The sequence below is a fragment of the Trachemys scripta genome, chromosome 3, assembly GCF_013100865.1.
Source record: "Trachemys scripta elegans isolate TJP31775 chromosome 3, CAS_Tse_1.0, whole genome shotgun sequence".
Classification (NCBI taxonomy): domain Eukaryota; kingdom Metazoa; phylum Chordata; order Testudines; family Emydidae; genus Trachemys; species Trachemys scripta.
This window is the reverse complement of record NC_048300.1, coordinates 194,544,415-194,616,503: the sequence shown is the minus strand read 5'-3', so window position 1 is coordinate 194,616,503 and position 72,089 is coordinate 194,544,415. Positions and strand designations below refer to the sequence as shown.

The window sequence follows — 72,089 nt, the reverse complement described above, 5'->3', positions numbered from 1 at the left end:
GGAGTCCGGTGGCACCTTAAAGGCTAACAGATTTATTTGGGCATAAGCTTTCATGGGTAAAAAACCTCACTTCTTCTGCCCAAATAAATCTGTTAGTCTTTAAGGTGCCACCAGACTCCTTGTTGTTTTTGTGGATACAGACTAACATAGCTACTCCCTGATAACTGAAATCAATGGGAGTTTTGCCATTGATTTCAGTGCAACCCAGATTTCACCCTAGAGCAAGAAGATGGCCAGATCCACCTCCCACTGAAGTCAATTGGAGTGACGCGGCATTTACAGACCAAAGGCCTTATGTGAGTGCAAAGTGCTTAAAGGCTGGGTGGGTATTATTTCCATTTGACAGGCACAGAGAGGTGAAGTGACTTGCTCAAGGTCACATGGCAAGTCTGTGGCAGAGCAGAGAATGGCAACCAGATCTCCTGATTCCTACTTTCTTACACCAACCACTAGACAACGCTGCTTCCTCAAAAATGATCCCCTCACTTTCACTGGTGTCCTCCCATGTAAACCGAAAAAAAGCTTTAAAGGCCAAATTTCCCTAGATACATGCACTCACTTCTCCCACTCAAGAGGGACAGTGCAGTGTGCATGAGTATATAAGGCTCAGATTTGACCTTTAGTATACAGTAGAGTAATAAGTTTACCCTATAGAACCAGGCTATTTAATGTGGCTTGATAAACCTAAAAAACAGGAAAATTATCCTTTATATGTGCATGTGTGATTATATACTCTCACTCTGTGTATACACATATGTATTATATATATTATATACTACATCCTATGTAATGTATACACACACTTGATCCTCAATTATCTGGTCTCTTCTTAATCAAAACTCTCTATCTGACTGTTAGATAATATCCACTACATTTTCCATTTAGACAACTTTATACAAGTCGTAAAGTGCGTTATAAAGTGTGTCAAATTTTCTATGTAGAAAACTATATACATATAACACACACACATATTAACACATTTGAAGTTAAGCCAAATTTCACCTTCGTCTTCACCCCACCAATACCTACAATACAAAACCAGATTTTTTTTAAAATTCTGAAACCAAATGGAGAGAAAATGAATAAAAGAACCCCCCAAACAGCCAACAGAAACCTGGCACACGTAGAAAACATCAATTCACTTACAGAACATAAAGAGGATCATGTTTGAGTCTCCTTTTTAAAAAACAAAACAAAACAAAACCCTTTTGTTTGACTGTTTGTTTGTTAGCTCTTGTAATTTGAGAAACGTCACTGTAGCACTCTCACCTTGAACCAGAGTTTGAAACTTTTTGTGTTTCTTTGTACAAAAGAAAAAACGGTTTGGGATATGGAAAATAGTTTGGAAATTTGAGGTTGGAGAGAGAATAGAGGGAGAGAAACTGGAAGATTGCATAGTTGTGAACAGTGGCTTCTCATCAAGGTGAAAAAGTGCATCATCTGATAAAATAGCATCTGATTTTTTTTTTTTTTAGTTCGGTTCCATATGTTTTTTTTCCTCAGTCAACTGTACATGTCACACATGAAAAGGTATTTACAGCACACACACACATGCTAACATTAAACACCTGACATTAAAACAGCCATTCTTTAAATGTTCCATCATAGTTTTTTTCCATGCACATTTGTATTCTTTTTAAATACATTTTTTGCTACATCCTAAAACCATAAACTTGTCTAAACCCATCTCGTGTAATTTTGATCTTTAGCAACATAAAAAGGGGGTAAGCACCAGGAATGGTTTGGCTTGATCACCAAACCTGTAATTCAACGTCTTTTTCTTTTTTCCCTCTTTCTTTCATTCGGTCACTGCCTTGTGTGTTTGTTTGTTTGTTGTTTTTTATTTTGTTTTTCTTAATTTTCCAGAGATGGGAAAAAACAATTGACTTTTTTTTAAGCGTTCTTGAGGTAAGAGTTATATGCTAATCACCCATGGCAGACAACAAAGCTTTCAAAAGCGTTTGAGAAATTAAAAGAGTAAGAATAGTAATCATCATAAATAAAAAATCTTCTGACAAAAATATTTCCAGGATCACTTTTTTGCTAATTAGTTTAACCTCCATGTCCCCATCATTTCCTAAAATTAGCAATAGAATTAATCAGAAATGCAACTACATTGGTCTTTCACACTCCCACCTAGCCAAATTAAATGACAGTTACGTATTTAAAAAAAAACCAACAGATACTTCAAAAGCTTTTCATGCTTGCTGTCTGCCTCAAGTGCATTTTAATATATGTCTGATCATTTACATTTATATAGGAAAGTCTTTTTTGTTACACTTTATACAGCATCTCTGCATTTTTGTCTTTTTCTTTTCACTTTTTTTTAAATTTTTGTTTTTTGGATAAACAGTTGGTTATAACAATCTACAGTAAGGCTGCACAGGAAGAATTCTGTGTATTATTTTTTTTTCTAAGAACCAAAGTATATAAAATGAGGTTTGATTCTAGCACCTTTTACAGTATTATTGGTGTTGTTCCCTTTAATAGAAAATAGCATCACTCAACATCCTTTCATCTGAAACGGTACCATGGTTTCGGCAAGACTTTAAGGTATCGACAGAGAGGGAAAAACAAGGTGACACTCTACCCAATCCTGCAGTCCTCACTCTCACAAAACTCCCGCTGACATCAGACAGAAATACCCATGTGAGTAAAAGTGAGTTACATTTACTCTCACATGAGGGCTGCAGGACTGGACTTGCCCAAAGCAGAACAGAAAAGAAAACATTTAAATAGAAAAGTAGATCAAGTTGCTGTCTCAGAATTGTCATTCAACTGGTCATCAGCTGAAACTGTCTGTGGTTCTGTCAATGTGCAAAACCTCATGGAATGACATATGTGGCATTCTAGTGACTGAGTGGGTGCCCAAAGAGGAGAAGCTCAAGGTGAGATAGCATCCCCTATATTCATCACAGCCGAAGTTCCTGCACCAGTCACATGAGCATGATAATTACACACTCCCTGTGCCCGACCAAGCTCGTTTTGATGTCAACAGAAAAATAATCTTTGACAACATCGGGAGCAGGGTTGGGTCCTTTAAACTCATCTTTCCTGATGGCCTTTGGAGAATTGGAGGCCTCCTTTGATCAGGGGGTCCCTCTGTAAAGGCTGATGACAATTTGAAGAAATTGTTTTTGGGTGAAACAGCAACTTTCACAGAGCATGTTTGGGGGTGAGGGGGGGATAGAAAACCAACGCACAGTTCACTCAAAGGAAAGCAAACCCTTCCGTGGATTTTAACACTCTACAGAATGTTGAGCCTTGTCAGACAGCTGTTAGTCTCGCTGGAGTAGTATATATTTCTGCAGAGGAATGGCCGATTCCCCGTACAGCTTCATCAGAACCTCAATTATATATATAATTATAACTATATGATATATCTATCTATCTATATTTATATATGTATACATTAAAGTCTGTTACTGCACTGGCACGTAACACAGAGGAAAAGTACTGGCATTGTAGTTTCCTGCGAGTGGTTGCCTTGACTGGAGTTCTGTGAACGGTAAGCACCACAAGAAAAGGCACCACAAGGTTTTGAGAAGTTAATGGTCTGTCTTCACTGCCCTAACCTCGCCATGGTGAACAAACACCTTTCAGAGTTAATGAGGACACTTTGGGCCAGGCCGAATCCTGATCTCAATACACTTGGTGCAAGTCTCAGAGTCACTCCAATGACTTTGGTGGAATTAATTCAGATTTAGTGGTACCTTGGTGCAACTGAGAACAGATTTTGGCCTTTAAGGAGAACATTAAAAGAATCTGAGAATGCTTATCTAGTACTTTGGATTTCTACATCCTTCCTAGACAAAGGCCCACATTTTTTTTTTTTTAAAATAAAAGCAAGGGTGTAAGGAGAAGTATATCTTGGTCTTAGGGGCTTGATCTTGCTGATTGCCTGCTAATAGGTGTTGAGCACTCTCAGTCACACCAGAGTAAACAGAAGTTGAAGGTCCTCAGCAAACCTGACAGGCCCCCTCATCACTGTGCCGAATCATAGCAGAAACGTCCAACCCTCCAGTGCACAAGAGTGCTGCAAAGAAAGTGTCTTGCTCAGACTGTGACCTTGGCTGCTTCAGCCAAGTCACTTAGGATTTACTCTCAGATGAGGAATCTGCACCTTATTTTTCCTGGGCCAAATCTTGTGGTCCTTATGCACTCCTTAGTCAGTCAAAACCTCTATAGTAGCAAACTTTCTATCTGTATTTCTTTTGCTAATAAAGTCTCTCTCTCTCTCTCACACACACACACACACACACCTCTGACCCAAAATACCTTTAAATAAGAGGAAAAGCCAATGGAATGAGCCAGAGAACATACTCAGAACCCTCCTGTGAAACAAGTAGTTGAAGAGGTCACTCCAAACATGACCTATATAACTAAGTGATCTTCTATGAGGAAGGTAATTGCTTGGTGATTTAAAAATAAAACAAAAGATTCACAGGCACTGTTTGCCAGGTAATAGCACCAGTTTTGCATTTGTGTTGATGTAACTTAGCCCACCCTTTCTGACCTACTAAAACCTTAGCAGGCTGGTTCAGATGAAAGACTAGTGGGCCTAGTTCTGCCCTCAGCTAAATTACACCGGCTCAAGAGTAAATCCACTGAAGTCAGTGAATTTGTGCTGTTGTAAGCGAGTGTAGAATCAGGCCCACATAGCATGTTCTCTTTGTCTGCTCAAACAAAAGGGGAGTTGTCAGGAATAATCATCAGTCACAAGATCTGGGTGTGAAACTTGGTTGCAAAAGTTCAAAAACGGGGTTGAAATGCCAGCGCAGCGTGCCAAAGACGGGGCTTGAAATATCCCTTTCTTATTCTCTCCTGGGATCTGCCACTTTGATTATTTTGTACTTGTCAGAACACGGGTAGCAAGTTCTGCATTGGAGGCCTCTGCTGATTAGTACCTGCCCCTGTTTGGGATTCCTGAAGGAGACGTGTTTTCTCTTGATGGGCATCTTCGCCAGTAAATTGTAATGCGTAAGGATTTGAAGGTTTCAGAGTAGCGAAGAAGTGGGCTGTAGTCCACAAAAGCTTATGCTCTAATAAATTTGTTAGTCTCTAAGGTGCCACAAGTACTCCTGTTCTTCTTTTTAAGGATTTGAAGGGCAACATTAGCTTCGGAAATTGGGTCCTCATTTTGGGCATGAATTGGCATCAGAATGGACTATGGTCCATAATCATCAATCACCAAGTGCCAAGAATGCTAAGGCAAGATTGAAGACGCTAACATGACTGGATGTCGTACTATTAGCAAAAATATACCAATTTTATGGAAAATTTAGACGGATTGTCAGGGAAAGCTTCTTGACAGAGAGGACTAGCTGTGATGGAACCCCATTCTCTGGATCATTTAAAGCCAGCCGGGACTAAGCTTTGGAGAATAGTGTGTGGGGAACAATCCTGAACTGGTCCTGGAGATGCACTTGATGACCTGATAGATCTTCTCCATCCCTTATGTCTCTGATTCCATGGTAAAAAGATGTTCTGCTAACTCAGTGGAGTTCTCCACCCGCCCTGCCCTCCTTTCGCACTATCCCAACACTTTACAAATGGAAGCAAGTGCACCGCAGATGGTGGGGAAATGCACCACATTCAAGTCTGGTGTGACCTCGTACGTGGGCATCCATGTTCCTACTCTAATTCCAAGATCACCTGAATTCAGACAAACCCAGCCCTATCCCAGACTAGCAAGGGTACGGCAATGGGATGAAGCGTGCTACTCTGACCTGTTAGCTCTGTCCTAGAACAACACTGGCCAATTCTACTGTCCCCTTCATTTGAAAGTCTCAAAGCACGCTACTAACATGGATTAAATAATCCTCCTCCTTGTAAGGGTCACATCATCCTTGTGTACCCGTTTTACAGCTCAGGCAAATAGAGGGTAAGTGACTTGTCCAAGATCACACAATGATTAAAACTGCACTGTAAGCTCTATGGGGGCATAGACCATATTTTCCTTGTGTTTGTACAGTGCCTAGCACAATGATATCCTAGATCTTACTGAGGCCCTGGAGTGTTCCCACCATACAAATAATAAGTAATTATAATAATAACTATTTGGCAAAAGCAGGAAAAAGGACCCAGGAGTTATGATTCCCAGTCAACTGCTCTGACACTGTCTACCTGCCATTCAATAGCGCTTATGGTATTTGTGCTCTTTGAACTAGATCCATCTGAGGGCTAAAGTGCAGGAATCCTTTCCTGGTTTTCAATTTTCCATATAAAAATGACATTTTAAAAAGATAAATATTAATTGTGCTATTCTCTAGAGCTGTGCCAGTTTTGTAGTGATATAAAAATTCAGGACTCATCAGTACTCTTCTTGGGGTTCACATTCATTTTAAAAGGTCTGGTGAGTTTATACAGCCGAGGATCTTAATTAATGTTCTGAAAGTTGTTTAACTAATCAATCAATCAATCATTATGACACCCTCGTGAGGTAGGCAAGTCTCACTAACTCTGTTTTTCACATGGGGAAATGGGCAGAGATCTCAGTGACTTGCCCCAAGCCTGTGGTAGAGATGGGAATAATCTAGATCTTCTGGCACCATGTTTTCTGCTTTATGCACAAAACTGCTTTCAAATGCATAAACAGGGATACCATTGATATTAGTAAAATTAAAAAAGCCATCACTTAGGAAGGAACAATCAGTTTCACGCATACAGAAGGGGAAGAGACTGTCTAGGAAGGAGTACGGCAGAAAGGGATCTGGGGGTTATAGTGGACCACAAGCTAAATATGAGTCAACAGTGTGATGCTGTTGCAAAACAAGCAAATATGATTCTGGGATGCATTAACAGGTGTGTTGTGAGCAAGACATGAGAAGTCATTCGTCCGGTCTACTCTGCTCTGGTTAGACCTCAACTGGAGTATTGTGTCCAGTTCTGGGCACAGCATTTCAAGAAAGATGTGGAGAAATTGGAGAGGGTCCAGAGAAGAGCAACAAGAATGATTAAAGGTCTTGAGAACATGACCTATGAAGGAAGGCTGAAAGAATTGGGTTTGTTTAGTTTGGAAAAGAGAGGACTGAGAGGGAACATGATAGCAGTTTTCAGGTATCTAAAAGGGTGTCATAAGGAGGAGGGAGAAAACTTGTTCACCTTAGCCTCTAAGGGTAGAACAAGAAGCAATGGGCTTAAACTGCAGCAAGGGAGGTTTAGGTTGGACATTAGGAAAAAGTTCCTAACTGTCAGGGTGGTTAAACACTGGAATAAATTGCCTAGGGAGGTTGTGGAATCTCCATCTCTGGAGATATTTAAGAGTAGGTTAGATAAATGTCTATCCGGGATGGTCTAGACAGTATTTGGTCCTGCCATGCGGGCAGGGGACTGGACTCGATGACCTCTCGAGGTCCCTTCTAGTCCTAGAATCTATGAATCTATGAAAACCAACTATGTCGGTATTTCCTCTTTGCTCAGCCTAGATTGAGAGATCAATACTCTTTGTGGTACATGACATGGTGTTGAAGCATTCGTGAAGGATCACTAGATGAAGATTTATTTCTACAATTCTTAAAGTGTGTGTGGGGGGGTCTCTGCAGTCTCACCTGATTCTGATCTCACACTGCTTCTACAGCAGTGTGATTCCATCAGCTTCAATGGAATGATCTGGCTTTACACCCACTGCCTCCAATGGCAACTACTAGAACTAGATAGGAACTCTTCCTTTCACGCAAATTTTGGACATTGTGAAATTACTTTTTGGTCTCAGTCCTAAGAAAAATCAAAAATATCAAAACATTTTTGAGCCAAAATCTGGCGAAAAACTTTGAATCAGAAACATTGAAGCAGAAAATGTCAGCGTGGTGGATGGAAATGAAATAAGTCAGCATTTCAGAACGAAAAGGCTGCTTTGCAAGGATACTCAAAAATGAAAAAAAAAATCACTTTGTTTAGAAATGTCGCGGGAAAAAAAGATGTGCTTCATTTTGAGTCTCCTAACTGGCAAACTGAAAAAAAAGTCAAATGGTGGCTCCCACTCTGTTGTTGCTACAATTTCTGTTATGCCGGACTTTCAGATTCACACCTCTACACGAGATAGTTCACAATCTCAGACAGGCTGTTTATCAGGAATGAAAAAAGCGGACACCTAAGGCACTCCGGTAATGTAAAAGGGCTTTAAAATGGGTTTAAACTAATTGACACCCCCTTTAAGGCTCCAGAGCAGTGGTAATGGGGCTTTAGGGTAAATGAGAAGCAGGCTTCTAACATTTATCCATGATAAATTACCCAACTCCTGGTCAGTCTTCAGTGTTTCTTAAAATCAGATTATTTTAAAAATGGATGAAGTAATGCAATAGCAATTTTTTTGGGGGACGGGGAGGGGCAGAAATTTGGGAATGTTTGGGGTATGATCTCCATTACAGCAGTGTACATTCAAAGTAGATCCTTTGAAATCAAATGGAGATCCTCCAAATTCACACCAGTGTAACAAAAAGCAAAATCTGACCCGGGAAAGATGGTAATTCCTCCCTGGGAATGAAAATCAAATCCATTCCTAATGTGACTGAATGACGTGTATCATCAGCTGTGCCTTCCATCATCTTGCTTCGTTCTGGGGCTGCACTCGTTTGTAAAGAACAGCATTTGCTTCCAACACGGAGGGGAGGGAAAGGAAGAAGTGGCAGCGGTTCAAACAGTTCCCGTGTTGCTTTTGGGGACGAGGGGCTCTGGCCGTGGTGACAGGTTTTGATACTGAACAAACACAGCTAGCACTGAAAAGTTGAGCTGCCGTCCTTCTGGTTGGTCCGTGACAAAACGCCATTCGTGGGGAAATCTGAGAATTTGTTTTGAACGTATGTGGGAGGTTTAACCCTCATTTCATTATTTGCATTATGGGGGATTGAAAATAGATTTGGGGCATTCATCTCAACAACAGAGGGCCAAATTTGCCACGTGTGTAAACAGTTTAACGCCACTTCAGGCAATAGAGTTGTATCCACTTTATGACGGCAGCATAGTTGCCTCAGTGTTACTAACAAGAAAGCATTCTTCTTTGTACGGCTGCATCAAGGTCAATTTGGAAGAGATGCACGAAGCAGCCACTACTCTCACTGTAGTCAGAGGTAACAGGTTTTGTTTAGAGAAATGTCATTCAGTGACATAGTTGGGTTTTTCCCTCCTATTTGGTAGGGTTAGAGGCAGAACTGTTTTACTCCACTCAGGACATGTTGTTTCTCAGGATTTTCTTAAACTGAAAGAGAATTCTGTCATTGCTCAGATCTTCCTTATAATTTGGCACTTTTAGTGCCCGAAAACAGGCCTGACTATGTCCAAACTAGGTCCAGGTTAGCTTGAGAGGTCTGCAAACCATAGCAATCCATCTGATGAACCAGGCCTGAGCTTGAGATTTATAAAGACACCCACCAGCCCGGTGAGTTGTACCCAGTTTGGCATCCAGGGACAGAATTTTGCACAATCCTAAGGGAAGTTCTACAGCCAAATGCAGAGGTAGTGAAAATGGCTGCACACAAGTCAATGGAGTTGAACCTGTTTACACCAGCCTCAGATTTGGCCTTGAATTTGGCTTCCATGCCCGTTTAAGAAAAGGAAAGGATACAACGTGCAATATTTCCAAAGAGGAATTTGGACCCCGGATGCTCTTTCATCCCCATTTGCCCAGGAGAGTAAAAAATAATAATCCAAGAAATGTTTATTTCAAGCCCCCCAAACTGCTGGTGCCTCAACCCTGAAATATTCATCTTCATCATCTCCAAAAGCCCTTTAGAATTCAAAATGTATACATACATATTAAAACATATATTATATATATATATATATATATATATACACACACACACATGCTCCTACCCAACATATGTGCGTGTATAGATTTCTATATGCACCTATCCACAGGCACACACACACACACACAAACCAAATAGATCCTTTAATTCTGAAAATTCATTCTGTCAACCTCTGTTCATAAATAAAAGGTTGGCGCTTACAGTAGATTCTCTCTTTTTTTTTCTTTGCCCTTGAAATAGCCAAAGTTACTTAAACTAAATTAAATTTAAAACAGCCAATAATGAACAGGGCCAGCTAAGTCTATTGTTAAACAATGCACTTCCACGGAAAATTAACTCATTATTTAGCCAGAAGGTAAACTTTGTTAATTTCTTCAATTAGATAATGCTCTAGACCAGGGGTCGGCAACGTTCGGCACGCGGCTCGCCAGGGTAAGCACCCTGGTGGGCCGGACCAGTTTTATTTACCTGCTGATGCGGCAGGTTCGGCCGATCGCGGCCCCCACTGGCCGCGGTTCGCCGTCCCGGGCCAATGGGGGCGGCGAGAAGCCGCGGCCAGCACATCGCTCACCCGCGCCGCTTCCCGCTGCGTGCCGAACGTTGCCAACCCCTGCTCTAGACACCCCATGTGCTACAGACAACTTGCTTCTTTTGCTAGGGGGCCCACAATGAGCTTTATAAGCAACTGATATTTAAATTTATTTTCTTGACTAGATACATGTGACCCTTCACCCACTTCAGTGCCATGCCATGCCCCCTCGAGCCCATCAGAGGCCACCCCTTTTAAAGGCACGGATGTTCAAAGAAAGGGAGCGGCACGACAGATCGCATGGATCAGGCCAGAGAGGAAATGCCTGTTCTCCCGCCAGTGTCTGTTTGGATGTGCGTTGTGGCCCAGAAGAGGTTACATTACAGCCTTCTGCAGTGTGGGCACAGCAGTGCCGAAAATAAATGGCTGGGGACATGAGTGGTGAGAGGCCCATCTACAGTACCGAGGCTTCTGAGTTTGCTAATGGCTGTCTGTCCCCGATGGGGAGTCGGGGGGGCAGTCAGGCTGGGAGGCAAGTAACGTGGAAGAGTCTGGATACCCACGGGGCCTGGAAGCTTTGAGCTGCCTCTCCACTGTAGGGGAGGCTGACCCCAAATGCACTGAGCAGACCGAGAAGGGCATTCCTAGCTGCATGCTCTCTTTATCCAATCCAAGTTCCCAGTACGACAAAGCAGACTTTGCAGTCCTAACTCAGGGGCGAGACAATGGGAGTTTTGCCTGAGTAAGGAGTGCAGGATCACGAACAATTTATAATAAACCAAAGACTAACTCTCCTTGCTCCTCCAGGCATACACAATGGTGGCCTTATAGAATGATGCTTAGAGCTGGTCAGAAAATTAGAAATAGAGAAATCTGGGTGAGAAACAAACAAATTGTTTCGTAAAAAGTGTCCTTCCCCCCACCCCCTCTATTTTCTGATCAGTACTACTACTAATAGTCAGAATAATTAACTGTGTTCCTTCCAGGGTTTGAAAGCAATTTACCCCTGATGTAGCCTCACTGACTTCAGTGGAGCTGTAACAGGGGTGAATCTGATTTGATGGACAAACCCGGTAGTCCGAAAGCTCAGTCAAAACTCCTATTAACTTCAGTGGGAGTTTTGCCTGAGAAAGACCCTGCTCTAGTCTCGGTGGGCGTTACATCGTTTTACTCCTTGAAAGTAAGTACCTTGAGAAGAAATGGACGTGAGCCATTTGGAGCATGCAGTGTGTTTGTTGCGTCTACTTTATTCTCTCCACTCTTTGCGTAAGGAAATATAGTTCTAAAAAAGCTATTGTCTAACAAAGTAAACTGTGATTATTATTGTGCTGTGCTAGGCAGTCAAGAAACGTAAAGGCAAGAAAACAAAAAAAAACCAAAACTAAACAACCCCCTTTCCCCCCCACATATTTTCAGTAACAACGTACCAGCCTCCCAAATAAAATCAAGGCTATTCCAAAGCAGCGTGAGCAAGTATTTCACTGTATTCAGATGGAAGCTGATGGCTGAACGATCTAGTGCATGTTAACCAAGGCTGATGAATACAACCTCCAAAAATTCAAGTATTCATTAGTAATCTGTTCAGTTTCTAAATGATTTCATTGACTTTTAGTTTCAAGTTTCCATAAAGAGAGAGAGAAAAAATGAATCACCTGTTGTGTAAAAAAATAATATTGCAAACAGTGCTAGGAAGATATTATTACATATGATCAAGAAAGCAAGGGTTCCATATTTAGATTACATGCAATAGCCTCAACTCCTTGCAGCTGGGGAGAGAAAAGACTTAAGCCAGCTTTCTGGATGCACATATGTACTGCATAATTCTGTTTCCCTTTAGCAAGTTGTAAAAAACCTTTGCACTTCCATTTCTGATAACACAAACCCAGTAATAATAATACTTTGCACTTCATAGCACCTTTCGTCAAAGTGCTTCACAAATGATTACATAAGCCTCACAACACCCCTGTGAGGTAGGTAAGTATTATTATACCCATTTACAGATGGGTAAACTGTAGGCACAGAAAGGTTAAGTGACTTGCCCAAGGTCACACAGCAAGTTTGTGGCAGAGCTGGGAATAACGCCCAAGAGTCCTGTCACCCCATCATCTGCTATAATTTTTACACCATGTTCCCTCTCCACCCTGGCCTTATAAAACCATCTAACAAACAAATCAATACATAACTCCAAAAAACTCAGCATGTTATAACGTCCCGGGTTTGTCAAGACAGCTACCTTGCTGCATGTGTCCCAAAGGGATAGGAAGTACTGTTTATACTCTCAGATCATTTTTGACAGCTTGCAAATGTTTTTAATATACAACAGGAAACAAACCTCCACATTATCCCAACAAAATTGTGTGTTTTTATTACAGCTTCCAATTGGGTTATGTATTTTGTGGGCCAGATCACTTACTCAGAATTATTTTTAGTGCTTTAGAGGGCATAAATGGTCGACCTCATCATAAATGAAGATCCAGTGGGAACATATGCAGCTATCTGCCATTTCATTTGTCTAGAGATCTTTTTATTTAACACGACACCAAACGTCCCTAGCGCTCAAACTTTAAGTCATGAACGTTGGCTGAACACAGACGATATTTTGTTCCGTGCGATGGCTCCCGCCTTCCCCAACAGAAAAGTGTTACCGTAGTGGTATCTCCAAGTTTAAACACAGCACAACAAAACAATTCTCAATGCGCTCATGGAAAAAGTCCAAGAATCGCTACCCTGATGGTCTGGAAATGCATTCTGCACACAGTGAAAAGTTGCCCACGTTTATTTGGGATAGCTTCTAAACCTCCTAATTCACCCCTGGCTGAGACTCTCGACACCAGAATACACCTGAGCTTCAAGGGGAACCCCAGCCACAGAACCGTCATCACCCCAGGCTACTACCCGCCCCAAGAAACGCCAGGGCCGTGGACAATTGTTGAAATAACAGCATGCAATCTGCAGCAGTAGAAAAGATTGCAAGTGAGCTCACATCCCCTCTACCCCTCCAGAAAACGTCCCAAATCCACCACCTTGGTTTTTACATGATCGTCCTTCAGCAGATCTATTTTTGTTGTGACCCAATTGGACTAGAACAGAGTCCAGCAGAAAACGAAGCAAACAAAAGACTAAGTGTCAGAGAAAAGCCTATCTCTACAATTTTCCACTGACCCTGGCAGCTTCCAAATTGCCTCCTGCAAAAGTGGCACAGCAAGCAGGCACTAGAAGGTTTCACAGATGTACAGTAATAAGTTTTCCTTTTCAAAGCATATCTAGGCTTCAATTAAACCGTGCCGGGCGAACCTTAGCCCACATTTTCTGAAGGTGGTTGATCATGCTACAGGGGTGTTGGTGATGGTTGTTTTCTTGCCCGTCCCGGGCAAGGACTGGAAACATGGATAAATTGTGAAGTGAATCTCACGCTTTAAAGATATCATAGAATCATAGAATATCAGGGTTGGAAGGGACCTCAGGAGATCATCTAGTCCAACCCCCTGCTCAAAAGAACTAAATCATATCGTGAGCGAAGAGCAGGGGACAGTTCCTATTGAAGTCAATGGCAACATTTTCCTCTTCATTGTGAGGAAAAAGTTTATAATCTCTACTGAATGGAAGATTAAGCTTGAAGGTGGGCATTTTTGTGATCTTGCACCTAGCCCGCTTTTTAAAATACAAAACTGCTCACCGCTTTCGGCAGCGGTAGAAACCATGAATGAATCGACACGGATAATTAGCCCCGATCAAATAAGCTATTACAAATATTTACCTTTACATCAGTGTTTTGCTAACGTTGTCTATCGGCAATTATGTAACGCAGCCGCACAGCTACAATTTGGTTTGGGTAGGTTTAGAATGAATCCAAATCTTATGTGTGTGGCAAAGCATGACCTGGCGCTGGGCCAATGCCTGTATTTCCATTGCTGGTTTGGAGTGTTCTGAACCATTCACATCTTCAAGTTAGCTGCATGCAGATACTGGGCACGCTAGAGATAGACAGACATAAACCCACCATAGCTGTCAGCATCGTTAATAGAACGGATGATCCTCAGGACTAAAGAACACAGGTTCGGAGCTAAAAGATGTTCTGTGAACTGCACCAGTGGAGGGAACAGATATAAACCTGACCAGAGCTGGCCTACTTGATCCAGTAGAAGGAGACAGAGCGTATACAAATGCAACTCCAGCATGAGCATGCCAGATCAATACAGACTCACTAATTCACTGTTCTGACTGCGCTTGTCTGGAGCCTTATAAACGTTAACCGATCTCTGAACGATAATGGATTCAACTTTGCTCTTTGCAGCATATTTTTTGAAAAACTTTTTTTCTGGAGAGACTGGAGGGGGCAGTGTGGGGGGGGGGGGGGACAGTGCTAACTAATCTACCAGGTATAGCACGGAGATGCAGGGGGATTAAAAACAAACCAAACCCAGCAATGAAGTGGACACCAAAAGCAAAGGGTACTTGGGAGAAGAGAAGCACTTTGGAGCAGAAGGCGAAGGATTGTAGGGTGACCAGATGTCCCGCTTTTATAGGGACAGTCCCGATATTTGGGGCTTATTCTTACATAGGCTCCTATTACCCTCGTCCCAATTTTTCACACTTGCTGTCTGGTCACCCTAAGTGGATTGGCACCAGGTTAGGTATTAACAAAGGGATTCTGTTCAGTACTGTGCCATTGGCTTGGGTAAAGGAGGGGTAGGGTGAAGAGACTTACCATAATAACGTCAGAGCGAACTCACAGCAATCCGCAGAACTAAGGCCCCCAGTCAGCAAGGTTCTTAAGCACGTGCCTAACTTCAGGAGCATCAGATAAGAGTATTTGCTTGCTTAACGTGAGGCCCTTGCTGAATCGGGGTCCAAGGAAGCAGGAGTGCCATTTCAAGGGGAGGGGAAGGGGCAGTTTTCAGTGGGGGTTCATCCCTGTGTCTGTCCGCTCATGGAGCTGGGGGGGGGGCTCCATGCTATTGTTCAGGCTGGGGGACTTCCACTGAGTGCGTGAGCCCCAGCTGGTTGCTAGAGTCACTGGAGTTGGAGGAGGCAGGTCCTCAGACCCAGTGCCCCGCCCACCGCTGCAACCAGCCAGGACCTCCTGGGTTTTCTGGGGGGGGGGGGGGGGGGGAGTCCAGTCTCATGACCTGGGGGATGGGGGGAAGGCATGCAGGGGTCTCACGTTCCAGAGGAGTAAGGGGGGTAAATGAGGTATGAACCACGGGCAGAGAACTGCGCCCCTTCCCCCCTGCCGGACCTGAATAGCACCTCCACAAGGAATTAATATGGTTTGTGCAGCCTTGGGGAGCCAAAGCCAATGTACAGCGTAAAGAATCAAAGTCTCAAAGGTCTCGGTCGTTTGGACTTGGAACAGGTTACCAAAGGAGGCAGTCAGGGCGCCATCACTGAACATTTTCAAGATCTGGTTTGATAACTCATTAGGGCTTCGTCCTTTATTCCTTCCTGGCTTGGGGAGTCACCAGGACTGAAAGGGGGCTGCTTGCGCCGAGAGGAGTGGGAGGATTAGAACTTTTGGTTGGGATGATGAAGAGAAGCAGCCTTCCAAACCAGCCCATGTGACGCGCATATTCTTTTCTGAACCTAGATCTAGCTATCTAACAGAAATGAGGATGGTACTTCTTGGAAAACTCAGTTAGTAGATGGGGTCTAGGGAGAGGAGAGACGCCATCAGATTACTTGCGATATTGCCAGATACCGGGTGCTCCATAACTTGAGACTTAGTTGCAATGGAAATGGTGGAAGCCCCCTTATTTGCGCCTTTAAAACAGGTTGAGACAGAACACTAGAATTCCTCATGATTCTCCCCACCACCACTCCCCGCTCCTTTGGAACAACAGACTAGGTGACAGAGAAGATCTTTCCCATCTCTAATGACTATGCCTGTGAAACTGGCTCAAATGTAGAGAAGAGCTGCATATTTAAGGAGGAACTTCTTTACAAAGAAGATGATGTATAGAGTAAAGAATCACAGTCTATTAGCGTAAACCGCTAATAATAATGTTTAAGGTAAGTACTTTGAGAAAAACGATTAGTATATAGTAAAAAGATGCAATGGCTGGTCACGTTGCAGAACCAGCACTGATAATGGACAGTCCACGTGCCTCTCTAGTGTGCCCAGTCCTCATTATAATAGTGGAACGTGCAACGTGCCACCTGAAGGCGGATATCATTCGTTAAGTTCACTTCACAAATTACCTCATTTAGCAGGAGACGTCACACGGATTAGAGAAGAAATGCAATGAAAATGAAGTGATGCCACTGACAAGGGATATGATTCTGGTCCACAAATAACGACGAAGGTAAATGAAATCTCTTCAGACAAAATAACTGATCATTAATTAGGGTGAGGCACAGATACTACGAAGCCTGCCCTTCGTGTGAAAATGTGACTATCAGACAGGTTGTAATCAGAGCCCAGAAACATTTAATTGAAATGGAGCTTAACTGACTGGGAATTACAGTACCTGTGACAATTTGGCTTTTTATAAACTTTGCCGTGTGTCTGTAGTTTGGCGTAAATAAGCCCTGCCCTCCTTAGAAGAGCCCGTGAAATATTTGAATGGTATTTAAAAAAAAACCAAAAACCCCACTCAGAACACTGCAAAGCGTCACTGATTGAAAAAAATGTTTCCATTCAGGTATATTCAGGCGAAGAAAGCATTCAGCTTTTTTAAACTATTATATAAAATTTGTACTAGTTTCTTTAAATACCTACTGTCATTAAAAAAAAAAGGATTCATCAAATTAAAAAATCATAATCATAATTAAAAAATCTTTTCCCCATGTTGATTTTCTCTTCAGAAGAGTTCAACGTGGGAATTTTGCACCCTAGACAGTTACAGTATTTCTGGAATAAAAAATTGCAATCACACAGAGAAAATACTACAGTATTCACTTAAAAATATCTTTTGTTGTTGTTGTTGTTTCCCCCCCCCCACAAGTAGAGGGATGGTGGGATTGAAAAAATGCCCTTGAACGGGAATATTCTTTTAAAGGAGCATACTCTTGAAACCAGAAATGGTATTACATATACACCGCCTATGATTTAACTCGAAACAAAGAAACTTCAACACAGAAATAAAGAAATGTAAACCTTCACGCACCAAAAAGATTATCTGGAAATGTCTCAGACCTCTAGCAGATATCCTTCTAAAGCTTTGCCATCAATGGAGGTGGAAGTGTCTCCTTGCAGTGAGAACTCTTAAGCTAAACGGTGATGACCTTGCTATGCTCTCGATTTCCTGTGGTGTTATTTCTTGCCACGTACTTACAGAGGAAGGTGACATAAAACGTTTATCAGCGGTTCCCCGAATGCACCAAGTGAGTTGAACAATTCTCAGCTAAATCACAACAACAACATCAACAAAAATACAAAGCACCAAATCATCTTTAGAAAAGCGTCAGTTACAGGTTATTACTGTTTGAAGATTTTATCCTAATTTTCTTTTTTGTTTTCCTTTAAAAAAAACAAAAAAACAAAACAAAGAATGCTTTACAATCACTTTAAGGCTCACACTGAAGGAGACATAACAGGCCTTACACAATATTACAAATAATACATGTATGCCTTTTCACAGCCTTAAAATGATACAATAGGTCAAATTATTTTGCCAGTCACCGATCAAGTATTGTGCCTTTAAATTGACTCTCTTTTTGCTACTATGCTGAGTTTTATTATTACTGAAATATTTTATTAGATATATGTAAATCTACTTTAGTATTATATTTTTGGTGAATAATTTAAAGAACGCAGATTCGTTATTTTCCAGAAATCAAGTTGGAAGGCCTTTTTCTGGGCTCACTCACATCAGGGCGAATCAGGAGTAAGTCCATTGAAATCAATGGAGTTAACACTGGATAAAACTGTGGTGAGTGAGATCAGGTATGGTATTATTTTGTGAATTTGGTGCAAACTGAGTACAGCTGACCATCACATATGGTCCATTTACACTAAGGCAACAATTTTATCAGGGGATTACATTTAGAACATGGTTTGGTCTGGCCTGCATAGGTGGGACCAAGCTATGTTATAAACACGTTGCCAAATTGTGTTACAGCCCTGATCTTCTCTTTCAACCATTTGAGATTCAAACTCTTTTCGGGCTTTTCTGCTTTGCTTTCTCATCTTTAGACATTTTTCTTGTTCACCTATATCCAATAAGAGCAGCAATACCTTTTGTATGTTTCTTGTTTGTTGTTTTTTTCTCGTTTCTTTTTTTTTTTTTTCATCTTTTTTTTTTTAAGTATTGTATTTAGGTTTTTTTTTTATTTTTCCTGGCATAAAATCACCCAAGAGTTTTGCATGAGAAAGGTGACAGTACTTAATGAAACTCAGCACCTAAGGGCATAAGGCAGTTGTAGGTTTGTTTGTTTGTTTGTTTTTATTTTTCAATCAGCACCAATCCCATATATAATGTTCTACACTTGGTGTAAGGTATAAAACTCTGACGTGGAGACGCCTCTTCTCCACCTGTGGATCATAGGTGTGGAAGTTGAAATACTGTTTCTTGTGTGTAAAAAACAAAAGAAAAGTTTTTCTTTTTGTTTTTACTTACAAAACATAGAGATTATCTTTTTTTTTATACATACAGCAGCCAGAAAGAAAGCTTATCTGAAGGTGTGTGTTTGTTTCATGATCTGTGTTTACCATAAACAAAAATAAGATCCCCTCTTTTTTTTTTTTTAAAGGAGCTTTAAAGTGAAGACTCATATTGTAGCAACTCATACAAGAGAGGTCCGTCTCTATACCTAATACCTACAGCTGTGGGGGTGACATACTGGAGAATGTTGATAGTTCTTCTTAACCTCCTGTCTACAAAATGGGCATCCCATGCAGGGTATCTCTTTCTTGGGATGTCAATCTTAATGAGAGGGCCTTCTGGGTAGTAGGCTCGCCCAGATGGAGTAGATGGCACCATTGCTCTCACCTGGAAAACTGGCAAGCAAGTGTCAGCTGTGAGTTCCTCCTGTTGCTCCGTGACCGCTCTGGTAGGCGTAGCCTGGGCCCCCCGGTACCCAGGGGTTTCGGGTGCCATGGGCTCAACATCAGGAGGCAAAGGAATGCCCCAGAGCAGCTCGGCGCAACAGGAGCTGGCAAAAATCTTAGCTCTCGGCCCCATGGGATGCAGCACACCATAATAGAAGAGCATCAAAGCTATCCCAGCAGCAAAGCTAAGAAAGACACAACACAGTGCTGGCACGGCATATGAGTCAGTAGTTGTAGGATCTCTGTAAAAATACCAAAGGAGCGTCAAGGCAGCATTCTCTGTCAAGACTATAGTGTAATATGCAAACATTCTGTATCGAGTCCGCCCTTCCTTGACATTAAACCAGCAGAAAATGTACACAATCCCTACCACCATGTTGAAGAGGATCTCCTCCCACTTAGACATGCAGAAGTCAGTCCCACCATGGATGATCCAGAAAGCCATGGCACACCAGTGGACCACTACAAAGATCCCAAAGTAGAGCTGGAAGATGGAAGCAAAGAGGGCAAAAGAGATAACTCTGGATGAGATGGTGAAGAGGCGCCAGAAGAGATGTATGAGGGCCCCTCTGTAGCTCATACTCTTCTTGTCATCCCTAGAGTCCCGAAGAAGCTTGTGATAGGAGGCTAGCACCCAAGCCAGGGACATCAGGGACGCCACAGAGGACACACCTGCCAGAAGACACAAATCCACAGAGTCAAACAATAGTATAGATTGAGAATGTCACTCACTCACTACTTTATTGTCACGGGGCAGGTATGGGAGCAAGTAATGTACAACACATTACAAAAATCTCGAGGAGTAGAGAAATGCAGAAGTATCGATATCAGAACCATCAATGAACATTTATTCTTTACCTAGCTGACTCCTGCACGGGTGTATTTTATATTAGTGATAAGCCTGATCCAGAAACTCCCGAAACTGAATTGCCCCCAGACTTTCAGCGCTAACGAGGAAGGATTGGAATTTGAACATGTATCTGCATTTCACAAATCGTCTCCATCCTTATAATGATCTATACCACACTCCCAGATCCAAAACCTTTCGGACATTTGAAATCCAGATCTGGATCCAAATTTTGTAGCATAGAACCAACTCTGCTCCAAATTGTTAAGGTAGCCATCAGAGGTGTCTGCTATATTGTAGTGTTATATAGTTACAGCAAAATGTTTAATACAAGGCGGGGCTGTTATGCTTTAAACATGGGGTGAGCAAATTTTGGGACAGAGAGGGTGACCAGTTTTCTAGTAACTGTGGGTATGTCTATGCTGGGGTTGGGAGGCAGCATTTGCAGCTCGTGCTAGCTTTGGTTGAGCTAGTGCGCTAAAAACAGAAGCGTCAGCCATCGTGGTGCAAGCGTCGGTATGGGCTAGCCGCTGCACGTATGCTCCCGTCTGAGCCCCTAGGGACACACAAGTGCAGCTAGCCCCCTTCTGCTGCTCAAGCCGCCGCGGTGTTTTTAGTGCACTGGCTTGAACAGAGCCGGCGTGGGGATGTCCGAGATTAAATTGACACCTTCCAGCTCTGGTGTGCAGATCCAGACCCCGCGTGCATCTGATTTAAAATCCCAAATAAAAGTACAGAGCCCTCATCATATTAACTTGTTTGACTTCACCAGCAGCGAAAACAAGCAGCTGACAGTTTTGTCCTCAGCCTGTGACCCCCCGGAGCTAGTGAACACCAGGGTCACTGCGGGTTACCGAGCCACGGTTGGGGCCTGTTCTCTCAAGGTGCGGATGCTCCTAACTCCGAGTGAACCCAGCGGGAGTTGAGAGCGTGCTGCACCTCACAGGGGAGGCATTGACACACTGTGTGCTGCTGAGTGCTTGCCGCCCTCCACACCCAGTGGCTTTATTGAGGGTGGAAGGCTGTCAGTGCGTTGCAGGATTTATCTGGTTTGTGGGAAGACGAGCCCTGAATAGGGCTTGTGAGAGAGGTGTCATCACCACCCGTTTCTTGCTGCGGCCACCAACCTCTGTCATGATTCAGCCCTTGGGAGCATGTTCTGCATACCGCAACTCAGGCCCTAGTGCTCTAGCACCCGGTGGTTCTCAAATAGCACCTACTTCCTTTGACACCTTGCTTCTCCCAGATCCCCTCTGGCCACTCCTCACTCACCACCCTTCCAGCTGCCACAGAACATCCCCTTTTCTGTGCCCCTTCTGAGCCGATATGCTCCTAGTGGATTCAGCACACTGCCTTCCGCTGACCTAGGCCGGCTCAGCAGTTTCCTCACAGATTTAAGCTCCTGCCCGACCCCTGTGTCTTCAATAAAGGGGTATAGAAAAATTCCCCAAGCCCAGGTTTATGGATCTCCAAAAAGAAGAGGGAAGACACAAGATGTTCCTCATGGGCCTAATTCTGTACCATTAAAGTCAATATTTATTTTGTTAATTTATTTGGATTGATAAAATAACGCCCACTCAATGCTCTGGGTGCCCTAGATGTATTTTATTAACACAATATTAAACAGACCCACCAGTTACCTCAGGACCAAACTGAAAAACCCAGTGACAATGTACAGAAAACAAAGATTAATCGATCCCATCCACCCACAAAAATTGCCACCAAAGTCCCATGCCACTACTGTCCAGTCCTACCCCGTCATCATCCCTTTATGGGTAAGGGTAAAAGGTGGACCAAGCAATGTGTTGTGAAAGCTAGAAGACTCAGACCGCTAGGAGCTGAGGAGTTTTATCATTGATTTTAGTGGGGGCAGGAGCAGGGTCTATATTTTCCAAAATAAAACACAAGCTGAATTAAACAAAAAACACAAACCAAAACTTTCAGGATTTCTTTATAGATCCCCCCCAACCTCCTCCCTAGGGTGACCAGACAGCAAGTATGAAAAATCAGGAAGGGGATGGGGAGTAATTGGAGCCTATATAAGAAAAAGACCCAAAAATTGGGACTGTCCCTATAAAATTGGGACATCTGGACACCCTACTTCTCCCCGCAACACCAACAGGAGACAAAAAAGGCACCATCCATTCCCTCCTCCCCCTTAAAAAAAAATCAGATGAAATTATGCAATAACTACTCCAGGATCAATTCTAATATTTGTAAAGCTTAAGTTCCCTGGTGTTTTTTCATGGTCTACGTGAAAGTTGATTATTTTATGTAGAACTTGCCAAGGACGAAGTTACATCAAGAAAAGCACACTTTGGCGGAGAACAAACTGAGGCGATGCCAGCAAAAGTCTGTATAAACCACATTGCGATGCCAGGGTCAAATGCTAAACGGCACTCCATGTACGCCAATGAAAAACACAGGGTAACATCAGGACTGTGTTAACACAATGTAATCGCAGGAGCTGTATATGGAAATTGTATCATAATTAAAAGACGGTGGCAAAACATTGTGCAGAGCAGAACAAGAGGAGGGTCAAATAACTTGCCAACGAGAGGAAACGACAAACAAAGGCAATTAAACGTGAAATCAGAGACATTATAGAACCGGCTGAACAACTGGGAAATGCACCAGCCCTCATGTTTGCAGACTCCATCTCCCTGCTGGATTTCGCTGTGTCTGTGCCCAGTGGCTGGAAACGAGAAACAGCCCTACCAAAACTCATTCTCTGCAACGCATCTCTACTCCCCTTCAGTGGCTGTATCACTCCCTGGGGCTGGACTGGGACATTATGGAGCAAATCTGCATTATCCCTTTCTCCACTCCCATTAGGGTGGGCAGGTGTCTGGTTTTCAACTGGAAAGTCCAGTCAAAATGGGGACCTGACACTGTCAGATCTACTGAACGGACACCCAAAGTCTGGTTACTGCAGGCGGGGAGACGCTGAGTCATCACCGGCCCCTTCTCAGCCAGGGCCACCTCCTACCTCCATCGAGCAGCTCCCTGACTCTGCAGGTGAGTTCCTCCCAACCCACGCAGGGATGGGGAGAGAGGGGGAAAAGCAGTGAGCGATGGAGGGAGGGGGAAAGAGGAGCGAACGGGGGGTGGGGACTCAGGGAGAAGGGGCAGGGCAGGAGCGGGGCCTCGGGGGCGAAGAGAGGGGGCAGGGTGAGGCCTAGGGTAAGGGGCGGGGCGGGTCCTCAGGGGAAGGGATGGGGCAGGGGAGGTTCCTGCACTCCTGCTGGAGTGTCCGTTTTTTTAAATATTACAAAGTTGGCAACCCTATCTCTCCCCCCCACACGCCCTATCCCCAGACTTCTTCCATGTCTGCTTGTCTCTCACTGGGGCTGGAGGATTGGATCTCCACTCCCGTCTCCACACACACACACACACCCCTGGCCACTTTTCTCATTGCGGCCAGGAGGAGTGAGTGTGTGGGGGAGAATGGGGTCAATGAATCTCCACTCCATTCCTGTCCCAATGTGGCCTCTCGCACTGCTGTGGCTAGGGTCAGAATTCTCCTCCTTTTGAGGGCTGTCTGGCCCTTCCCTTTGAGGCTCTGTTTGCCCAGTGCCTTAACCTTTAGTGGGGTAAGTTCTTCTGCCCGGTCCCAAATGTGGAGACCCACAGGGGGAGAGGCTCATGCAGAGAGTGAGCAGGCCTAGAAAGGACTAAGCCTCCCACCCTCGCTGAAGCACTGCACGCTGCCAGCCACAGGGAGAGCCCTTGGAATCACGCAAATGGGTGCAAATCTCAGCGGTCTTTAAAAAGAAAAAAGGAAAGGTGAAATCCAGGTTCCACTGAAGTCATTGAGAGTTAAGCCATTGACTTCAGTTCAGCCAGGATTTCACTGCAAATTTCCAGTTGCAGAGAAAAGCTTGAAAATGTGACTCAAGTGCTCTGAAAAGCTTAAGAAAAATCTGCCAATATAATCTCCCAAAATCATAATAATACCTGCTTCTTATATAGCACATTTTCATCAGTAGATCTGAAACTGCTTTACAAAGGCAGCATCATTACACCAATGGGGAAACTCAGGCATACAGCGACTCACCCAAACATCACCCAGTGGGCTACTGGCAGAGCTAGGACTAGAACTCATGTCTCCTGAATCTCAGTCCAGTGTGCTAACCTCTAGGCCATTCACAATTTGTAAACCCACCTCATGATTTTTGTAGTGCCGACTTAAGATTTGTGAATGCTTAGGGCTGACAATACACCTCTACCTGAATATAACACAACACGCATTTGGATATAAGGCAGTAAAGCAGCGCTCTGGGCGGCGGGGCTGCGCGCTCCGGCGGATCAGTGTGTCTGGCTCCTACATGCTGCTCTGAGTGGCGTGTTGGGGTGGGAGGTGGGCAGGAGGCGGGTGGGCAAGCGGGGTGAGGAGGCAAATGGGAAGGTGAGTGGCAGGCAGGAGGGGGCTGAGGAGGCAGGCGAGCGGGAAGTTGGTGAGCAGGAGAGCGGCGGTTGGGCGGACGGGCGGAGGCGCGCCGGGCAGACGGTGAGGAGACTAGTGGGGAGTCGAGTGGCGGGCAGGTGGTTGGGTAGGTGGGGTGAGGAGGCAAGTGGCAGGTGGGAGCGCTGGGCAGACTAGCAGGGAGGCTGACTTGTCCTGGGCCCTGCACCCCTCTAGGGATGGCTCTGACACACTGCTCTGAGCGGTGTGTTAAGGGTGCCGGGCCGGGGCCAAGGAGTTGGATAATGGGCAGAGGGTGTTGGTGTGGGGGAGAGGGCGGTCAGGGGACAAGGAGCCTTCCCTACCCATTATAACATGGTAAGATTTTTTGGCTCCCGAGGACCGCATTATATTGGGGTAGAGGTGTACCATGCAATTCTTTGTGCTGTTCTGACCTTTCTCATTACAGTATTTGGTATCTGCCGTTCATTATTCTCCTATTTAAACATGCCAAGTCAGAAACAATGTTGTGAATTAAGGGATTGCTTACTTTGGCCTTGTCAACACTAGAAAGTCGTACTGCTTTACCTATATCTGTATAAAGTGGTACAACAACCCCCACATCCCCACGGTGGCAGGTCCGACTCCAGGCACCAGCCCAGCAAGCAGGTGCTTGGGGTGGCCAAGGGGAAGGGGTGGCACGTCGGGCTGTTTGGCAGCAATTTGGCAGCGGGTCCCTCTTGGAGGGAAGCACCTGCTGCCGAATTCCCGCTGAAGAAGAAAGCGGCGCGGTGGAGCTGCCGTCGGAGTGCCGCCGATCGCAATTGCGATTGCGGCTTTTTTCTTTTTTCCCTGCCGCTTGGGGCGGCAAAAACCCTGGAGCCGGTCCTGCACGGTGGAGGTAGTTATACTGGAATAAAAGTGTGTATGCCAGTTTCATTTATTCCCCGTACAGGAAGGGAAATAAACTATACCAATATAAGGCACCTGCCAGTATAATTGCGCCCACATTGGGGGTCGTACTGGTATAACTATTTTGGTAAAAAAATTCACTCCTAACCAAAAAAGCTATACCTGTAAATCTTTCATGGGTAAACCAGGCCTTCGTCTATAAGCTACTCAGGTTGAGTGTCCGGTTGCCTGAGTCACATGGTATTATTTCTGCAGCCTGATTGGAGGAGTAATTTTTTCAAACAGAATAACAAATAGCGAATCAGACATTCTCAGCACAACTATTTGGATAAAGAATCGTTTGTGTTAAAATCTGTGAAAACGACGGGATTCCTATCCACGTTCGCGTAGTCCCAGCATTCTCATGAGCAACGCATAATCTGACTCTGGGAATCAGTGAAACAGAGTCCGGTGATTCATTGCCTATGGCATCATTTCTAGTCCTCTCGGAGATTTACTCCCATTCGAGTTCTGCCTGAGTAAAGACTCCAGGATGGGCCCCATGTGAATCAGGTGTTTAGCACCATTCAGCTCACTCTTGTGTAATTTCTTAAATGGAAAACTGAGCGTTATCTTAGATGTGTGGACCTTTTTGAAAACCAGTTTTAAGCAGCCTTTTAAACAGGTTCCCATTTTGCAGTGATGTTATATGTGACCCTGGCTCCTTGGCTAATAAGTTGGGGGTTCAAACTCCATCACGAGGCTTGGGTTCAGGCCGTTGCTCCCGCTGCAGATGAATCCCAGTGGGGGTGCTCTGTTGGTAAGAGGGACTCAGGAGTAGATAAAGGGAGGAGCTTTGGGATCTGGGCCTCACAGGCAGAGACGGCAGAATGTGCCCAGTGAGAAATGTTGAGGAGTGCTGGCTGTGGGGGGATGAGGTAGAAGGAGAGGTTTGTGTCAGGAAGCCTGATGTTTTGTTTTATTATCCTGGGGATCCCCCAGTTTTAATGGACACAAGCCCCATTTCTCTGAATCAGTGCCCAGAGTCCCTTGTCTGTGTGTCTCTATTGAATATATGCCAGCCTCTTAGTGAAGGGCTGGGAAGAAGAAACACCTCCCAATAAACATGCTATTCCTTAGTTGTCCACTATTGGGTTTCTTGCCCCCTTCTACTGGACACTCATGGAGAAAGGACACCAGCCTACTTGGACCACAGCTATAGCAATTCCTATAGCCCTTATCAAATGGAAGTTAAAGATTCAATACCACTTTCTGAGTGTTACATGAGATCATACCTTGATTTCTGCAATGCTACCTACACTGCTATCCTAGAATCCTCTCCTCAGTCACTTCCCTCAGTCTCAAACCATGTGGCACATTTAAGTCTTCCTTTGCATGGCTTTTCGCATCCCTTCTCAGACTTTCTTTAGCTGACTAGTCATATCTTCCTTCTATTTTCTTTCCCTCACTGATTTTCTATTTATTTTTCCTGATAATTTATAACTGGTCCTTCCTACATTTCTTCTTGGGGAGTGTAACACTCCCCAATCCTGCTTCCACTTAGCTGCCACAGATATCTAGAGAGAAAAGCCAGGATTAGTTGCTGGTTACTGCTGACAAACACTGATTATTTTACATAGTAATATGTGTTTGTAGTGAATATAAATCAGAAGTTAGGAATCGTAGAAGATTGGTAAGGGAAGCCAAGGAAAAACCTATCGCCAGCAGAGTTAAAGGCAATAAGGAGTCCTTTAAATATACACCTCTACCCCGATATAACGTGACCCAATAAAACACGAATTCGGATATAACGCGGTAAAGCAGTGCTCCAGGGGGGGCGGGGCTGCGCACTCTGGCGGATCAAAGCAGGTTCGATATAACGCGGTTTCACCTATAACACGGTAAGATTTTTTGGCTCCCGAGGACAGCGTTATATCAGAGTAGAAACAGAAAGAATTCTGACATTGGTACTGGCCCATTACTAGATAGAAATGGTTGAATTATTTTTCATAATGCAGAATGGCAGAAGTGTTTAATAAATATTTCTGTTCTGCATTTGGGGGTGGGGGGGAACCAGAAGAGGTAGTCTCATTACATAGTGATAACACTTTCCATTCCACTAATAACTCTGGAGGATGTGAAACAGAAGCTACTAGACGTATATATTGTTAAATCAGCAAGTCCAGATAGCTTGCATCCAAAAGCTTTAAAAGAGCTGCTGGAGAAGCTTGCTGGATGGTTAGTGTTGATTTTCAATAAGTCCTGGAGCACTGGGGAAGTTGCAGAAGACTGGAAGAAAGCTAATGTGCCAATTTTTAAAAAGGATAAAAGGGATGACCCTGGTAATTATAGGTCTGCCAGCCTGACAATGATCTTGGGCAAGATAAGAGAGCGGCTGATATGGGACTTGATTAAAAAAGAATGACAAGAGGCAGGGCCGGCTCTAGGCAGGGCAATTTTGCCCCCCCCCCCCCGGGTTTTTTCTTACCCCACCCCCGGCCCCGCCTCAACTCCGCCCCTTCCCCAAATCCCCAGCCTTGCCTCCTCCCCCCAGGGTCTCAAGCTTAGGAGGGAGGGAGGGGGAGAAGCGGTGCGTGCGCCGTGGCCACTCAGAGTCTCCCGCTCCCTCCCAGGCTCTCAAACCTGGGAGGGAGGGGGAGCAGTGGCGCGCGAATCAGCTGTTTCGCGCGCCGCGGCCGCTCGGGATCTCCCTCTCCCTCCCAGGTTTGAGAGCCTGGGAGGGAGGGTGAGCAGCGGCACGCGAGCGGCAGCAGCGGAGGTGAGCTAGGGGGCCGGGGCACATTTTTAGGGGTGGCAGGGGTGGCATTCTGGCACCGGCCATGCTGCCCCTAAAAATGTGCTGCCCCAAGCACCAGCTTGTTTTGCTGGTGCCTAGAGCCGGCCCTGACAAGAGGGTAATGTAATTAATGCACATCAACATGGGTTTATGGAAACTAGATTCTGTCAAACTCACTCGATAGATTTTGATTAAATTATAAGTTTGGTTGATGAAGGTAATGGGGCTGACATAATATACTTAGATTTCTGTAAGGCGGTTGACTTGGTACCACATGACATTTTGATTAAAAAACTAGAACGATATAAAATTAACATTGCACACATTAAATGGACGAAAAACTGGCTAGTTGAAAGGTCTCAAAATGTAATTGTAAACAGGGAATCATCACTGAGAGGATATGTATCCAGTCTTCTCAGTAGTTGCAGATGACAGAACAAGGAGCAATGGTTTCAAGTTGCAGTGGGGGAGGTCTAGGTTGGATATTACGAAAAACTATTTCACTAGGAGGGTGGTGAAGCTCTGGAATGGGTTACCTAGGGAGGTGATAGAATCTCCATCCTTAGAGGTTTTTAAGGCCCAGCTTGACAAAGCCCTGGCTGGGAGGATTTAGTTGGGGTTGGTCCTGCTTTGAGCAGGGGGTTGGACTAGATGACCTCCTGAGGTCTCTTCCAACTCTAATCTTCTATGATTCTGTGATCCGGCAGGGATCAGTTATTTGTCCTATGCTATTTAACATCGTTATCAATGACCTGGAAAAAAACAAAGCCATCATTGCTAAAGTTTGCAGATGATACAAAAACTGGGGGGGGATTGGTAAATAATGAAGAGGAGAGAACACTGATTTAGAACAATCTGGATTGCTTGGTAAACTGGGCACAAGCAAACTATATGCATTTTAATATGGCCAGATGTAAATGTATAGATCTATGAACAAAGAATGTAGGCCAAACTTACAGGATGTGGGACTCTATCCTGGGAAGCAGTGACGCTGAAAAAGATTTGTGGGCCGTGGTGGATAATCAGCTCAACGTGAGCTCCCAGTGTGATGCTCTGGCCAAAGAGCTAATGCGATCCTGGGATGCATAAACAAGGGAATCTCGACTAGGAGGAGAGAGATTATTTTATCTCTATATTTGACACTGGTGCAAACACTGCTGGAATACTGTGTCCATTCTGGTGCCCACAATCCAAGAAGGATGCTGATAAATTGGAAAAGGTTCAGAGAAGAGCCATGCAAATGATTAAAGGATTAGAAAACGTGTCATATAGTCAAACTCACAGAACTCAATCTGTTTAGTAATGAGAAGGTTACAGGGTGACTTGATCACAGGCTATAAGTATTTACACAGGAAACAAATATTTAATAATTGGCTCCTCAATCTAGCAGAGAAAGGTGTAACACAGTCCAATTCTTGGAAGTTGAAGCTAGACAAATTCAGACTGGAAATAAGGTGTAAATTTTTAACACTGAGGATAGTTAGCCATTGGAACAATTTACCAAGGGTTGTGGTGGATTCTTCATCACGTGCAACTTTTAAACCAAGGTTGGATGACTTTCTAAAAGGTATGTTCTAGGAATTATTCTGGGGAGTTCTATGGCCTGTGCTATACAGGAGGTCAGACTAGACAATCACAATGCATGGTGGCCACTGGACCTTCATAAAGTATTACTGGTTTTTAAATCTTCTTCTAAGGGTTAGTTAAGCCAACTTTCTTGGGTGAGATTCTCAAAAGCTCTCAGTGTTGACCTATCTCTGGTCCCTTTGAAGTCAATGACTTCAGACAATGACTTCAAGCCATTGACTTCAATGACTGCAATGACTTCATTGACGTTGAAATCAATGGCTTCAGTGGGAGCAGTTAGTTCAAGAGTGAGCACTTCTGAAACTATCACCTCTAATGTCTCACAGGTCAATCTGGTGAATTGATGAGTACCCCTGTGCGATACTGAGCATCTTCAACTGCTGCTCAGCATCTCACGAGCCGCACTGAGTAACTTACAAGAGGGGTCCAGCATCTCTCAGCATTATGCTCCTATCCATATATATCTAGTTACTTATACTGCCCCATTCACCATAGTATCTGAGCACCTCCCTTGTGAGGTATCCCCTTTTCACAGATGGGGGCACGAAGGGATTTGCCCAAGTCACTCAGAAAGTCTGTGGCTGATCAGGGAATAGCTGTCGCTCTAGACAGACCATACACCTACATTACACCTACCCTCTTGGATCAGTGCATGCCGACTTTTTAACCGTAATTCTGGATTTTTAGAGCCGAAAGATTTAACAGCCTGAAATGGAAGCTCTCACAGGCAAATACAAGCATCACAGGTATTAATAAGCAACAATAATGAGGTAAACAATCAAGAAAGGAAAATACAGTCTACCAGGAAAAACTTCCAGGGAGATCTGTCAGACCGTGAATGGACTCCCCTAGCAAAGGGGTAGAAGCCCCATTGCTTGGCACATTCAAAACCTGGTTGGACAAAAACACCATAACATGTACTATAGGGAACAGCCCAGTACTGGGTAAGGAAGGAACAGTGAGTGAAATTCACCTCAGTGCAGCAGAGTAGCACAAGGCCAACGCACCACTTAAGTCCCATTTTAGCCCCCAGAGGCCCTCTGCACTAGGGTGAATTTCACTTTGAATGACCTCATTGGTTTTCATTCTCCAATTTCAATGAATGACCAAGGTTGGGAGGAGACATAATAGGAATCTAACTAAGCCCCATGAACTGGTGGAATTCGCTCCTGAAAAATCAATATTCGCAGGTGAGACCCAAACCAATTTATTTTTCTTAAACAAAAAAGAGAAGGCCAATTCACAATGCAAAACAAAACCAACATGTTTGAAAAGCTTTTCGCCTACATCTGGTCTGCAGGGCATGCATTAAGCAATTACATTTAACTTTACCACTGCTCTAACACAAGTGAGTTATCAAATTACTGATTAAAAGCTAACAATATTTGTAGTTGGTCCCAGTGCTTTGCATTGGTCTGTTGAAGAAATGTAGGAAAGGGTCTTTGAAAAGGATACATACATAGTTTCATAAATAATCTAACAACTTGGTTATTTTCTGTAAATAATTTTAATGTACTTACCGTATCATATTCCCTAAATACTTACTGTGGTGTCTGTCCCTTTAAAACTGAAAAAGATGCCTATCAAGTTGATGCTCTATTTCCTTTTTTCACATTAATTCTCTTGAAGACTGTTCTAAAAAAACGGGAAGATACAAAACATTCTCTCAGGTGAACTGGACACCACAGTAAGTATTCAGAATGCGACATGACCCTCTCCATCAAGTACCGCATGATGGAACTGCCTGCTTTACTAGAAAGTGCTATTTTTTGGTTACAAGACATCAACTCGCCAGAAGTTCAGCCTTCTTTGCCATGAACCTGTCCTCATTTTTTCCCCAGGTGACGTATTCATCCACGGAAGTCCTAAAGCTTATTTGAAATCTGTATCAGCACCAGATTTTTTTATCCATAGAGAGAGAAAATAAAAAATATATATATATATAATTAGGGCCTGATTCTGATCTCATAATATCACGACATGAGGGTGACTCTACTGATTTTGGTGCAGTTATTCCCCATTTGCACCAGCATAAGGGCAATCAGAACCAGGCCTGGTGTCTGTTTTGGATTTGACCTGGAAAGATTTTTTTATTTACACATTTTCCTTTTCTCTGTTCAGCAGACTGCTTTCCTCCTCTGTCTCTGAGTTCTATTCACTTCTGACATGAAAGAGTACAATTCATAAACAATAAAGAAGTAATTGGACAAAGTATTGTGCAGTGGTGCCATCCCTTTCATCGGGATCTCAAAATGTGTTACTGACAATAATTAATGCGGCATCACAACACCCTTCTGCAGTAAGTAAGTAGCATTATAGCGGTGATACCAGTGTCTCTGAGGGCCAGTCCTGCAAGGTGCGGACTACATCAGTATGTTGAGTGACCTCACCTCCCATATGGACTCAACACCTTAGAGGAATGCTCATCTCCTGGCCAGATTAAGCCCTAAGTGACTTACTCATGACCACACAGTGAGTCAGATCAAGGAGTCCTGGGCTTCTACTCCTGTGTTCCAACCACTCTTATATTAAGTGTTGCATATTTGAAAGCACTTAGTATTGACTTAACGCTGCTCTCACTGCATTCAATGGGGAGGGGGTTATGCTGCTAGGACACTGAAATATATAACGGTACAGCCACATCTTAGGAGCAGAAAGGAGCCCAAATTGGAACCTAAAATCCATCCTACTCCCTGAACCTGCTCATAAATCTAGTTTGGGTTCAGAGTTGGATCCAAAACCCCAAAGAGTCCTATTTTCCTCATCTGATTCAGATTTGGCCCCAAATGGCAGAAATGTCATGAGAACAGCAGATCTGGTGAGATTTCCACTATTCAGGACAGGAAAGATCAGCTGATCTCAGGAGATTTCTGCCATTTGGGGAACAATCGCTCATCAGAACTAGCCACCCGTGTATGGCATTTGTCAAGTCTGATCCTAACATTAGTCTGGACCTGAATCTAAACATGGCCTCCTCACCATGACTACTAAAGAATAAGAGATTCCTGGCTGTGACCTCCATACGCCTCTCTTTCCTTTATGTAATACAGACACTTGTAGGTCTACTCTGGGGTTCAAACTTGTGAGTAAAAGTTGCAGCACAGTAAGCACAATCCCAAGACTGCAAAAGGTGGGACGTGTGTGTGAAGTGTCAGTTCTGAGTCTATTACTAGGGTTGGTTCTCTAGACAGAGACGGCTGGAATTGGCAGCATCAAAAGAGATGGCGTTAGGTACAGCCATTGAAGACCTGGCTCCACTGCAGGGCCACCCGGGGGGGGCGAGGGAGGGGGTAAATGGGGCAATTTGCCCCAGACCCCGGGCCCACAGGGGCCCCCACGAGAATATAGTATTCTATAATATGGCAACTTTTTTTTATGGAAGGGGCCCCCAAAATTGCTTTGCCCCAGGCCCCCTGAATCCTCTGGGCGGCCCTACTCCACTGAAGTCAATGGCAAAACTCCCATTGACTTCAAAAGGGCCAGGACTTTAGCCAGCAGCTGTAGGCAACCAGCTAGGGGTTCACCGCTGAGAAGGTGCTGAGACCACCATGCACATTCCTACCGGCAAGCAGAGGCCAAAAGGAGGTCCTACACCTGAGAGTGAGATCTAGGGCACATTCGAGAGCAACTAGGAAGCCAAATCCCGTCTTTGTGTCAGGCACCAATACGTTGAGGGTCAGTCCATAACACCAAAAATATCAGCACCATACAGGCAGGGTTGATGTAAATAGGGATGGGCTAGCGCTGTAGAATTCAGGTCTGGTTCTGAACTTTTCCAAAATTGGATAGGACTGGGGCAGGAACCCCATCACCTTTACACCATCAGGCCAAGAACATCACGTTCTTTGACCTGAATTCCCAGTGTCACCTCCCAGTTTGTACGTGGAGTCAGGAACCAGCAGCAGAGGGAAGTGGGTTGTGTTGGAACACCAAAGTATGTGTGTCTCTGTATGGGAACCCAGCAGGAGTACATGGAATGACTCTCATACAACTCTAAAGTTCTAGCATAACCCTTACCTCCCAGCAGCCAGAAATCTTCTCTCCTCCCTGCCAACAATCTGCCCCTGACAAGTTAATCAATTCCTATGTAACATGCACCAGGGAATCAGCTAGTTTCCTAAGGATTAAAGTTGTTAGCACCATGCCAACTTTCGGGGTGTGATACCAGAAAAAGAGATAAAAACTGTCTGCTAAGTACAGAATCGAGATCCGCAATAGCTGCAAGGAACAACTTGTTATACAGAAATTTTCAGAAATTGCAGTGTGATTTAAATACGAGATGGGCCGAAGAGGTGGAGTTCAGGTCACTCATCCAGATCAGGTTTAGGCTAGGATTTGGATTCTGATTGAAACAGACTAGGGTTTAGCTGTGGCTTCAGCTTCAGCAGGGCCAAGGTCTCACAAGCTCTTCTTGCGAGATTCCTGAGCTCCTTTGAACTTGACATATACATCACCACGATCGATTCCTTCGAAAGGCACAGACAGATTAGATAGAACACTGCAGTTAGCTAAGTAGATTGGATCTGGAAAATAGATTGTTTCTGGGTTTGGATCCAAAGTAGAACCAAAAGAGGAGTTCAGATATAGGGATTTGAATCCAAACACCTGACTCCCACTCGGAGATTCGAAAAGGCTCAGATCTAAGGTTCCGCTTTTGGTCCAGCTCTACTTTAAATGGATTGTTAATACAAGACAAATGATATGCAACTGTGCTATGAATCTCCATCCAACTCCCTGAAAGCATCAGAGAGGAAGCAGAAAATACTTCTTTAAGCCCTATTGTCTTTGTGAGCAGGGTGCTGAGCACTGAGGGCCTCCCCCGTTCCCATTCCTTTTCCACTCCCATGTGAGGGGCAGCTGAACAGACTTTTTCTAAGGAATCAGTCAAGGCTGCTCTGATCATCAGCCATGGAATGGGGGTATTATTCATGGACAACACAAGGACGTTCCCATCCTGAACCCATAGGTTTAGCATGTTGCTTCATAGTGCCCCCAGCCTCTCTCAGCTTGGGGAAGTCTGAATTTGCACTCCGGTCACCAGCATAGCAGCACATTCACATATTAAGTTAATCTTTTCTCCCTCGCATGAACTGTGAGAGCTCACACTAAGGATGGAATTTGGCTCCTGGGGATTCAGCTTTCAGCAACATTCATTTACATGGTACCCTGTACAAAATGAACGCATGGGACCCAGAGATTGAACTGACAGCAGAATGACCTTGCAGCCTGTGGGCTGGATCCTCAGTTGGTGTGGGTCGGAGTAGCTCCATTGACTTAAGTGGAGCTACACCAATGTACATCAGTTGAGGATCTGGCCTTCAATCTTTAACTGAGACGGAAACCACTTGACAGAAGCAAACATGGCAGCATTCTTTCTCCCGGTTTGAAACCTGCTGAGCTGGAGATGCATAACAGAGGATTGGAGCACTGACGAACCCCATGTCAGGAAAGTGGGAGGTTAGGCAAACATTTCAGTGCCAGTGACCGACTGCTGAAAGGTCATGGGGAAGAGGAACTGATTCCTGTACCATGTGCTCTTTTCATGGTTTCCTGATACTACCGGCCACCATTTTGTTTTCTTTATGGGACAAACAAACAAAACAACCTGTGTCCCAGTTAGAGTTGTGTGCATAGGAAGGTAGGAAATAACATACCAGATTAGACCTGTGCAGTCCACATAGTACCTGCACATGTGACAGTGGCCTGACCAGAGGTTTCAGAGCAAGCCCCTAGTGGATTATTATGGAATAACCTGCCCTTACAGGGAGTTCCTTTCTAACCCCTGTCAGTGAGTGGCTAGTTTATGTCCTAAACTAGGAAGGTTAATATCCTTCCTAAAACATTTTTTTAGCAGTCCAATGCACTTTGGATGTTCTCATTGCCCACACAAATGTCAATCCTTTTTTTAAAAAAAAACGAGGAGTACTTGTGGCACCTTAGAGACTAACAAATTTATTTGAGCATAAGCTTTCGTGGGCTAAGGCCCACTTCATCAGATGCATGCAGTGGAAAATACAGTAGGAAGACAGAGAACATGAAAAAAAAAAAAAAGGGAGTTGCCATGCCATGAAAAGCTTATGCTCAAATAAATTGGTTAGTCTCTAAGGTGCCACAAGTCTCCTTGTTCTTTTTGCTGATACAGACTAACACAGCTACCCCTCTGAACATTTTTTTAGAATCCCAGCAAGCTCTTGGACTTCAGGCAATGAGTTCCACAGGTTAAATATGTATAGGGTAAAAAAGAATTTCCTTTGATCACTTTTCATCATGTTGCCTTTCAGTTTCATTGAACGTAGAGCCCTGCACGGGACTTTTTAAAATCCCACTCCTGCTCTAATGGCAACGGGTCCTGCGGGACCCACGGGATCCCAGTCTTGCTCTACACCAGTCCCGCACAGGGTTATAATTGAAGGCACCATTTATGTACTGTGAGAGAAGGTGACTAGCTGCTCCTGCTTTACCTGCTCTATAACCTTTGTTTATTATTTTATATGTTTCTAACATCTCCCCTAAGTGTCTCCTCTGTAAACAGATTGCCAGATTGGATCAGACCTGAGGTCCATCTAGCCTAGTATTGTGTCTGTGACAGCGGCCAGCACCAAATGCAGCTGGCAGGTGTGTGGCAACCTGCCCCACCATTGTGTCCTACTACTCTCTAATAGTTAGAGACTGGCTTAAGCCCTGAAGCATGAGGTTTAGCACCACTTCCAAAACGTTGGTTATAATGGATTAGGAGAATTCTGCATATTCTCCTCAAATGGGCTCGATCTTTTCAATGTTGCCTCCTACTGAAGCTTGTCCATACCTCGCGTGCCTAAATATGGCTTTGGGTGACTAACTTTGGACATGCAGGTTTGAAAATGCTGGCCTAAGTGACATGCCCAAAGTCACCCAGCAAGTCTTCAGCAGAGCTAGAAAGAGAACCACAAACCCAACTATCATATGTAGTGGAGGGGGGGCAGTGGTGAGAGTAGGGTGGTTGGGAAAGGAAGTTACTGTACACTTGAGATCTGTTATAGCATCTTGGCCCGGATAGAGCTTGGTATTGTCTAACTATCTACAAAAGCAACTTAGAAACACTAATCTCCTAGAACAGGAAGGGACCTTGAAAGGTCATTGAGTCCAGCCCCCTGCCTTCACTAGCAGGACCAAGTACTGATTTTTTTTGCCCCAGATCCCTAAGTGGCCCCCTCAAGGACTGAGCTCACAGCCCTGGGTTTGAGCAGGCCAATGCTCAAACCACTGAGCTATCCCTCCCCCCATAGAATGACAGGAGCTCCGCAAAGATGCGTATGCAGCCTGTTATACTCTGAATAATGGGGCAGCATTTACACTTAAAACAAGTTATTTATTAGAAATACTAGTGTGGATTATTTCTATAATTGTAATCACCCCCTCCCGCACACACCAAGGTTCAAAGCTGCAACCTTCAGCAAAGCTCTGTGCTAGTTGAGCTAACTCCATTAGTTGGTAACAGTAGGAGGCCATTATCCTCTAGTGGGCTAACCAGTAGAGGAGAAAAGCAACACACACTCGGTGAATGCATTATACAGACTTGTAAGTAAATTAACCCTCCGCCTGCTGCTAAACACCGCAACCTCAAATAGCTTTTTATAATATATAAAGGGAATGCCAAGGTTTCCCACAACACACCAACACGTAGGCTTGGCCTACCCTACACAGTTAGGTCAACATAAGGCAGCTTACGTCGACCTAAATATGTCAGCGGACACACGACAGCCTTGTCCCGCCGATGTAAGTGCCCCACTACACTGCCATAATAACTCCACTTCCACGAGTGGCGCAGGGCTTTTGTCGGTGTACTCAGGGTGTCAGCATAACACTGTCTCACTTACATCGGCTGGAGCCGTGAAACGGACAAGAAAGCGGGACAGCTAGAGGCCGGCTTCTCCCAGCTCCCCACTCCGACCCGGGCTGCTGCCTGGAGGCTCCCTACACCCTGGAGAGCAGCTGGGTCCCAAAGAGGAGCTGCGGGGAGCTGAGAGTCCTGGCTCTCAGCCCCCCATACTGCCCCTCTTCAACCAGTGGAAGCACTCCTGGTGAGGACACGCACCACCAACAGCAGGAGGGTAGTGTGGACAGTAACTACTGCAGTGGCTGTAAGTTGACCTATGTTAGGGCTGTAGTGTAGACATGCCCATAGACTGCAGACCCAGAGGATGCTTTTGTTTGGAGGTTGGCCAGAGGTACAGAAAGGATTAATGCCTATTACAGAAACTGCTTCAGTCACATAGTCCTGGACATGCTTTTAGCTCACTTAAAAGAAATCTTAGAAACAAACGGCGTGATTCACACTCATTGGCTAATGTAAGGGTGCTCCCCTCAGTATGTTTAGAGGACATGTGTCAGCAACGCTCACCTTCGTCACCTTTCCCTTTATAAATCTTTTTTATTTTGTGAGCTGGTGCAATGTCTCAGTGTAATTGCAGGTAAGGGGAGTTGTTTCCTGCAAAGAAGAAGGAAGGAGTATCTCAACACCTGGGCAACGGTACATACAGCTGGAATCGTTCAATAAGACTGGCAAAGTACTGCTGTGAGGACTGTGACACCGTGACTAAGCCTTACTTCGTGCAGCAGGTGTTGTCTTGCAATCTAATAGCAGCAGGCACTATAGAAATCAAGTACAAAAGATATATTATGAACCTCTTTTTTTCAGTGCACAATACACTCTACAGTGGTTTAAGTGACTTAGATCCGACCAAAATTCAACTCCACTAGATCATCTAGAGTAAAGTCATACTTGATTTTTCTCCCAGCACTTTTGCCTTCCCAGAAATTCACATGTGTACAGGACAGAGTTTGAGCCTGGATCTTCAATATGTTAACAAACGTCACCTTCCCGAGTGGCAGGCAGGCTTGTCCTACAGAGATCAAAACATGCATTAGTTTCCCTATTGCAAATATCCATTGCACCTTTGAGTGGCTCGTCAGCTGGCTTCTGCAATAGGGAAATGGTCGTGTCAGATGAGCGTTCCCATCAGCGAGTGCCCATGTGAAAACATGAACGTAGAGAGGGGGCCCTGAGAACGAAATCATCAGCTGCCATTTGGGACAAAAGTCATCTCGGCAACAGACTTCACTAGCTCAGTACAGTTGTGGCACTTTAGAGATCAGGATCCTCCCCCAAACTTTCCAACTGCACAAACAACCGAGCAGGTCCCCGAAATTGCTTGTTGAATATTCTGTCAATTTTAGTTGGATTGTTTTCGAGCCAAATTGTTGCAACTTGAATTCTTTGCTGATCGGCTGGCAGCAGTCACAGAAATCTACGATGCGCTCTCGTTTTGCACAACTCCTTTGTAAAGACGAATTCTCTGCTTATCCAGAATAACAGGCTTTATTGATTGACTGACCTGAATACCAGACCCGCTTTCTAGAGCAAGTGGTGGATTCAAATAGATTAACGTTCATATACTTTACCAACCAACGAGAGGCAGCAGGCACAGCAGACTGTATATTGGAAGAGTAGCCAGGCACTTCTGAGTTCTAATCGTGAATCTGCCATAGTGGGACTTTGGGCAAATCACTCCACTTCCTTATGCCTCAGTTTCCCTATTTGTATGTTGCTCACAGTGAACATCACCTAGTTAATGTTTGCACAGTGCTTTGAAGATGTAAAGTGCTAATAATGGTTGGCATCAAGACCCATAGTTTACAAACTCCGCTACGGATTTCACTCACTTCATCGCATGTTGCGGTTGTTTTTCCTGTAAAGGACGTGTCACTTTAATCTGTGGTCACACGGGATATTCTTGATATCAAGAGGTGAGACCTCAGCAAAAGGGTCCTCGCTGGAGCTGAAAGAAAAGCGAATTTGTGGTGGAGAAAACTGCTGGATGGATAGCCCTGAGAACTGAAGTGACAGTCCTGGGGACTCATCCAAAGCCCCTTGAAATCAACGGAAAGACTGCCACTGACTTAATTGGCCTTTTATCCACCAACTCGGAGCAGCACAGCAATGTGAGCTTCCCCCACGCTGCTCGCAGCCAATGTGCCTCAGGCCTGTTGTACTCTAAGAATGAGTGAGTGAGCAGAGCATTCTTCATGCCCATTGCCAGCGGCGCTGATGGCTTTTTGATGTGGACACCTGACTGCTGGGAACCGGACTGAGACAAACAACTCATTCCAAACAGGCCACCAAATAGCTCGCAGTCATTATTGCCTGGGTAACTGGGCAGGGGACCAGGAAACAAACTCGCATCTAGCAAAGTGCGTATGCCCATGTGTAGCTTGTAGCTCACCAGTGGCCTCGCAATCCGGCTATTTGTGTGCTGAAAGTTATGCACATGCTTAAGTGCTTTGCTGGGTCCTTAGCTCGTTATGGAAAATTTGCGTTGAATCAGAGCAAATCTTCAGCACTGATTTTTATCAAAACTCAAGAGTCCTCCAGGATTCCTCCCCCAGTTTTCCCACCCTTTTGCACGGCACCGACTATACCAGCTGCCTCTTCTCCACCCTATCCTGCAATAAGAACCTGCTTCTCTAATCATAGCACATATGACCAACCTACTCCTGCAAGGAGGAACACGCAGGGCTGCTGGTGGGTGGGTCACTTTATAGTGAGGACCCTCAGAGTGGCACCAGGAGTATCTTTTCAACCCCAGGCAATGTTTTGTGACTTTTTCCCTACTCGCTGTCATACAACTCAACCAAAAGCAATGTCATCTATAGAGAGCATTAGAAAACAGGACAAGGGGACAATCCTGCATTGGCAGAAAGATGGACTGGATGATCTGACCGGGCTTTTCCATCTCTAGTTTCCATGCTCTAGAATTGTGGGATACAAAAATTCCTGTACATAAAAACACCTTTCTCTTGCAGGTTCCCATGAAAACGCTCTAGTAAGAAAAATGGGGGGGGTTCTGCTTGTGAAGAGCAGGTGATTTATTTAAGCCAGCTTTGACGCCTTGACAATCCTGGACCGGAAGAGACAGATGATCCATTGGATCTTAATTCCAGAATCGAAAGGGTAATCTATGGGGTCCTCTGTATCCAGCTTTCCTTAGTTATGGGTTGACCTGCATAAATCAGGATGATTTTGCAGAGCAAAGTCACGGAGATGCATTCGTTTTGCAGATGCAGAATGGGTTTCGGGGTCCTTTTTTTGTTTTTTTAAGCATTCTTGGAGTTCACCAGATTTTTTTTTTTTTTTTTTTTTTACCATGTCACAAAACAGATCTTGAGCATGGTTTGGAAGACAGACTGGTGCACAAAGACTTCCGCCATTTTCAGCATCTTTTTAATGTAATTCACCTTCATGCTCACTCCTTCATACAAGAGGGCATTGCACAGCCCTTGCTCTTCAGTGTCTACTAGCGTTTGGCTGTTTGTGGGTGGCATTTTCAAAAGTCGTCGGCCTAACTCTGTTCCCATTGACACAGTGGGAGTTTTACCGTGTGCTCAGTGGGAACAGAGTTAGGCCAATCCTGAACACTTCTGAAAATCCCACCCGACAGCAAGAAGTTAACTCATTTTCAAACTTGGCTGTCCAAAGTTAGGTCTCCACAGCTGAATTTAAGGACCTAACTGGAAAATTGGCAACTAAATTATCCAAATTATCCATTGGATTTGGCCTGTTCTGAGATCACAAATCTGGCCTGTTCCAGAACAAATCCTGCTTTCTGGCGGTGTATTCCCTGTTCTATGAATTTACCAACTAGTCTAAGCCAATAAATTTCAGCCTCTGGATAGTTCGTAAATTGTTCGGTGCCACTATTCACTGTTCATTATTGTGTGTGATTGTTTACTGAAGGATATGTCTACACTGCACAACGGGGGGAGGGATAGCTCAGTGGTTTGAGCATTGGCCTGCTAAACCCAGGGTTGTGAGTTCAATCCTTGAGGGGGCCATTTGGGGATTGGTCCTGCTTTAAACAGGGGGGTTGGACTAGATGACCTGCTGAGGTCCCTTCCCACCCTGATATTCTATGATTTCCCCCACCACCACCAAGTCTCAGAACCTGGGTCAACTGACTTGGGCTGCTGGGACTTGCATTACAGGGCTAAAAAGATCAGTGCAGCTGCCTTAGAGGGCACTGAAACCTGGTGAGGATTGTGGGTCTCACTGGGAACATCTACACTGCTATTTCTAGCCCTGAAGCATGAGCTCAGGTCAGTTGACTCACTGCTGTGGGGGAGGGTGTTGCAGTCTAGATGTCACATGGTGTGGTTACCACTCCCTGGCAGGATGACTGAAACTTTTCAACAAGAGAATGAGGACTGGCAAAGAATGAATAGAGACTAGCAAATGTGGCTATTTGCTGGCACAGATGAAGCCTTACAAATAACAGCTGTTATCCAGACATTCATGTGAACAGAGCCACGGTCACACAACTGTTTGCAAAGAGGGAAGGACAAGGTATGTGAACAGCCTTTTGGAAAAGTAAGTTTGCGAACACTTTATCGAGAATTCACCAAGCTCCAATCTAAACATGCAAGGATATAGCTTTACCACAGAATTAACTTTGGCTTGGTCTACACTTAAAACTTATACCAGCTAATCTATGTCAGTCAGGGGCAGGGAAAAAACCACACCCTTGGCCGACAGAGCTATACTAACAACTCCTCCCCCCCCCCGCCCCCGTGTAGCTACAGCTATGCTGATAGAAGAATGCTTCTGTTGACATAGCTAATCTCATTGGGGGCGCAGGGGTTCCTATCGCAGCAAAAACAACTCCTGCTTTAGGTGTAAACTAAATCTACCCTATAGGGTGTGACAAAGTTCCTCCTCTATCTTGGTGGGTCCTGCACTTATTGGCGGATTTTCTTGCCTCAGAGATTCACCATGTGGGTTGGGGAACAGCCCAGAGACCTTCCCCTCTGGAAGAACCCACAGTCCAGGTCAATTGGGAGGTTTGGGAGGAATCCAGGCCCGCCCTCTACTCCGGGTTCCAGCCCAGGGCCCTGTGGACTGCAGCTGTCTATAGTGCCTTCTGTAACAGCTGCATGACAGCTACAACTCCCTGGGCTACTTCCCCATGGCCTCCTCCAAACACCTTCCTTAGTCTCACCACAGGACCTTCCTCCTGGTGTCTGATAACGCTTGTGCTCCTCAGTCCTCCAGCAGCACACCCACACCCTCACCCTCTCCCTCTCCCTCTCCCTCTCAGCTCCTTGCACCTCTTGCTCCCAGCTCCTCTCACTTGCACCACAAACTGAAGTGAGCTCTTTTTAAAAACCCAGGTGCCCTGATTAGCCTGCCTTGATTGATTCTAGCAGCTTCTTCTTAATTGGCTCCAGGTGTCCTAATTAGCCTGCCTGCCTTAACTGGTTCTAGCAGGTTCCTGATTACTCTAGTGCAGCCCCTGCTCTGGTCACTCAGGGAACAGAAAACTACTCATCCAGTGACCAGTATATTTGCCCTCTAACAGACTCCTGTACCCCACTGGTCGGGGTCTGTCACATATCCCTCCCCCCTGCTCAATGCCAAGGGGTTGGGCAGCTTGGGACGCCAGACAGTGCACATGTGACAAGCCATCGGCGTTGTTATGACGGCTCCCTGCTCTGTGTTGCACATAGAACTGGAAAGGTTGGAGGGATAAGAACCATCTGGTCACCCTTGTGTTCTTCTCCTTGTTCCACTGCATCCATTGAAGAGGGGCATGGTCGGTCATGAGGACAAATCTGCGCCCGAGAAGGTAGTAGCGCAATGTTTCCATGGCCCATTTTACAGCGAGGCATTCTCTCTCCACCGCTGCATATTTTTGTTCCCTTGGAAGGAGTTTCCAACTGAAGTATAGAATTGGGTGTTCCTCCTCCCTGACCATCTGTGATAGAACGGCCCCCAACCCTACTTCCAATGCATCCGTCTGCAGGATAAACTCCTTGGTGAAATCAGGGGCTATCAGTATGGGGTTTCTGCAGAGGGCAGTCCATAGGTCTCTGAATGCTTCCTCTGCTGCGTCAGACCACCTCACCAGATCAGGTCCATGGGCTTTCACTAGGTCTGTCAGGGGGCTTGCCCTTGTGGCAAAGTGGGGGATAAATCATCGGTAATACCCCACCACACCTAGGAACGCCCGGACTTGTTTCTTGCGACTTGGTCGGGGCCAATTTTGGATGGCCTTTAACTTGTTCACTTGGGGTTTTACCAGACCTTTTCCCACAATGTAGCCAAGATATTTGGCCTCTGTAAACCCTACAGCACACTCGGCAGGGTTTGCTGTAAGGCCAGCTCGCCTGAAGGTATCGAGGACTGCCTCCACCTTCTCCAGGTGGGTTTCCCAGTCTGGGGTATGAATGAACACATCGTCCAATTAGGCAGCAGCATAACTGTTATGCGGGCGTAATAGCTTGTCCATGAGATGCTGGAAGGGAGCTGGGGCCCCATGTATCATAGAATCATAGAATATCAGGGTTGGAAGGGACCTCAAGAGGTCATCTAGTCCAATCCCCTGCTCAAAGCAGGACCAATTCCCAACTAAATCATCCCAGCCAGGGCTTTGTCAAGCCGGGACTTAAAAACCTCCAAGGAAGGAGACTCCACCACCTCCCTAGGTAACGCATTCCAGTGCTTCACCACCCTCCTAGTGAAAAAGTGTTTCCTAATATCCAACCTGGACCTCCCCCACTGCAACTTGAGACCATTGCTCCTTGTTCTGTCATCTGCCACCACTGAGAACAGCCGAGCTCCATCCTCTTTGGAACCCCCCTTCAGGTAGTTGAAGGCTGATATCAAATCCCCCCTTATTCTTCTCTTCTGGAGACTAAACAATCCCAGTTCCCTCAGCCTCTCCTCATAAGTCATGTGCTCCAGACCCCTAATCATTTTTGTTGCCCTCCGCTGGACTCTTTCCAATTTGTCCACACCCTTCTTGTAGTGTGGGGCCCAAAACTGGACACAGTATTCCAGATGAAGCCTCACCAATGTCGAATAAAGGGGAACGATCATGTTCCTCGATCTGCTGGAAATGCCCCTACTTATACAGCCCAAAATGCCGTTAGCCTTCTTGGCAACAAGAGCACACTGTTGACTCATATCCAGCTTCTCGTCCACTGTGACCCCTAGGTCCTTTTCAGCAGAACTGCTACCTAGCCATTCGGTCCCTAGTCTGTAGCAGTGCATGGGATTCTTCCGTCCTAAGTGCAGGACTCTGCACTTGTCCTTGTTGAACTTCATCAGGTTTTTTTTTGGCCCAATCCTCTAATTTGTCTAGGTCCCTCTGTATCCGATCCCTACCCTCTAGCGTATCTACCACGCCTCCTAGTTTAGTGTCATCTGCAAACTTGCTGAGAGTGCAGTCCACACCATCCTCCAGATCATTAATAAAGATATTAAACAAAACCGGCCCCAGGACTGACCCTTGGGGCACTCTGCTTGAAACCGGCTGCCAACTAGACATGGAGCCATTGATTACTACCCGTTGAGGCCGACGATCTAGCCAGCTTTCTATCCACCTTACAGTCCATTCATCCAGCCCATACTTCTTTAACTTGGCGGCAAGAATACTGTGGGAGACCGTATCAAAAGCTTTGCTAAAGTCAAGGAATAACACATCCACTGCTTTACCCTCATCCACAGAGCCAGTTATCTCATCATAGAAGGCAATTAGGTTAGTCAGGCATGACTTCCCCTTGGTGAATCCATGCTGACTGTTCCTGATCACTTTCCTCTCCTCTAAGTGTTTCATAATTGATTCCTTGAGGACCTTCTCCATGATTTTTCTGGGGACTGAGGTGAGGCTGACCAGTGTGTAGTTCCCCGGATCCTCCTTCTTCCCTTTTTTAAAGATGGGCACTACATTAGCCTTTTTCCAGTCATCTGGGACCTCCCCCGATCGCCATGAGTTTTCAAAAATAATGGCTAATGGCTCTGCAATCTCATCCGCCAACTCCTTTAGCACCCTCGGATGCAGCGCATCCGGCCCCATGGACTTGTGCACGTCCAGTTTTTCTAAATAGTCCCGAACCACTTCTTTCTCCACAGAGGGCTGGTCACCTTCTCCCCATATTGTGCTGCCCCGTGCAGCAGTCTGGGAGCTGACCTTGTTCGTGAAGACAGAGGCAAAAAAAGCATTGAGTACATTAGCTTTTTCCACATCCTCGGTCATAGGTTGCCTCCCTCATTCAGTAAGGGGCCCACACTTTCCTTGACTTTCTTCTTGTTGCTAACATACCCGAAGAAACCCTTCTTGTTACTCTTAACATCTCTTGCTAGCTGCAACTCCAAGTGTGATTTGGGCTTCCTGATTTCACTCCTGCATGCCTGAGCAATATTTTTATACTCCTCCCTCTCATTTGTCCAATCTTCCACTTCTTGTAAGCTTCTTTTTTGCGTTTAAGATCAGCAAGGATTTCACTGTTTAGCCAAGCTGGTCGCCTGCCATATTTACTATTCTTTCTACACTTCGGGATGGTTTGTTCCTGCAACCTCAATAAGGATTCTTTAAAATACAGCCAGCTCTCCTGGACCACTTTGCCCTTCATGTTATTTTCCCAGGGGATCCTGCCCATCTGTTCCCTGAGGGAGTCAAAGTCTGCTTTTCTGAAGTCCAGGGTCCGTATTCTGCTGCTCTCCTTTCTTCCTTCTGTCAGGATCCTGAACTCGACCATCTCATGGTCACTGCCTCCCAGGTTCCCATCCACTTTTGCTTCCCCTACTAATTCTTCCCTGTTTGTGAGCAGCAGGTCAAGAAAAGCTCTGCCCCTAGTTTGTTCCTCCAGCACTTGCACCAGGAAATTGTCCCCTACACTTTCCAAAAACTTCCTGGATTGTCTGTGCACCGCTGTATTGCTCTCCCAGCAGATATCAGGGTGATTAAAGTCTCCCATGAGAACCAGGGCCTGCGATCTAGCAACTTCTGCTAGTTGCCAGAAGAAAGCCTCGTCCACCTCATCCCCCGGTCTGGTGGTCTATAGCAGACTCCAACCACGACATCACCCTTGTTGCTCACACTTCTCAACTTTATCCAGAGACTCTCAGGTTTTTCTGCAGTTTCATACCGGAGCTCTGAACAGTCATACTCCTCTCTTACATACAACGCAACTCCCCCACCTTTTCTGCCCTGCCTATCCTTCCTGAACAGTTTATATCCATCCATGACAGTACTCCAGTCATGTGAGTTATCCCACCAAGTCTCTGTTATTCCAATTGCATCACAGTTCCCTGACTGTGCCAGGACTTCCAGTTCTCCCTGCTTGTTTCCCAGGCTTCTTGCATTTGTGTATAGGCACTTAAGATAACTCATCGATCGTCCCTCTTTCTCAGCATGAGACAGGAGTCCTCCCCTCTTGATCTCTCCTGCTTGTGCTTCCTCCCAGGATCTCATTTCCCCACTTACCTTTGTAGTCCAAAAGGGAGGACAGTATATTGAAAAAGACCCTTTGGTGTAGAGAACGCAGTCTTTTCCTTTGCGTCTTCTGCAAGGGGAATCTGCCAGTACCCCTTTGTCAAGTCTAGGGTAGTCAAGTACCGGGCATTACCCAGACGGTCCACTAGCTCATCTATGCGAGGTATGGGGTACGTGTCGAACTGGGATACTTCGTTTAGTCGCCGGAAGTCGTTGTAAAATCTTGTGGTGCCATCAGGTTTGGGCACCAGCACGATTGGGCTGGACCACTGACTGTGGGATTCTTCGATGATCCCCAACTCCAGCATTTTTTTACTTCTGCTTTTATTTCCTCCCTTTTTGCCGTTGGCACCCGATAGGGCCTCATTGTTACTCTGGCCCCAGGGTTCGTGACGATGTGGTGATATGTCTCAGTTGTTCGACCCGGTTTTGTCGAGAACACATCTTGGTTCCGGAAGATCATCTCAGACACCTCATTCTTCTGGTCTGGTGTTAAATCGGGAGACACTCTCACCTGTTTGGAAGGCTTGTTTTCCTGGGTTAGGTCTTTTTGGACCGTTATGCATGCCTCTTGTGCATGCCAGGGTTTCAGAAGGTTAACGTGATAAATCTGTTCTTGTTTTCTGTTTCTACACCAGCTCTTTGGCTATAGTTTTAGAGGCCGTGTTCCGCAGGGGGACGGCTTCTGGGTAGCGAGTAGCATAGTCCAAAACAACAAGTATATATTGGTGGCCCCAAGCCGTCTTCTCCAGGGGTCCCACTAGGTCCATGGCTATTCGCTCAAAGGGGACCTCTATGATGGGAAGGGGTACTAAAGGTGGGGTCAAGTGGGGACGGGGACTGTGCAGCTGACACTCCAGGCAGGAGGCACAGTACCTCCGCACTTCTTCATGTACTCCGGGCCAGAAGAACCATCGTAGAACTCATGCCAGGATCTTCTCTACCCCCAAATGCCCCCCAAAAAGATGACTATGAGCAAGACTTAATACAGCGTTCTGGTGTTTTTGAGGTACTAGGATCTGCTGTACCTTCTGCCCCTGTACTGGTGCAACCCAGTATAAGAGATCCTTCTTCATTATGAAGTAGGGTCCTGGTCCCTGGGTTTTTCCTTCCACTGGGACCCCATCTATTTCAGTCACCTCCTTCCTAATGTTGTCATACCTTGGGTCTTCTGCCTGGTCCTGTCCAAAATTTCCTCTCCCGGGCTAATCTGCCCAAGAACTAGGGGCCCAGTCTCTGTTGCCTCTACTGGTTCAGAAGCATTAGGGTGGGGGTCAGACTCAGGTGCTTCTCCCTCCTGCGTGGCCTCCTTTTCAGCTGTGTGGGTCCACCTACCTACAAGAGTGACCCTCTGACTTTGGGTCAGTATTCGTGCTCCCAAGGCCTTAGCTGCCCTTCTTTCCCTTTTTGTCTTTCTACCCTGTCTGGGAGTGGAGAACAAATCTGGGGATATTTCAGAGAAGATTGGGGGTTGACAGTCTGCTGTGGATGCCTCACCAATTTTAGGGTCCCCATCTTTCTCCAATCCCCCTACTGGGAGTAAGTTTCCAAACCCTGGGAAGTCCCTCCCTATGAGCACTGGGTATGGGAGTTTAGGGACTACACCTGCTGCTACCTCAGTAGTGTTCCCTTGGATCTCGATTTTTACTGGGATGGTGAGGTCCCATGGACACATGTTATCCCCGTACGTTTAGCCTGCAGCAGCTGACTACGCTTCACGAGCTTCCCTGAGATAAGCGTGATAGCACTCCCTGAATCAACCAGTGCCATGGTCCCTACCCCATTTAGTTTCACTGGTCTGGTATACATATGTGGGGTTAGTGAGACCCCCACAAGGTGGATTAGGGAGCATGGATCTGCCCAGTTCCCCAGGTTACACTGCATAGGCTCCTCAGCATTGGGACACTGTACAGCTATGTCCCAATGGTATAACATCTGTATGGAGCCCTAGGCGTTCCCCGGTCTCTTGGTTTGGGCAGTCTAACATCACGATCCTCTTCTCCCTCAGTGCTCCGACTCTTTGTGGCCTCTGATGGGCCTTCAGCCTCTCTCTTTTTCCACCCGGGCCCGAACTTTAGGGCTTGGTGCTGCTAGTTTAACCCGGGGTGCCTCTTCCTTAACTGGTCGGGTCAGCTCCCTCGCTGTCCTTCGCCTCTCTACCAGTGCGACAACCTCGTCATAGGTGGAGGGTTCGTTCTGGCTTACTCAGGCACGAAGGTCGGGGGTAGTCCCTTCATGTATCGGTCGATGACCAGAACCGCTAGTATCTCTTCCAGACTCCGAGACTCTGTTTGCAACCACTTTCGTGCGAGATGGATGAGGTCATACAATTGGGACCACGGGGTTTTGTCTTCCTGGTACCTCCAACCATGATACTGCTGGGCCCACACTGCTGTCGTTACCCCAGATCTGGCCAGGATCTCTGCTTTCAGCTGGGGGTAGTCTGCCACAGCCTCTTCAGGCAGATCATGGTAGGCCTTCTGGGCCTCCCCACACAGGAATGGGGCAAGGATGCCAGACCACTGATCTCGAGGCCAGGCCTCCCGTAGGGCTGTCCTCTCAAAGGCCAGAAGGTATGCCTCTACATCATCCTCCAGTGTCATTTTCTGCAGCCAATGGCTGGCCCGTATGAGCCGCGTCCCATCATGGCCGCAATTCAGCTCTGTAAGGGACTTTACCTGGTTTACCAGTTCCCACAACATAGCTCGGTCTTGAGCGGCCTGGTCCATCAGCAGGCGATTAGTCTCTTGCTGCAGCCGCACTGCCTCCTGTTGGGCGGCTGCCTGGACACGGGTACCCTCCTGCTAGGACGCTGTAGCTTGTATCAGTGCCCGCACTACGTTATCCATTGTGGTGAAAAAAATAAACCCTCTCCCTTTGTTTTGTTGTTGTTGTTTTTCCTTTTTTTTTTTTTAATCACCCTCCTTCTTCCGCCGCGCTGTGCACCCCAAGATCCCACCCCAGACACCAGTGTTACAAAGTTCCTCCTCTATCTTGGTGGGTCCTGTGCTTATTGGCGGATTTTCTTGCCTCAGAGATTCACCATGTGGGTTGGAGAACAGCCCAGAGACATTCCCCTCTGGAAGAACCCACAATCCAGGTCAATTGGGAGGTTTGGGGGGAACCCGGGCCTGCCCTCTACTCCGGGTTCCAGCCCAGCGCACTGTGGACTGCAGCTGTCTATAGTGCCTCCTGTAACAGCTGCATGACAGCTACAACTCCCTGGGCTACTTCCCCATGGCCTCCTCCAAACACCTTCCTTATTCTCACCACAGGACCTTCCTCCTGGTGTCTGATAACGCTTGTGCTCCTCAGTCCTCCAGCAGCACACCCTCTCACTCTCAGCTCCTTGCGCCTCTTGCTCCCAGCTCCTCACACTTGCACCACAAACTGAAGTGAGCTCCTTTTTAAAACCCAGGTGCCCTGATTAGCCTGCCTTAATTGATTCTAGCAGCTTCTTAATTGGCTCCAGGTGTCCTAATTAGTTTGCCTGCCTTAACTGGTTCTAGCAGGTTCCTGATTACTCTAGTGCAGCCCCTGCTCTGGTCACTCAGGGAACAGAAAACTACTCATCCAGTGACCTGTATATTTGCCCTCTACCAGACTCCTGTACCCCACTGGTTTGGGTCGGTCACAAGGGCTATGTCAACATAGCTATACCGGCATGGGCTCTGTACAGCAGACATAGCCTCTGGCTCTTATTTGCGTGTTGCCCTGAACCTCTGTCATCCACAGATGAAAACCTCTTACCTGAGTTTGGTGGTGCTTCCAACCCAGGCTAATGGGCCCAGCTGGGGATGTACATTAGAGCCCGGGTGCCGCTTTCACTCAGGCTGGTAACCGCCCACTTTGCAGCGAGGATGCAGGCTACATCACTCAAGTGCGTACAGTCCTCTAATGCCTTCCCTCTATTCCCACCGTGTGTCCAGAGGGACAGACAAGTTCGCTCACAGTTCACTGGCAAAGAATGATAGAGCGGCTCAGCCAACTGCAGCACAAAGAACCATGGGATATGCCCCCAGAAGTCCCAGTGACACACAGGGGGAGTGCAGCACCCCTGCGCACTTAGGGTATGTCTACATTACAAGTGCTACAGCGGCACCACTGCAGCAACCCTACGGTAGCGCTGCAGTTTAGACAATACAGCGACAGAAGGGGGGTTTCCATCACTGTAGTGAATCAACCCCCTAGAGAGGCAGTAGCCGAGTCAACAGTGGGGGTTAGATTGACCTAAGTACCGCAGGCAGAGCAAAATTTTTCACAGACCTGAGCGAGCTAGTTAGGTAGACCTACGTTTCAGGTATAGATCAGGCCTCAGTAACTTGGGCAGGGCTTTGTAGTGTGGCTGCACACACCTGGGCTAGGCTAATCCGGGTGCAGCTCACCTGGGCTGACTCTGCAGTGAAGACATACCCGCAGTATAGATGCTTAAGTAGTCATTTAAACGCCTTAACTTTTGGCATTCTGGTTTGAAAAGTGGACCACGCACTTGCTGTAACTCTTGCTGTTCACTTCTTAAATACACATTAGGTTACATACTATTTATTACAGGAGAAGTATAGTGCATGTACCACATAATGACCCATAGATTTCAACAGGGTGTTGCAAAATTAAGATTTACACTGAAAATCTCCTTTGGATTAACAACAGCAATTGCCAGAGTTTTGCAGGATAAGGCTACCCTCAATAGATATACAATGCTACTTGTATAGAATACAGTAGCCTTGGTCAAACAAATTCCCAGCAAAAAGTTTACCCGAAGTACTCATGACATCAATGGAAGGGCATCAGTGGTTTCTCTAAATCCTATTAAGTCAAGAGGACCCACATGAGAAATTAAATATAAAAACTGCTTAAGTGCAGATTTGCTTGGAAAGTGTCTATATAGAAATGTCAACATCTTCTCTTTATCCATTCATCCATCCAGGTGCTAATATAGAGCCCATCATTGTAGTAGCCAAAAACCATAATAATCTTACGGCACTGTGGGGTTCTGTGCTTATGGCATTTCAAATGTTTACCCGGGAATCTGAAAGGCAACTGGGTTATACATCACCAATAATCAAGGAATTTCAGGCTAAATCTCAGTTTCAGAAAATTTAGTGTCAAAACCCCTTCCCAATGTGTCTTCAGTCATATCGGCATGCTCTATCTACTGACGACAGTTAGTTGCTACTGCCTTTGCCTGTTATTAGCACTGTACCATCAACACAGCTAACGGAGAGTGAACCAGAGTCTCTTCTGACTCTTGCATTAACAACCTCATCGTTCATTAAGGGATAAATCCTGGTTTCACTGAAATCTACAGGGGTTTTGACACTAACTTTGCTGAAACTGAGATTTAGCCTGAAATTCCTTGACTATTGGCGATGCATAACCCAGCCTGACTTTCAGATTCCCGGGTAAATATGTAAGGTTGGAAGCTAGAAAAAGCATACTTTTACAGTAGTTGTAAATGAGGTAGATCCGATATGGAGTCATTTGAAATGCCATAAGCCCACAGTATCTGTTCTAGAAGGCACCTTTCAGAGTACAGTGGCACTTTCAAGTAGTACCAATGGTTTGGCTGAAGCCTGAAAGACAGAGAATTTAGCACTGATCTTACTGCTGCCTCCTCCACTGTGCTCAGTTATTGCTGCACCAGTAATAGGGAAGAGCCACCCCACTTTTGCAAGGCTACTTAGGCGTAATAGGGTGGGTTACAGAATGGCAGCCTTCTAGGGAGGCTATGAACTAAAAAGGGACTCTGAAAATAGCAACATCTGTCTAAAGCCCTGTGCAGAGAAAAGAGTGTGGCTAGGCCACGGAGGGACCTGGAACCAGCTGGCTTCCCTCCTATATGGCTCAGAAATGACTTACCAAAACAAGAGGCCAGACTGCAGCCGTGGCCGAGCAGCTGATCCGGCTAGACTGCCATTTCAGAGAAGGAGGAGGTGGATCTTAGGAAAGCGTGGAGAGAGAGAATCCTTCCACGTATGTTGTCAGGGGTGCACAGTGTTGAGTCGGGATTTCCAGTGGATTCACAGCCTACAGGACTAATCCAAGCATGGATGACGAAGCATGGCTCGCAAAAAGCCACATGGGTTTGGGAGTAAGTGATCACCTCCCATGTGAATGGGAGGGGGAAACAGGGGCATTTGCTGACAGTTTTGTTCATGGGCCCACGGCAGAATCAAATCCAGTTTACCCTCCCCGAGCTGACTTGGGTCTGCAGCACTAACAGCAGTAAAAAATTATAGTCAGCAGATAGGAGTCAAAAGTCCCCAGGGAGCCAATACATTGAGCAAGACGGTGGCCTTTTCTACACAGTCATTTTTTAATATTACCTCCCTTTCCTTTGGTTTTTGTCTCTGAGACAAATCTTGGATGTTACTTTCTTGATGGTTTCTCTTTGTATTTCATTTATTTTTGCATGAGGGGAAAAGGTATATACAACTGGATTGAGAAAGTGCCAGCCAATCTTGTACCTTAGCAAGCAATGTGGCATGCTTAGGAAACTCTTTGTTCACCAAGCTTTGCAGTGCAGATGTTAGCAAAACATGCAGCCCACTCAATGCAGCATACTGGTCAATGGAGTTGAACCACTTATGCCAATGTTGAATTTGGTTCTGCATATACTAAAGCAACTAGGTGTTGCTTAAGACAGGTTTTGCTGCCTGTATATACAATGCTTGGCATGAAAATGGCAGCACTTGCCAATGGTTAGCACACATGGTGTCTGAGATAATACAGTTTTCCCCTATTCTTAGACTATTTCAGGACTGTGGTACCAAAAAGCATGTTTGAACTCATGGCAAAAGTTGACTTTTTAAGGGTGACCACCTTGTTTGTATCTATGAAACGTAGTACTTTATATAGCTTTTTACACATTCCAAACACGGCACAAACATTTACCAGTTAATCCTCACAACACCCCTCTGAGGCAGATACGTTTTATTGTCCCCACTACGCAGGCGGGAAGACTGAGGCAGAAAAAGGTTATGTGATTTGCCCAAGGCTACACAGCAAGTAAGTGGCAGCGCTCGGAGCAGAGCTAAGGAATTCCTGGTGCCCCGCCTTGTGATCATTCCTCACGACCATGCTGGTCTATAAAAGACTGAAGTAGTAGAGTATTTTTTCCAGCAGCATGAGCAGAAATTTACTGAGCAAGTGCAGCCTGGAGCTGAAACGAGTTTTGTCCAAAGGGCCAGCCCCTTGCACGACAGGTTATGTAGTGTGGTCGGTCAACAAAACATCCAACAGAGGCTGAGAAAATGGATGCGGGCGCGAGGGCCACTTACATGGTAATGTTTCTGCACGGTTCTTTTGGATCATTATGCAGAGCTGTAGCACCAGTTGGGGCGCGCTCTCCAGGAAAGTCTCCAGGAGGCGCAGCATGTTTACGTCTGCATACTCGTACATCATAGCCCAGTAGAAGCGCCGCTGGTGTTCCTTCCGCCTCTGGCTCTGGATCCCCAGGTACATGGTTCGGATATACCTGCGGCACAGGGAAGGAACAAGCCAACCGTCAGTCATTGGCGACAACAGCTGAGGGGGGTCAAATAGCAACCAATGGAATTAGAGCCAGTAGGCCAGTAAAGGATAATAGCTCAGAGCAGGAGGGAGAGCTCTTTATATACCCAGTCGTGCTCTATGCAGAGCTTTCTCTGGGGCCGGTCCAAGACTGTGAAATGAACTCCCACAAGAGTTAAAAACCACCTCAGACATCACCACTTTCTGTACAGCCAAGACACTTTAGCCAGCCCAGCAGACATAAAATAAACCAATCCCAAATAAGTCCATTCAAACAAACAAGCAAAAAGAAACCTCGCACAGTTTTCCCATTGGAGAGAAAAGTGTGAGAGAGGAAATCGCACGTGGCAAATGCTAGTCACATTATTTAATGCACGGCTGGCTGTGCTCAGAGACTATAGTGACTGGGGCAGTACAAGAACAGAATAGAATAGTCCTGGCAGAATCCTCCCCTTCTCTTCAGGCAGGGAAGTCCTAATATTTGCTGACTAAAAGCCACTTTAGACGCTTCCCAAGAACCCAATGAGCCGACCTAATTTCCCTTGGATGGAGCAGCGTGCAGCCACATTCACCTTTAACTCAGAGGAGTGGTTTGCAAAGACTACAGGTCACAGCGTGCCAAGGACCTCAGGTCAAGACGTAACTTTGGATTAAGACATAGCACCACAACCAGGGACCTAGATCTGCAGCAGGCTGCACCTCCATGTTAAACGTGAGAGCAGCCACAAGTCACGCTGTAGAACTCCACTGGCCAACCCTAGTCTTAGACAGATTCAGCAGAAAAAAACCATTAAAAACAAAATGCAGATTCTAAACTACTCGATAGTGGCTCTTACAGTCATTTGAAATGTGCTATCTGAAAGGGGTTTTTCTTTCTTTATATGTTTTGTGTCTGAACTACAATGGTGAATTCAGGAGTGTTTCTTTTCCCTCTGAAGGGAAACCAAATGCTTGAAGAGAGAATAGTAGTGGAAGTAATTGGGGGGGGGGGTTGAGGAAGACTGTGTGACAGATTTGGAGCTGCTTGGTAATAATTGGTGAATTCTGTATATTGACCTGGTTATTGAGAGGAGATGTTTATTGTGTGAATATTTTGGTTAGTATTATAGGGCGCTGTAGGGAAAAACAAGTAGGAAGGGGGAAAAACGGCTTAAACATAAGCCACTTTTCAGCACTTCTGAGAGTTGTTAAGAGATGAAGCCAGGACAGGAAAATACAGAATACAGAAGAGCAAAAGAACAGTGGCAGGTTTAAAAGGAACACTCACAGGGGACAGAGGAGGGGGATAATAGTTGTTCGGAGGTACAGATACCTCCTCTGGGTGTCTGAAGAAGGTAGGCCTGCCCAGGTTCCTGTCAGGGCCTGGCGATCCTCTAAGTAAGACGGGTGCAGATTTCTTGTTGTTTGAACAGCCTTTTCCCTCGAACAATCTAAAAGATTTGTTCCTACCACTAAAATAGACAACAATTATCTGGTCACTGGAGAGCACTGATCTAAGACACCCCAGGGGAAGAACTGCTGGTTCCAGAACTCAGATGTGCAGGGTAAGGACGGTTGATAGACAGGATACAGAGGCCTGGGAAGAACTGAAGAATTTCACCTCAGGAGAGGCAAGGCATGAGGTCTAAGACCTGAGGGGGTGCACTCAGAGGATGTGTCTACACAGCACATTAAGCCTGGCCTCCTAACTCAGGTTTGGGCCCAAGGCCCCCTTCCGTCCACACACAAATCAGTCTGACTCAGGTCAGCAAGCACCCAGGTCTTAGGACGTTGCAGTGGGGGAGGGGGGCAGTTAGAGCCCAAGTCTTGCTGTGATGTGGATCCAAGCTCTGTTGTTCTGCAGTGTGCAGACAGCTCAAGTAGGGTTGCCAACTTTCTAATCACACAAAACCAAACACCCCTGTCCCGCCCCTTCTGAGGCCCCACCCCCCCGCTCATCCCATCCCCCGTTGCTCGCTCTCCCCCACCCTCACTCACTTTCACCAGTCTGAGGCAGGGGGTTGGGGTGCGGAAGGGGGTGAGGGCTTCGGCTGGAAGTGTGGGCTCCGGATTGGGGCCAGAAATGAGGGGTTCAGGGTGCAGGAGGGTGCTCTGGTCTGGGGCAAAGGGTTGGGGTGTGGGAGGGAGTGAGGGCTGATTCCCAAATACTTCAGGGAATATTTCATTTCATTTATTTTAAAACTGATTTCCCTGAACTTTCTTTTAGGTCCATAAATACATTTCTCTTTATATTGGATCTGGTAAAACCTCTTCTTTGTCTGCATCCAAAACCTCTACCTTTTGCACTGACACTAACTGATTAGGGACTTTAATTTTGAACGGTACAATCGTGATAAAGACTGGACTATACTAAAGAGTTATATTGGTATAACTATATCAGTTAGGGATGTGATTTTTTTGCCAGCATAGATATGCTGGTAAAAGCCCTAGTATAGATGCAGCTATATTGGTATAGAATGACCTTTTACTAGTTCAGCTAATTCTCTTTCTTGAGCCAGAATTAACTATACAATTAACAGTTATACCAATATAGCAGCATCTACATACATTTTTGCGAGGGAGAGGTGTTTCCTGCTTTGACTCTACCGATATAGTTAAAGAAACCCAAAGAAAAGAAAAACTAACCATGTAATTTCACCCCAGATGTGTTGTTATTGGCCTAGATTTTCAAAAACAGGAGCCTAAAGTTAGACTCCTAAATCTATATTTAGGCACCAAAGTAAATGGCCCAATTTTCAAAAGTGCTGAGCACCATGAAGCTGCAATTGACTGTTGAGTGTTTTGCGCTTTTGAAAACCACACTATTTATTTAAGAGCCTAATTATGCATCCAGGAACCTAACTTTAGTCTCCTGTTTTTGCAAATCTTGGTTAATATTTTAAATACAGGTCCCAACAGGACATCACAACATATAACTAATTTGGGGGAGGGTTTAGAGACAACTTTCTTTAAACACAAATAGGGCTGGCTGTTCGCTTTGCTCTGGCAGACGTCCCAGAATTCCTGTTGGCACAATTACCATCTTCATTACTTACTACTTAAGCTGCAGTAGCACCAAAATGTGCCAGGCAAATTCACTACAGCCCTGCCTCCAAGGAGCATTTTTTTTAAAAGTCAGAGCCATACGCCCTGAAAACCAGAAAGTTAGTCAAACAGCATTTGATTGGAGCTCCAAAACAGCTCCATAAGGCAGAGAGGGATTTCACTTCCCACTTCTACACACTCTCATAACTAAGCAGGGCCAGGATTTGGACAGGAGACCAAGAAGTATCAGATTCTGGTCTCCCTACGCGTGTGACATGAATAGGCTGAATTTTGTTCGGTTACCCTGGTGTCAATCCGGAGTGACTCCGTTGACCACAGTGAAGTTATTCTGATAAATTAAAGGCAGGATCTGGCCCCACAGTGCTACTGTGTGTGTAAGGTGAGCAGGAGTTGGCTCCCCTTGTAAGGGAAACCCAGGTGTTGTAGGAAATGATGCGGGTGATGCCCCATGCAGGGGACAAGATGACTTAGATAACATGGAGATGAGTGCAGCATAAATGCTTGGAGACTAGACTATATAGATGGCCAGCTTATATAGATAGACAGATGCTCTGAATATCTGATCCTACAGTCTTTGCTCATGAGTGGTTCTTTCTTAGGCAAGTGGCTTCAATTTAAACCAGTAAGGATTCCTGGTATGAATAAAGATTGAGCAGTAACGAAGCAGAGTGTCCGCATAGTAATACTGTCTCTTGGGTAAGACATAACCCTCAGGTCCTGACTATTGGTGATAATTAGCTCTTCCATAGAACCCAAAACACTGAACAGCATTGCTGCTCACGTAGACTCTGGAGATCAGGAATTGCAGAGGCCCTAAGAGAGCTGGATGTGCTCGAAACCTTGCAAAACATTCAAGCCACCACCTGCAACACAGACCCACGACCCCGCTAGCTTGTGAAAGGCAGCCAAGAACAACGGAGCCCACTGCTAATGGAAATGATCGTCACCCCTTTCAGAGCACTGAACCGGCCATCCTCCCTGAAAAATACTAGCCCTCGCCCAACCCTGAAGACACCCACACTCAATGCAGAAGATCTGTCCAGCTGCTCCTTCGTTCTCCAGACTCCCACCCCTGTGCAAAAATCAACCAGAAAAGAGCAGCAACCAAGCTTCAGCAACACGTAACCTCTGCCAAGCTCCTGCATGCTTCCCAACTGGGCTTCAGACTGTGGCACAGCATGAAGAAAGCCTTGGTCCCCCTCAGAGAGGAACTTCTCCTGGCACTAGATAAAAGCCATATCCCAATGTCTCACACTACTGTGCTCCTGTTCCCTTAAAGCTTCTCCTGAGGGGTCCCATGGGGATCCATCCTTCCGCCCCTTCTCTTCAGTATCTACCAGAGCCCACTTGGAGAGGTGGGGTGGCACTGTAGGCCAACAGTACGTCAACAACTCCCCGCAGTTCATCTCATTCTCCACAGACGCGACCAGCACCATCCTGAGGCTGTCACATAGCCGAGAGGAAGTCAGCACCCGGATGAAGAGCAGGTGGCTCAAACTAAACCCAGGCAAGGCAGAAGCAAGGAATTCCTCCAACAGAACATCTATGAAACAGGGAGAGGAGAAGGACAGCACATTCCCTGAAGTTCAATACGGCCTTTACCATGCTATTTACCTGGGAAATGAAACGTTAAGAAATCCCTACGACAGACAGACAGACAAAGTACTACTTTCCACTGTCTGTCATTTATTTCTACTTTGTCTAACTAGGGGTCCAAAGTCAGGGAGGTTTAAAAGTCTTCTCTATGAGTGCCCTGAAGGAGAGTAGCAGTGACAACTAGCAGTCCCCATTTGATGCCGACCCAAAATATTGAAAAACTATGAGTCAGCAACCCCCCATCCTCAAATAATGATGGACTTAGAAATCATGAGATTTTAAATAATATATCAGTTGCTTTCTGAGTTTTGAGCCTATAGAAGTCACATGTTTAAGCTTTTCTCTATAGCCATGAGGATTAGAAATTAACTTTTTTTATTTAAATGTAAGATGAGATTCTCACATAATCCCATGACTCCAGGAGCTGGGGCTTTAAGAAAGCACAATACTCGTGATCAAATCCTGAGAGGCTCATGGAGTCTGGTTAGATTTAGTTGTAACTTTCAGCCCGTACTTGCTTGGAACTTTCTCTCTCTTTTCACATGAATATCATCGCTGCTCTTCCCACCTACTGATCATCTCTCATTTGCTACCGAGATGTCGACTCCCACCTTTGATAATACCAGCCTCCATCACCCACTCATTAAATTTTCAAACACCTCTGTGCTTTTTACCATGCTGTCCCCCATCCACCAGGCTTCAGAGTCTCCCCATAAACATCCACAAGTCACCTCATTGTCTTCCTTCAAATCCCTCCTCAAAACTCTCCTCATTCATGGTGCCTACAACAAACCTGACAACAATTAGGTTGCAGGGGCGCTGATACCACTGCTCATCATGCTGACCAATATTGTCTCCAGGGCCGGCTCTAGGCACCAGCGCTCCAAGCATGTGCTTGGGGCAGCACTTTCCAAGGGGCGGCACTCCACCCCCCCCCCTTTTTTTTTCTTGGGGCACAAAAAACCCGGAGCCGGCCCTGAACCAAGATGTTCCCTGTCAGCTGAGGCTTTCAGGCGGAGTTGGAACTAACACTGCAGTTCTGGCTGAAGTCGCTAGATGGCGCTCATGGCAGTCTGAGTCGCACAGGCTGGGCTGCAATTCAGGCAGCCCGGCCGCTGGAGAGCCGGAGCGTCATCCCCCGGAGCTGAGCCCGGCTGCAGCCCAGCCTGGGTGTGAGGAGCCGGGGAGGGAGGGAAGTGGGTCCCGGGATCCAGGGAGGGAGGGCGGGTCCTGCTGCCGCTACTGCTCTGAGTCTCCCCAGGGCGGCGAGGTGTTTCCCCACCCGAGGGGGCTGTGCAGGGCGCCGCCGGGCTGGGCAAGGGGCGCGGATCCCGGCTCTCGCGCTGACAGGGCGAGTGACTGGATAGCCCGAGCTGCCAGGGAGCTGCCGCCGCTCCCTCCTGCTCCTGCTCCCGGACCCAGCCCTCTGCCACCTCAGCCCCGTGCTGCCTGCCCTGGGAGGGGAGAGGCAGAGCACGGTTCCGAGCGGGGCAATGGGGGATACTGCCCTGCCGGGACCCCCGCGGCTCGGGCACCTGGGGGTCAGTGTCTGTCCTCTCGGCTCTGCCTGTATGGGGCTGGGGAAGCAGCTGTCAGTGCCTGCCCCTCTCAACCCTTGTACCCCCCATCCCGCTCGCAGCCCCTCCACTTGTACCACCCCCATTGCTCTTTCGCTGCATCCCTTCCCCTTGTACTCTCCCTTCACCCACACCTCTCCCCTTGTACCCTCCCCCAGCCCTCTCCTCCCGCACCTCCCTCCTCCCCTGCACCTCTTCTCCCGCAACCCTGCTGATACCCCCTCTCCTCCTCCGCAAGTACATCACACCCTGCCTCTCTGCCAGTGTAGAGCCCCCAAGCACCCCCACCCCCACTCCTCTGCCTGAACCCTCTTTACTAGATCCCCATCCCTTTCTGGGTACAAGGTTTGAGGGTTAGTCCCTATGCCTTCCATGTGCATTTGGAGCACTAAAGATGGGGTTGCGGGGGCGAGATTTATACTAAAGTGAAATAAAAATAGGAGAAACGGTTTGATCCCCACTGCAAGTGTAAATGGGGATTGCTGTGGTGAACAAGGAGGTCATGTTGGGGGGGGAGCTCAGGGCTGGGGCAGCAGGGAGTGTGGGTGGGTGGGGGCACTGGTGGGGGGAGGAAAGAGCCCAGGGGTGGGGTGGGGGGCAGCCAAATTTTTTTTTTGCTTGGGGCGGCAAAAAACCTAGAGCCGGCCCTGATAGTCTCATTGTTTCCTGTACTCCCTTATGTGTCCATCTGCATCCATCTGTTGTCTCTTGTCTTATGCTTAGAAAGTAAGCTTTTAGGGGTAGGGACTGTCTTTTCGGTCTGTGTTTGTACAGCACCTAGTGCGATGGGGTCCTGGTCCGTGACTCCTAGGTGCTATGACAATACAAATAAATAATAATAACAACAATACTAATAAAACCAAGTCATATTTGGAATACAAGTGAAAACTGCAAAGAAACAGAACAATAACAGGAATGATATTGTGATCACTGCCTATTACAGCGATCAGTACTTCCGGGAGAGAGGCACTGCATGAGAACACGGTGCATTTCTGTAGCAGCTTTAATTGCGCATCAGCCACATGTGTTGCTGATCTATTGGTATGGGAGGCAATCAGGGGCCTGACTGTTTGCTGCAATATTATTATTTTTTAAATAAATGCATCACAAATTTCTGTTTCTGGATTTGATAGCAGGGTGTGTGGAGTGGGGGATGTATTATTCCACTGGTAGTTAATTGCCATGACATCTCATCAGCAGATGCTGCCGCTAATGCTTGGAAAGCATGATTAAACTGGACTGCAAATAGCAAGTTTAGGAGCTCACTCTTTCTCTTAAGCGCTGCAGATGAAAAGGCTACTCCTTGGAATCGTGCAGATGGGATCAAAACGGAAGCTGCCCAAATCCATCTTTATAACCGGATTCCACTATATTTGCATCTAATAGGTTATTGGTCTAGAGCAGGGGTAGGCAACATATGGCACGTGTGCCGAAGGCGGCATGCGAGCTGATTTTCAGCGGCACTCACACTGCCCGGGTCCTGGCCACCGGTCCGGGGGGCTCTGCATTTTAATTTAATTTTAAAAGAAGCTTCTTAAACATTTTAAAACCTTATTTACTTTACATACAACCATAGTTTAGTTCTATATTAGAGATTTATAGAAAGAGACCTTCTAAAAATGTTAAAATGTATTACTGGCACGCGAAACCTTAAATTAGAGTGAATGTATGAAGACTCGGCACACCATTTCTGAAAGGTTGCCAACCCCTGGTCTAGAGTCTCAGCTGGGGTGAACTGACTTCAATGGAGCTACGTTAATTTACATCAGCTTAGAATTTGGCCCACTGTTTTTCATCATATCGAATTTAAAAAAAGGCTAATAGAAAGATATGTCAACAGGGAAGCAAGATGGTAAATTAAATAATTACTCTACTTAAAAACAAAATCAAAGCTACAATTAATATCACGCGCAGCGTGAGCATTTTGTGCATGGTTACAAAGCTTTGAGCAATCATTAATTAGGTTGAGAATTATTATTTATTATTTGTATTATTGCACCGTGTAGGAGCCCCACTCATGGACCTGGACCCTGTGCTAGGTGCTGTACAAACACAGAACAAAAAAAGGCAGGGATGTCAGAGGCTATTGATATTTTCAAACATACAGTCCACAAAAAATTCATCCCTATTAAAATAGCCAAAATCATTGTTTTTCATTCCGTCCTGAACTCATAGCAATGGGCCTGGCTGCACTGAATTGGGTAGTTATTTCCGAGCACTGGATATGAGTCAAAAGTGTGCCCTTGTTGCCAAGAAGGCTAATGGCATTTTGGCCTGTATAAGTAGGGGCATTGCCAACAGATCGAGGGACGTGATCATTCCCCTCTATTGGGCACTGGTGAGGCCTCATCTGGAGTACTGTGTCCAGTTTTGGGCCCCACACTACAAGAAGGATGTGGAAAAATTGGAAAGAGTCCAGCAGAGGGCAACAAAAATGATTAGGGGGCTGAAGCACATGTTTTATGAGGAGAGGCTGAGGGAACTGGGATTATTTAGTCTGCAGAAGAGAAGAATGAGGGGGGATTTGATAGCTGCTTTCAACTACCTGAAAGGGGGTTCCAAAGAGGATGGACCTAGCCTGTTCTCAGTGGTATCAAATGACAGAACAAGGAGTAATGGTCTCAAGTTGCAGTGGGGGAGGTTTAGATTGGATATTAGGAAAAACTTTTTCACTAGGAGGGTGCTGAAGCACTGGAATGGGTTACCTAGGGAGGTGGTGGAATCTCCTTCCTTAGAGGTTTTTAAGGTCAGGCTTGACAAAGCCCTGGCTGGGATGATTTAGTTGGGGATTGGTCCTGCTTTGAGCAGGGGATTGGACTAGATGACCTCCTGAGGTCCCTTCCAACCCCGATATTCTATGATTCTGTGATTCACTGTTATGTTATAACAGTGTAACAGCTCAGATCAAAAACAGGCCATAAGCCACTGATCTCTGGAACTGTTTTGATGCCTATACGATCCTCTATATGCGTACACTTCTGTGGACATCTCGTATCACTGCCATGTCAAAAACAAACAAGGACAACATAAGAACTTTGGGGGGAAAGCATGTGCAGTGGACAATTTCCTCCTTTAATCTGATCCAGCTTCCATATACAGTAGTCTTCATGGCCACAATTTTCAAAAAGTGACGAGTGATTTGGGCTGCCTTATTTCTGATGAGCTGAGCTTTCTGAAATTCTCCAGTTCTGCACCCAAAAATGGAAGCACCCAAAACCATTGGGTACTTGAGAAAAATCTGTATTTTTTATTTAAAAATTTATATTTGAACTCCAAAACCTCAACAAGAAGCCTGTTCATCGCGCTTTATAAATTCATCTGACATAGTCTCTCATGTACAGTATCCTCTGTTCTGTACTGCCCAGTAACCTTGTCTAGCTTCATAGTATAATTACCCTTAGCTCATTTAATTGCTTCAATCACCTATCACTTAAGAGTAAACAGTGAATAATCATAGAATTATAAGACTGGAAGGGACCTCGAGAGGTCATCTAATCCAGTCCACTGCACTCATGGCAGGATAAGTATTATCTAGACCAGTGATTCCCAAACTTTAACAGCCCGCGAACCCTTTCACTAAACTGTGAAATCTCGTGAACCCGCTCCTAAAAATGAATATTTCCAGGGATTTAAGTTTAAATTTCCTCAGTGTGATGGATGCCCTTGCTTTGCTCTGCATAGCTCTTGGAAGTCCGGAACCACAGGCGAAAAATAAAGTCTCATGTCTGGTTCAGCATCAAGTCTGTTTCTGTATTTGGTTTTCAGATGTGCATACGAGGGAAAACGCTTTCTCGCATAAAGTATGTTGTTGAAAATGATAACAAAACCGCAGCAGCTTTTTCTGCCAGAAGGGGGTACTCAGTACTTAAACTGAGCCAAAAGTTGATCGGAGCACTGGGGTTTGGGCTGCTGGCTCCCCTGCTGACGGGGACAGGGCTCGGGCTGCCAGCCCAATGTGCCCTGCCCCGCTCTTCCTGGGGCTCGGGCTGTCTGCCCTGCAACCGGGTCCCATCTGCTGCCTCCAGTGCCCGGGGTCCTCTGGCTGCCATTAGTGAAATTTTTCTGGTGAACCCCCTGTAACGTTCTGCGAACCACCAGGGGTTTGCGAACCCCAGTTTGGGAACCACTGATCTAGACCATTCCTGAGACGTGTTTCTCACGCCATGTTTAGGTTATTTATCCAGAATACCATCAAACAGAGAACAAGCTGGTTTATCATTTAGAGCCTCTGAGGGTACGTCTACACTGCAAAAATAGCCCCCTGGCAGCAAGTCCCAGAGCCAGGGTTAGCTGATTCAGGATCCTGGTGCTTCAACTACAGGGCTAAAAATAGCAGTGTAGATGTCCTAGCGAGGGCTGGAGCATGGGCTCTGAAACCTGTCGTGAGGTCTGGGTCCGAGAACCCAGGCTCCAGCCCAAGTGGGAATGTTTACACTGCCATTTTTAACTCCTGTGAGCTTGAGTCAGTTGTGCTGGGTTCTGAATCTCGTTGCTGTGGGTTTGGGGTTTGTTTGTTTGGTTTTTTTTGCAGTGTAGATGTCCCCTGAGGGGCTTCAATCCTGCAAAACTCAATTGTTCCTCTGCACTTTCCAGGATTGGATCTGTAAATTACTCAGAGCTGGAGAGCCACCTGCAAAGTTTTGCTGCGCACTAGATATTATTTTCTAATTTCTACTATTCATTACTTTAGATGGGATATTTTCAGAAGAGCTCAGCATTGGCCAACTCTGCCCCTTCTGAAGCCAAGGAGAGAGCTCTGTTAAGACAAAGCTGCAGTTTTTCAATATACGTCCTATAGGTGACAAAATCATATGTGCAAACATGAAATGAGATATTTTAGCAGGAATAACTATTTAACTTGATTTAGTTGGGGACTGGTCCTGCTTTGAGCAGGGGGTTGGACTAGATGATCTCCGAAGTCTCTTCCAACCCTGATATTCTTTGATTCTATGAACTTCCATTTTTTTTCAAGAAATATTATTTTCAATCTATAATCTGGTTGAGATAATGTTTTACTGGTCCACTGCTGTGGAAGCAGTGAACAGAGGACAGGCAAACAGAGGGAGTTTGCCTGGGAACCGTCCGAGAGGCGCAAAGGTGAGTGCTGCATTAGGGGGGCTCTGTTGTGAACTGGTGGGGTGAATATCCGAGTGTCTGTCTGCTGTGACCCTTTGTTTGGCTGGAGCTAGTTGCAGGGACTGTTTGACCGTGTGTGTGTCTGAAAAGTGGGAATTGGGAGTGCTTTGTTCCAGGTGGGCCTTGAGTGGTTGATTGGAGGGAAGGCTTTGAGCCGGGCCAACTGCTTCGAGCCAGCAGCCTTATAAAAAAGCAGCCGGTTGTGAACTGAGTGAGCAGTGAACAGATTTCACTCCATGCATCCGAAGAAGTGGGTTTTTTACCCATGAAAGCTTATGCCCAAATAAATCTGTTAGTCTTTAAGGTGCCACCAGACTCCTTGTTTTTATGAGCAGAGGACAGGGAAACATAGGGAGTTTGCCTGGGGGGAGTTCCCGCAGAGGTGGTTTTTTTTTGGTTTTTTTTGCCTTTCAGGCTTCTGTGAGCAGTAAATACAACATCCAAAGAGGCTCTTAGAAGGAAGACATGAATAGTGAGTGATCAGCTGTTGTGACCTGCACAGGATGTGCCATGTTTGTCTTTCTCCCAGACGACAGAAGAGACTTTGTCTGTACGAAGGGCAAGCTGGTCTCCATATTGGAGGAGAAGGTTAAAGGTCTAGAGATCCAAATATCAACCCTGCGTTGCATCAGAGAAAAGGAAGATTTTCTGGATAGAAGTCAGTGTTTGGTACTGCAGGCACAGCATGCTGAAGAATCAGGGAGGGCAGTGCAGAACGGGGAAGAAAATTGGCAGCATGTGACCTCCAGAAGAAGAAAGAGGGAATCCATGTACCCCCAATGCAGATAGAGGTAAGAGACTGTTTTCAGGCTGTCTGCACAGGTACTATGGAGGAGAATGGTTTGGAAGAGTTATCTGAGGGAAGGGATCAGAAGGAGACCCCATCAGCCGGAAGGCATGAGATGCATTGTCCTAGGGATGGGGGTTCCATGACCACTGCTCCCAAGAGGAGGAGATGGGTGGTGGTGATTGGGGACTCCCTCCTAACGGGGATGGAGTCATTCATCTGCCGTCCAGACCGGGAAATTCGAGAAGTGTTCTGCTTGCCTGGAGCTAGAATTCAGGATGTGACTGAGTGTCTGCCAAGACTGATCAAGCCCCCGGACTGCTACCCCTTCCTACTTCTCCACATGGGCACCAACAATACTGCCAAGAATGACCTTGAGCGGGTCACTGCAGGCTACGTGGCTCTGGGAAGAAGGATAAAAGGAGTTTGAGGTGCAAGTCATGTTTGCGTCCATCCTCCCTGTTGAAGGAAAAAGTCCAGGTAGGGACCATTGAATTGTGGAGGTAAACGCATGGTTACACAGATGGTGTCGGAGAGAGGGGTTTGGATTCTTCAACCATGGGATGTTGTTCCAGGAAGAAGGATTGCTAGGAAGAGATGGGATCTACCTAACAAAGAGAGGGAAGAGCATCTTCGCAGGCAGGCTTGCTAACCTAGTGAGAAGGACTTTAAACTAGGTTCACCGGGGAATGGTGACCTAAGCCCGGAGGTAAGTGGGGAAGTGGGATACTGGGAGGAAACACAAGGAGAAGGGTGCAATAGGGGAGGCCTCCTGATTCATACTGAGAAAGAAGGGCAATTGGCTAGTTATCTTAGATGCCTGTACACGAACGCAAGAAGCCTGGGAAACAAGCAGGAAGAATTGAAAGTCCTGGCACAGTCAAGGAACTATGATGTGATTAGAACAACAGAGACTTGGTGGGGTAACTCACATCACTGGATCACTGTTGAGAGTCTTTGGGTTAAGTTTAGAGGTGAGAGCAACAAGAGTGATGTCATGGTGGGTGTCTGCTATAGACAACCAGACCAGGAGGATGAAGTAGTCAAGGCTTTCTTCGGACAACTAACAGAAGTTTCCAGATCACAGGCCCTGGTTCTAATGGGGGACTTCAATCACCCTGACACCTGCTAGGAGAGAAATACAGCAGTGCACAGACAATCCAGGAAGTTTTTGGAGAGTGTTTGCGGGCAACTTCCTGGTGCAAGTGCTGGAGGAACCAACTAGGGGCCGTGCTCCTCTTGACCTGCTGCTCACAAACAGGGAGGAATTGGTAGGGGACGTAGACATGGGTGGCAACCTGGGCAGCAGTGACCATGAGATGGTTGAGTTCAGGATCCTACCAAAAGGAAGAAAGGAGAGCAGCAGAATACGGACCCTGGAGTTCAGAAAAGCAGACTTTGACTCCCTCAGGGAACTGATGGGCAGGGTCCCCTGGGAGGCTAGTATGAGGGGGCAAGGAGTCCAAGAAAGCTGGCTGTATTTTAAAACAGCCTTATAGAGGGCGCAGGAACAAACTATCCCGATGTGCAGAAAGAATAGAAAATATGGCAGGCGACCAGCTTGGCTTAACAGAGAAATCTTTAGGATCTGTCTACACAATTAATCTTGAGTGACCAGGATGGCTGGCAGCTGAATACCCTGATAAGGCAGAGGACCTATGCAGTACAGAACTCCTTTTCCAGACTGTGGTAGGAAGTAGCCCAGGGAAACCAGACTTTGGTCCGGTTTTGCAGTTGGAACCCAAGTCAGCATGTTTCGGTGGGATCCCTGCTGACCCAGTGGTGGAGCCCTGCACCACTCTCAGGGCCCTGGCTGGGACCCGGTGGAGTATGGTGGGCCTGGGTCCCCCTATCTCCTGCAGTTGCCCTACCCCTGGGGTGGCTGCCTACCCACCTTAGGCCAAGAGGCCTGCATTTGTCTGCTGTGTGTCTAAGCCAGGAGGCCAGGCATTAGACTGCTTGCTGCCCTGCCCTGCCTGAGAGTAAGAGCTACCTAGACTGCTTTGCTGTTCTGCTCTACCCTGCCAAAGGGGCCTCAGACTCTGGCACTTGATTCACTAATTCCCTGATGCTGGGCAGTGTCCCAGTGATGTAGTGAGGCGCTGTGGCCTCCCATTGAGCCAGAGGAGGAGAGCCAATCACTAACCCAGTACAACATCAGATATGTCCTTTAATGCTGGTCTACACTGGGGGGGGGGGTCCACACGGCGCGGGATCGATGGCCGCGGCTCCCCCGTCAACTGCGCTACCGCCGCTCACTCTGGTGGAGTTCCGGAGTCGATGGTGAGCGCATTCGGGGATCAATATATCGCGTCTTAACGAGACCCGATATATCGATCCCGGATAAATCGATTGCTACCCACCAATATGGCAGGTAGTGAAGACGTACCCTAAGGTTAACTTTAAATAAGGTCTTTTACACACAGCATCACCTAGTGCTGTACAGTAGAATACAGTTTAAGATTCTATTACAAGAGCCACAAAATGCCTGACACTGTGTTGTGATGCTTGCGTTGTTCTAACCCAGGGATATCTCATCATCACCTAGTGGCTCTCTGCAAGTCAACCTACACCAATAGCTCTGGGATTGATTTGGAGCTTCCTGTAATAATTTATGAATACTATAGGTTTATCTGAGTGCTGGAAGGGTATGAAAACAGGGTTATGTTAAGAAGAAATGACAGCTTGCAGCCAGAAAGGAGTACAGTGGCCTCAGATAGTCATCCCTCTACAAACACTTATGAGACGATACTTAGGAAGGAACAATCAATTGCACACAGGCAAAATAGGAAATGACTGACTATCAAGGAGTACACTGGAAAGGGATCTGGGGGCTATAATGGATTACAAGTTAAATATGAGTCAACAGTGTAACACTGTTGCAAAAAAACCAAACAACATTCTGGGATGTATTAGCAGGAGCGTTGTGAGCAGGACACGAGAAGTCATTCTTCTGCTCTACTCCGGGCTGATTAGGCCTCCACTGGAGTATTGTGTCCAGTTCTGGGTGCCACATTTCAGGAGAGATGGGGACAAATTGGAGAAAGTCCAGAGGAGGGCAACAAAAATGATTAAGGGTCTAGAAAACATGACCTCTAAGGGAAAAAATGAGTTTGTTTAATCTGGAGAAGAGAAGACTAGGGGCGGTGGGCATGATAACGGTTTTCAAGGATCTAAAAGGTTGTTACAAGGAGGAGAGTGAAAAATTGTTCTTGTTAACCCCTGAGGATAGGACAAGAAGCAATGGGCTTAAATTGCAGCAACGGGGTTTAGGTTGGACATTAGGAAAAACTTCCTAACTGTTGGGGGTTTGAGCATGGGCCTGCTAAACCCAGGGTTGTGAGTTCAATCCTTGAGGGGCCGCTGGGGCAAAAATCTGTCTGGGGATTGGTCCTGCTTTGAGCAGGGGGTTGGACTAGATGACCTCCTGAGGTCCCTTCTAACCCGGATATTCTAGGATTCTATGGGGTGGTTAAGCACTGGAATAAATTGCCTAGAGAGGTTGTGGAATCTCCGTCATTGGAGATTTTTAAGAGCAGGTTAGACAAACACCTGTCAGGAATGGTCTAGATAATCTTAGCATTGTTCCATTTGATTGTTTCATGCTCACGAGTAATTTAAAAGATCAGAACAACAATAGCCACAAATCAGACACACCGCTGCTGTGAAGGAGATCTCATGTTTGTGAAATGGGAGGATTAACAAAACCATGTATGCCTTGTGCATTCCTGTCCCCAGGCAACCTCTCCTGGCACAGAATCTGGGTTTCCTGTTGCTTTCCTTAATAGAACCCTTACTGTAAAAGCGCTTTGATTGGGTTGAAACAAAGACATATGGCCAACAGTTGCTCTGCTTTGAGCAGTAACTCCAAAACAATAGACAGATACGCAGCTCTGTTGAAACCTCCATCTGCAATGTTCATCCTTGCTTAAATGCATAATGCTGTAACAAATGCATGGTCACTTAGGAATGGCCCCGTGCAGACCATGCAACTTCATGGCACAAGAAGGAGGAGGTGGGGAAGACAGAATTCAGGTCCTCCTTCTCTAGGAGCACACGCCTCTACCAGTGGAATTAAAGGAGAATCCACGTTAGCTGCCAGTAGCATAGGGACTAGAACTGGTTGTTATTTTTCATCAAAAATTTTTTTGGACCAAAATAAAAATTTTCCTGGAAATGTTTTGTTTGAGTCACTTTTTTCCAACGAAAACAAAAAAATTGGGTGGGTGGAGTTGGTCCTTCTCCGCCTTGTTCAGTGGGGAAAAAAAGGACAGAAGGGGCTGGGCAAGGGACAAAAACATTTATTTTTGTTCCCTTTAGGTTTGTCAACAAACATGAAAAATCTCATGACAAGTTCCAAATGAAATGAAAATATTCCGGTTCTTTTGAGAATTATCACCGAAAACCTTTCCCATGTTTCTCCCAGCTCTAACAGGGACCATGATGCACAGTTTAACATTTTTTATTTTGGACAGTAGAGGGCAGCAGTACACAACTAATTAGACTTTCACACTGCTAGCCGTGGGTTTTGAGATCAGGACCTTCTGCTCCGAAACACACCGGCCACTTGATTAGCTGAAGGAGTTGCTCTGTTATCACACACTGGCTGTGTCCACACTAGGGTGATCAGACAGGAAGTGTGAAAAATCGGGATGGGTGTGTGTGGGGGGGGAGGGAGGGGGGGTAATAGGCACCTATATAAGACAAAGCCCCAAATATCGGGACAGTCCCTATAAAATCAGGATATCTGGTCACTCTCGGGGTACAACTGCTGCACATGTAGTCATACCTGAGATAGCTTTGATCTAGCTAGCTCCAGTCCCACAGCACTGAAGCCCAAGAACAGACTTCTGCATGGGTTAACTGCCGAGTAATTACCCAGGGTTTCAGGTGGGCTTGGACAGCCTCCACTCAAGACTGTGTTGCTGCAGCTTCACTGTTCCAGTCCCTGGGCTAGCTAGATGAAAGGTGGCTCGGGTACGTTGACACAAGTTGCAATCGCACCCCAGGACTGCAGTGTAGACATACTCTTAGGGCAAGTCTAGACTGGAGGTTTTGCTCCTGCTTGAACACCAATGAACTCGAGTTAGCTAACATGTTTGTTAAACAGTCCAGACACTCCATGGTGTTTGCGGTTTACACTCGGCTGAGTCCTAGGCTAAATCACGAATGTTTGTGTCTTGGAACAAAATGTTTGCAGTGTGTCTAGACTAACCTTAATGGATGTGCTAGCCCCGCTGGCAATCAATTCATCCCAGTTAAAACAGGAGCAGAACCTCTGGTGAAGGCATACTGTTAAAGCAACACGCTCCCCTCCTAGCCACATGGCCTAT

At 46.0% G+C, this 72,089-nt stretch overlaps 1 protein-coding gene across 1 annotated transcript; it reads right to left on the bottom strand.

Moving 5' to 3' along the window:
* Positions 1-15,576: 15,576 nt before the first annotated feature.
* On the bottom strand, positions 15,577-54,576 carry XKR6 (XK related 6). The gene is made up of 2 exons (XM_034766719.1): positions 54,384-54,576; positions 15,577-19,939 (listed from the first exon to the last, which is right to left on the bottom strand). Exons 1-2 carry the CDS (start codon positions 54,565-54,567, stop codon positions 18,975-18,977), a joined length of 1,149 nt encoding a protein of 382 aa, XP_034622610.1. The 5' UTR covers positions 54,568-54,576; the 3' UTR covers positions 15,577-18,974.
* Positions 54,577-72,089: the final 17,513 nt, after the last annotated feature.

Bases quoted from the DNA above. Each gene is read 5' to 3' on its own strand.
- XKR6 (XM_034766719.1), bottom strand. From the start codon at position 54,567: ATGTACCTGGGGATCCAGAGCCAGAGGCGGAAGGAACACCAGCGGCGC. The intron at 19,940-54,383 runs GTAAGTGGCCCT...GTCTTCTGGCAG, and splicing joins CCGTGCAGAAACATTACCAT to GTGTGTCCTCTGTGGCGTCC.